This window comes from Heterodontus francisci, chromosome 21 (assembly GCF_036365525.1).
Source record: "Heterodontus francisci isolate sHetFra1 chromosome 21, sHetFra1.hap1, whole genome shotgun sequence".
In the NCBI taxonomy this organism is placed as follows: Eukaryota; Metazoa; Chordata; class Chondrichthyes; order Heterodontiformes; family Heterodontidae; genus Heterodontus; species Heterodontus francisci.
The window spans coordinates 13,326,976-13,399,064 of record NC_090391.1 but is presented as its reverse complement, the minus strand read 5'-3'; positions in this window follow the sequence as shown (position 1 = coordinate 13,399,064).

The window sequence follows — 72,089 nt, the reverse complement described above, 5'->3', positions numbered from 1 at the left end:
GAGGGAACACCCTCTCTATGTCTAAAGTGGCGGGAGCTCCCTCTCTATGTATAAAGTAGCGGGAGATCCCTCTTTATTTGTCTCTCTCCTTATCTGAGGAAGGATGTTCTTGCTATAGAGGAAGTGCAGCGAATGTGTACCAGACTGATTCCTGGGATATTCGGACTGACGTATGAGGACAGATTGAGACGGCATGGATTATCTTCGCTGGAGTTCAGAAGAGTGAGTGGGGTTCTCTTGGAAACCTATAAAATTCTAACAGGAATTGACAGGGTAGATACAGGAAGGATGTTCCCGATGGTAGGAGAGTCCAGAACCAGGCGTCATAGTCTAAGGATACGGGTAAACCTTTCAAGACTGAGATGAGGAGAAGTTTCATCACCCAGGGAGTAGTGAGCCTGTGGAATTCGCTACCATAGAAAGCAGTTGACGCCAAAACATTGTATGTTTTCAAGAAGGAGTTAGATATAGCTCTTGGGGCGCAAGGGATCAGAGAATGTGGGGGGAAAGCGAGAACAGGTTACTGAGTTGCATGATCAGCCATGATCATATGAATGGCAGAGCAGGCTCGAAGGACCGAATGGCCTACTCCTGCTCCTATTTTCTAGGCTTCTCTATAACATGGAGGGAGCACTCTGTTTATGAATAAAGTGCAGAGAGCTACCTCTCTATGAATACAGTGGATGGAGCTCCCTATCTACGTATAATATAGAGGGAGCTCCCCCTCTTCGTCTAATGTGGAGTAAGCTCCCTCTCTACGTATAACCTAGAGGGAGCTCCCCCTCTTTGTCTAATGTGGAGTAAGCTCCCTCTCTATCTATAAAGTGGAGGGAGATGAAGGACAGAGGAGAGAGAGAAATGAAAACAAATGGAAAATCTGCAGAGAGTGTCGAAGTGAAATATAGCGAGAGACAGAAGAGGTAGCCAAATGAGTCCTTGGCAGAACCACAGTAACAATCCCCATTGTCTGCCCAGTCCAATATTGGGGGTTTAGTGTGAGTGCTTTAGTGGTGAGTGCTGGATCACTGTTTGATATTTTCAAACTACCGTGGCCTTCCAAACAAGGGCAAGAGCTACAGGTTCAAAATTAACCACGAAATGGCTGAAAGCATTGCTGTCCAGGGACGGAGGAAGCGAGAGATGGAGGGAAAAAGACACAGGCAGAGTTGGATAGAGACAGAGGTAGAGAAAGAGACAGAGCTAGAGGGAGAGTGACAAAGGGAGAAACAAAGACAGAGGGAGAGAGACAGAGAGAGAGGAAGACAGGCGGATGTCGAGGGAAAGATACAGGGAGAAGCGAGAGAGACAAATACAGAGGGAGAAAGGGACAAAGAGGGAGAGGGAGTGAGAGAAAGACAGAGGGAGAAACAGAGACAGAGTGAGAGACAAACAGAGATCGTACGACAAGGTGAGATTATAGGAGAAACTTTACACCTAATAATGTTGTAAAAACGATAAAATTAAGAATCTAAACTCTGTGTGTAAGAACTGCATTTGAATGGAAACATTGCGGGTTTTGTGTGAGTGTTCTGGGGGCAAGTGCTGGATCAGTGTTTGATATTTTTAAACTGCAGTGACATTTAATATTGTTGAAAAATATTATTAAACTGACAAACTTTAGAAGCAGGGGAAAGGGGAGACAAGGTATGAGGAGACCTTTTCAGAACCACAGTAACTATCTGGATTATCTGCCCAGTCCTCTGTTGAAGGTTTAGTGTGAGACTTTAGTGTTGATCAGTGTTTGAAATTTCAAAATGCAGTGATGTTACCAGCAAGGGCAAGATATACAGCTTCAAAATGAACCAAGAAATGGATAAAATCATTTCTGTCGTGAGATAGAGAGGAAGAGATGGTGTGTGAGAGGCATAGACAGAGTCATGGACAGAGGCGGAAAAAGAGGGACAAGGAAAGACAGAGAAAGAGAGAGGGGGAGGCTGTGGCAGAGAGAGAGGGCGAGGCAGAGAGATAGAGAGTGAGTGAGAGAGAGAGCGAGACAGAGAGAGAGATGGAGAGAGGCAGGCATGAGAGGGAGAGACAGAGAGAGGATGAGCAAGCTGTAACAATCAGTAGCAATCCTCATTATCTGCCCAATCCTGCATTGGGAGTTTAGTGTGAGTGTTTTAGGGGTGAGTGTTGGTTCAGTGTTTGCTATTTTCAAACTGCAGTGCCATTCCCAACAATGCAGGTGTACAATACAAGAGCAGAGAGGTTATGCTGGAACTGTATAATTCATTGGTTAGGCCACGTGTGCATTTTTGGTCACCTTATTACAGAAATGATGTACCTGCACTAGATAGGGTACAGAGCAGATTTACAAGAATGTTGCCAGGTCTAGAAAAATACAGCTATGAGGAAAGATTGGGTAGGCAGGGGTTGTTTCCCTTCTAACAGAAAAAGCTGAGTGGAGATCTGATTGAAATGTATAGCATTTAGAAGGGTCTGGAAAGAGTGGAGGTGAAGGATCCATTCACGTTGGCAGAGAAGTCAGTGACGATATAGCATAGATTTAAAATGATTGGCAGAAAATATAGAGGGGAAATGAGGAAAAACGTTTTCACCCAGAGGGTGGTGATGATTTGGAAATTGCTGTCTGAAAGGGTAGATGAGGCAGAGACCCTCAACACATTCAAAATGCACCTCAAGTCCGGTTATCTGAAGGGCCACGGATCAAATGTTGGAAGGTGGGATTAGAACTGGTAGTTCGATTTTCAGACAGCACAGAAACTATGGGTCAAGTGGCCTCTTTCTGCGCTTTAAATTGTCTATGATTCTATTATTCTCAGGAAAGGGTGAGTGGTTCAAAATTAACAAAGAAATGGCTGCAACATTGCTGTCCAAGGAGAGAGGGAGCAAGAGAGAGATGAGAAGAGAGCGAGAGAGAGAGAGAGAGAGATGGTGTGAGCGAGACACAGACAGAATAGTGCCGGAAGACTGGAGGATTGCAAATGTTGTCCCCTTGTTCAAGAAGGGGAGTAGAGACAGCCCTGGTAATTATAGACCTGTGAGCCTTACTTCGGTTGTGGGTAAAATGTTGGAAAAGGTTATAAGAGACAGGATTTATAATCATCTTGAAAAGAATAAGTACATTAGAGATAGTCAGCACGGTTTTGTGACGGGTAGGTCGTGCCTCACAAACCTTATTGAGTTTTTCGAGAAGGTGACCAAACAGGTGGATGAGGGTAAAGCAGTGGATGTGGTCTATATGGATTTCAGTAAGGCGTTTGATAAGGTTCCCCACGGTAGGCTATTGCAGAAAATACGGAAGTATGGGGTTGAAGGTGATTTAGAGCTTTGGATCAGAAATTGGCTAGCTGAAAGAAGACAGAGGGTGGTGGTTGATGGCAAATGTTCATCCTGGAGTTTAGTTACTAGTGGTGTACCGCAAGGATCTGTTTTGGGGCCATTGCTGTTTGTCATTTTTATAAATGACCTGGAAGAGGGTGTAGAAGGGTGGGTGAGTAAATTTGCAGATGACACTAAGGTCGGTGGAGTTGTGGATGGTGCCGAAGGATGTTGTAGGGTACAGAGAGACATAGATAGGCTGCAGAGCTGGGCTGAGAGATGGCAAATGGAGTTTAATGCGGAAAAGTGTGAGGTGATTCACTTTGGAAGGAGTAACAGGAATGCAGAGTACTGGGCTAATGGGAAGATTCTTGTTCGTGTAGATGAGCAGAGAGATCTTGGTGTCCAGGTCCATAAATCCCTGAAGGTTGCTAACCAGGTTAATAGGGCTGTCAAGAAGGCATATGGTGTGTTAGCTTTTATTAGTAGGGGGGTCGAGTTTCGGAGCCACGAGGTCATGCTGCAGCTGTACAGAACTCTGGTGCAGCCGCACCTGGAGTATTGCGTGCAGTTCTGGTCACCGCATTATAGGAAGGATGTGGAAGCTATGGAAAGGGTGCAGAGGAGATTTACTAGGATGTTGCCTGGTATGGAGGGAAGGTCTTACGAGGAAAGGCTGAGGGACTTGAGGTTGTTTTCGTTGGAGAGAAGGAGGAGGAGAGGTGACTTAATAGAGACATATAAGATAATCAGAGGGTTAGATAGGGTGGATAGTGAGCGTCTTTTTCCTCGGATGGTGATGGCAAACACGAGGGGACATAGCTTCAAGTTGAGGGGTGATAGATATAGGACAGATGTGAGAGGTAGTTTCTTTACTCAGAGAGTAGTAAGGGCGTGGAATGCCCTGCCTGCAGCAGTAGTACATTCGCCAACTTTAAGGGCATTTAAGTGGACATTGGATAGACACATGGATGAAAATGGAATAGTGTAGGTCAGATGGTTTCACAGCTCGGCGCAACATCGAGGGCCGAAGGGCCTGTACTGCGCTGTAATATTCTAAAAAGAGTTATAGACAGAGGCGGCGACAGAGAGAGAGATGGAGAGACGGAGACAGAAAAGGAGAGATAAATGGAGACGAGCTATATAAAGACAGGGGGGACTGGTGCAGAAAAGAAGGGATAGACAGACAGAGAGGGAGCGGCAGAAAGAGAGGTTGAGTGATAGAGAGAGATGTACAGAGGGAGAGGGAAAGAGAGACGGAGGGACAGATGGAGATGGAGAGACAGAGACAGAGAGAGAGAGAGAGAGAGATTGGGAGAGACAGGGATTGTGAGAGACAGGGATAGAGGGAGAGACAGAGACAGAGAGTGAGAAGGAGAGAGAGAGGGATTGGCAGAGAGAGAGACAGTGTGAGAGGGAGAGACCAAGAGAAAGAGAGAAGCAGAGAGGGAGAGAGAGGGAGGATTAGAGACAAAGACAGAGAGAAACCGAGAGAGAGAGAGAGAAAGTCAGAGTCAGAAAGAGACAGAAGTAAAGAGAACGAGAGAGAGAGAGATAAAAAAACAAAGAGACAGGACAAAGAGAGAGAGAGAGAGAGACATAGACAAAGCTGGAGATGGAGACAAAGCGAGAGACAGGGAGTGGGGAGACGACAGAAGCAACTTTAGGTCAGTAATTTTAAATTCGGTGGTGGAAAAATCTCTGGAAAAAATAATTCGCTCAGGGGGATAAGAGAAGATGGTGGATCCAGGGATGGGGGATTTTCGCAAAGTGGACTGGAAACAGCTACTTGAAGGACTATCAGAGTCAGAGCAGTGAGGGTTAGTGAGGGTTGTAAAAAAATATGTCAACACAAAAACAAATATGGTGTGACTCCCATATCTAAAGCCCCTTGGATGTCAAGGATCAAAACGGGTAGGATAAGGCACTACAGGGAAGCTAATGTCAGATACCGAGAGCTCAGTATCACAGAAAGCCAAAAGGAGTGTAAAAAGTTGAGGGGAAAATTTTAAAAAGCAATTTAGGAAAGAAAAGATAGGACAAGAAAAAATACCATCAAGTAGTATCAAGGAAAACACAAGGATGTTTTATAAATGCATTAGAGCAAGAGGATAGCTAAGGATAGTCTGTGAGGGACCACAAAGGAATGCGTGTTTGGAGGTGGGGCATGTGGGCCTGGTTCTTAGTGAATAGTTTGTGTCCGTATTCATACAAGAAAGGGAACGATGCAGACATTGTAGTTAAAGAGGAAGACTGTGAAGTATTGGTAGCAAGGATACAGAATTCTAAATATGCATTCAGGGTCACTTTTTCTTAGGCCAGTACGTAGCAAGGCCAACAAGTGATGGGTCAGTTTTACAATTAGTCTCAGGGAATGACGCTGGGCTGGTGGAAGTTGATTTAGCAAAAGTGGACTGGAAATCGCTACTTGAAGGTAAATCAGCGTCAGAACAGTGAGAGTGAATCACTTTATCTTGCAGAATTTATTATTCCAGATTTTTTTTTCAGAGAAATTCAAATTCACAAGATCTCAATGTGGGATTTGAACTCCTGCTTTTCAATCATCAGCTCAGGCCTTCAGATTAAAAACGACAACAGACATTCACCTTCCTCTTGTTGTTGCCTCTCTCAGTTTTTGTATATTGTCCCCAGTCTTGTTCCTTCATGTGTCTAAAGCTTTTGATGTTATTCAGACATTGGTAAACAACTTCGTTCTCTCAGGACATCTGCTGGAAGGCCTTCAGGTACACAATATACAAATTAATTCACACCCTATTGAATCAAAAAAAATCTTTAACTCCATTCAAACACCCCTATATACTGTCCTTGCACAGATAACCGACAGTTCCACAGTGCAGGAATATGCGAATGGAAACAGCTTCTGACACATTTCCCATTCGAATTGTGACACTTTTCATGGTGAGAAATGACATTTCCCTGACAGAACCCAAGCTCCAAATGGAATCCTTAAGCTATAAAAAATACCACAGAAATGTAACTTGTTCCTTTAAACAATGAGATGAAATATTACCGGGTACTGTTCAACCAAGAAGGGGTCAGCGAAAAGTTAGGATTGGTATTGAAAGAGGAAGAGAGTGAGTGAAATTGGTGGAGAGAGCGAGAGGGGGGAGAGAGAGAAGGACACTGTCAGCTCTTGTATGTGTAAGGTTTCTCTGTTCCTGAACCCGCTTTAACATTGTATAATTTAGATACGATTGCTTGTCCCACAGTCTTCCTTCCAAAATCCATCATTTCACATTTCTCAGCATTGAAGTTAATCTGCCATGTGGCTGTCCAATTCACCAGACTGCTAATAGCCTCCTGAAGTCTACTACTGTTCTTTTCTCTCTTTAGTACATTTCCAAAGTTTTGTGTCATCTGCAAACTTTGTAATTCTACCCTGTAACATAAGTCAGGTCATTCATATACATCAAAAAGTACAGTGGTACAAAAACGAAACTCTGGGGGACACCACTCGACAGCTCCCTCCAGTCTGAAACAACTTTTCACCACTACTCTCTATGTTCTGTCTCTTACCCAATGTTGTAACCCCACTGTCACTGTTCCTTTAGTACAGGAACAACACTATTGCGAAATAGTCATAAAAGAGGGGTATGATGCAGTTATTGTGGTTACGGAGGAGTGTGAAATATTGGATGATATAAACAGAGTGGAATAAAACCTGGATCCCAAGGGTTGAGCTAAGAGGGATAATCACAAACCAGAGGGAACAGTTTTATTTAAATTCGAACTAGGACAGTCCACTGTGAACTCATGAAATCGCAAATGTGCAAATAGAGAAAGAGGCCAGTCGTCCATCGTGCCCTTGTGGGCTCTGTGAAGTTCTCCCTCGTGTCCTGGCCAATACTTATCACGCAAACAAAATCACTCCAACGAGGTTCTGCTCATGATCATATTGCTGTTTGTGGGAACTTGCTCTGCACAATTGCATGTACCACTGTACATCTCCGACCAGTCTGAGAAACAACCGTTTACAACTACTCTCTGTTTTCTGTCTCTTCGGCAATGTTAAATGCAGACGAATGCTCCCTTTACACTGTCCCAATCAAACACTTACAGGACAGGTAAAGCACGCTGTTCGATCCCGAGTAAAGCACCCTCGACACTGTCCATCCTCAATCTTCCTGTCTCCCCATCTCTCACTGCCTGCGACACCATGTCTCTGTCTCTCTTTCCCCCTCTCCCCGTCTGGAGCACAAGAGGGAGAGATTGGACTGGAGGATTGACAGTGGGAGGAAGAGATGGAGAAAGAAAAGCGGAGAGATGAACATAGAACGGAAATAGGAATTGAAAGAGTAAAAGAGATGGAAAGAGAGAGACACAAATGGAGAGAGATTTCCCGCAAGAAATGCTCCCTCCCTCTCTTTCCATGCTGGGATTGGAGAATCTTGCAATGAGGGATGATTGGACAGGAGGAGTTGTTTTCTTTGGCAGAGAGGAGGTTGAAGGGATATTTGATTGAGGTGTATAAAATGATGAGTGACCTGGATCGAATCGATAGGAAGGGCCTATTTTCCTTAGCAGAGACGTCAATAACCAGGGACATAGATTTCAAGATTTTTGCAAACAATTTCAAGAGGGCATGAGGGGCAATACCTTGCTGGATTTTTACAATGGAGGGTATTCCTTCAGGATCATCAAATCTGGCTGTCTGATCAGTCTATACCTGCCTCCAGTCTGAAACCACAGTTCACCACGACTCTCCGTGTCCTGTCACTTACCCAATGTGAATGTATGGAAGAGATTTACTAGAACGGTCCCAGTGATGAAATCATTACATGTATACTGGTAGACTGGAGAATCTGGGGCTCTCCCTAGAGCAGAGAAGCTTAAAAGGAGATTTGATAAAGGTATTTAACATCAGGAAAGTTTTAGATAGAGTAAAAAAAAATCCAGTGGCTGAAGGATCGATGTACAAAAGGCACAGACTTTATGTGATTGGGGAAAGAACCAGGTGACATGAGGACAAACATTTTTTTTAAATGCAACGAGTGTTTAAGATTTAAAATGCATTGCCTGATAGGACAGTGGATACAGATTCATATTAGCTTCTAAAAGGAGAATTGAATAAGTAATTGAATGGGGGCGGGAGAAATCGTAAGGCTGGGGGAAGGAGTGGGGAGAGTGGGGCGAAACGGATTGTTCAACAAAAGAGCCAGCAGAGTGTCAATGGGCCGAATCGCCTCACACTATGCTGTAATATTCTATGATTCTGTGTTCCTCCTATATTCACTATTACTTACACCCACACACACTTGCTCTGGTACACTTTTTCATTTAAAAATGGATTGCAAATCCCCTCAGCCTTTTCACTCTGCTCCCTGCTGCTGTAAGTGGCTGCGACAGTCAGAAACAAACAGGAAACACAGACTTCAGGAAACAAAGATTTCACCTGATGTTCTTGTCGGTGGTTTCTCTGTCACGGGCAAGGTCATCGCTGCTCCTATAGAAAGGAACAACTCATTGATATCAGTCAAAGAATTTGAGTAAAATAGATATAAAATTTGCAGCACCCCACCACATATATACTTTGTTGCCTATATTGTATGAATGCTGATATAAAATATCCACACAATCTGCTACTCATGCCCTAGCAGACAGTTGAAGTGTTTATTTTTTGTGATTTAATCGACCCCTAATGATAGCTCACATGTCGGGAGAAAGTGATAGACAGGTAGAGAGAGAGACAGAGAGATTAATAGTGAGAGGGAGGGAGAGAGATACAGAGAGAGAGAGAGAGAGAGGGACAGATGGAGAACATAAAAACACAAGAAATAGGAGCAAGAGTCGACCATATGGCCCATCGAGCCTGCTCCGCCATTCAACACAATCATAGCTGATCTTCGGATTCAGCTCCACTTCCGCCCCCACCCCCACTCCCAAGTCCACGAGAGACCAAAACTCTGCCTATCCCAGCTTTAAAGGTATTGAACGATGGAGCATCCACAACCCTTTGGGATAGAGAATTGCAAAGATTCACAACCCTTTGAGTGAAGTATTTTCCATTCATCTCAGTCCAAAATGATCGGCCCCTTATCCTGAGACTGGAACCCCGTGTTTAAGATTCCCCAACGATCGGAAATAATCTCTCAGTGTCTACGCTATCCTGTCCCTTCAGAAGTTTGTACATTTCAATTAGATCTCCTTTACATTTCTCCTCTCTCCCGATGTTTCTCTCTCCATACCTATCTCGAAAATATTTATGCAGACGGCAGTGAAGGATTGTATCAAATTAATCCAAATTACATTCTCCCTTTCTATCGACCCCAACGACCTCTCTCTCCAACCTTGTCCCTCTCTACAGCCCTCTCTCTGACTACATATCGAGCCCTCTCTCCCTCTGTCTCTCTCCTGGTGTCAGAGATAGTAGGAGGGAGAGACAAAGGGAGAGACACAGAGAACAACCTCAGCTTCTCCAATCTAACCGCTTAACTGAAGTCCCGCGTCCCTGGAAACAGGCTTGTGAATCTTTTCTGCATCATCTCTAATCCCTCCATGCTTTTATATTCTATGTCTCTGTTTATAAAGCCCAGGACTCCTTATGCCTTTTACCCACTTTCGATTTTCTGCATCCTCTCTAATCCCTCCATGCTTTTATATTCTATGTCTCTGTTTATAAAGCCCAGGACTCCTTATGCCATTTAACCACTTTCGCATTCTGCCCTGCCACCTTCAGTGATTAGTCACATACATGCTGACGTGGAATGAGATCACTGCTCCTTCACCGTCACTGGGTCAACATTCTGGAACTAACTCCCTAACAGCACGGTGGTGTAGCTACTCCACATGGACTGCAGTATTTCAAGAAGGACGCTCGCCAGCACCTTCTCAATCGCGATTTGGAATGGACAATAAATGCTGGCCTGGTCAGTAACGCATCAAACAAATGAATAAAGAAAATAAAAATTTGACAGCGAATCACTTAAGGAGATATTTGAAGAGCAGACCAAAATCCTGGTCAAAGAGGCTGTATTTATGAAGCGTATTCAAAGAGGAATGAGAGGTGATTCCAGAGTTAAGGTTTGGCAACGTGAAGGTACGGCCACCAATGCTGGTACGATTCAAATGGGGGATGCTCGAGAGGCCAGAATTACAGGATCGCAGAAATTGGAAGATTGTGGGGCTGGATGAGATTGCAGAGATAGGGAGGGGTCATTGGTGGACGACAGTTCCAAATTTCTACTCCCCTTTATGTGTAGAAGTGTTTCTTAATTTCACTCTTGAACGTCTTTCAGACGAATATTGACTGGAAATACTACAGTTCGAGTACTTTAGATGGGTCTGTTTTTGTCCAGTGTGTGCAGGAGGGTTTTTTGACACAGTATGTGGACAGGCCAACCAGGGGTGATGCCACATTGGATTTGGCACTGGGTAATGAACCCGGCCAGGTGTTAGATTTAGAAGTTGGTGAGCACTTTGGTGATAGTGATCACAATTCGGTTAGGTTTACCTTAGCGATGGGCAGGGACAGGCATATACAGCAGGGCAAGAATTATAGCTGGGAGAAAGGAAATTATGATGCGATTAGGCAAGATTCAGGATGCGTAGGGTGGGGAAGGAAACTGCAGGGGATGGGCACAGTCGAAATGTGGAGCTTATTCAAGGAGCAGCTACTGCGTGTCCTTGATAAGTATGTACCTGTCAGGCAGGGAGGAAGTTGTCGAGCGAGGGAGCCGTGGTTTACTAAAGAAGTTGAAGAGCTTGTCAAGAGGAAGAAGAAGGCTTATGTTAGGATGAGACGTGAAGGCTCAGTTAGGGCGCTTGAGAGTTACAAGCGAGCCAGGAAGGATCGAAAGGGAGAGATAAGAAGAGCAAGGAGAGGACACGAGAAGTCATTGGCGGATAGGATCAAAGAAAACCCTAAGGCTTTCTATAGGTATATCAGGAATAAAAGAATGACTAGAGATAGCTTAGGGCCAATCAAGGATAGTAGTGGGAAGTTGTGTGTGGAATCGGAGGAGATAGGGGAAGTGTTAAATGAATATTTTTCGTCAGTATTTACAGTGGAGAAAGAAAATGTTGTCGAGGAGAATACTGAGATACAGACTACTAGGCTAGATGGGATTGAGGTTCACAAGGAGGAGGTGTTAGCAATTTTGGAAAGTGTGAAAATAGATAAGGCCCCTGGGCCAGATGGGATTTATCCTAGGATTCTCTGGGAAGCCAGGGAGGAGATTGCAGAGCCCTTGTCCTTGATTTTTATGTCGTCATTGTCGACAGGAATAGTGCCGGAAGACTGGAGGATAGCAAATGGTGTCCCCTTGTTCAAGAAGTGGAGTAGAGACAGCCCTGGTAATTATAGACCTGTGAGCCTGACTTCGGTTGTGGGTAAAATGTTGGAAAATGTTATAAGAGACGGGATTTATAATCATCTTGAAAAGAATAAGTTCGTTAGAGATAGTCAGCACGGTTTTGTGAAGGGCAGGTCGTGCCTCACAAACCTTATTGAGTTTTTTGAGAAGGTGACCAAACAGGTGGATGAGGGTAAAGCCGTGGATGTGGTCTATATGGATTTCAGTAAGGTGTTTGATAAAGTTCCCCACGGTAGGCTATTGCATAAAATACAGAAGCATGGGATTGAAGGTGAATTAGTGCTTTGGATCAGAAATTGGCTAGCTGACAGAAGACAGAGGGTGGTGGTTGATGGTAAATGTTCATCCTGGAGTATAGTTACTAGTGGTGTCCCGCAAGGATCTGTTTTGGGGCCACTGCTATTTGTCATTTTTATAAATGACCTGGATGAGGGTGTGGAAGGGTGGTTTAGTAAATTTGCGGATGACACGAAGGTCGGTGGAGTTGTGGATAGTGCCGAAGGATGTTGTAGGTTACAGAGGGACATAGATAGGCTGCAGAGCTGGGCTGAGAGATGGCAAATGGAGTTTAATGCGGAAAAGTGAGAGGTGATTCACTTCAGAAGGAGTAACAGGATTGCAGAATACTGGGCTAATGGGAAGATTCTTGGTAGTGTAGATGAGCAGAGAGATCTTGGTGTCCAGGTACATAAATCCCTGAAAGTTGCCACCCAGGTTAATAGAGCTGTTAAGAAGGCAGATGGTGTGTTAGCTTTTATTAGTAGGGGGATCGAGTATAGGAACCACAAGGTCATGCTGCAGCTGTGCAGAACTCTGTTGCGGCCGCACCTCGAGTATTGCGTGCAGTTCTGGTCACCGCATTATAGGAAGGATGTGGAAGCTTTGGAAAAGGTGCAGAGGAGATTTACTCGGATGTTGCCTGGTATGGAGGGAAGGTCTTACGAGGAAAGGCTGAGGGATTTGAGGTTGTTTTCGTTAGAGAGAATGAGGAGAAGAGGTGACTTAATAGAGACATATAAGATAATCAGAGGGTTGGACAGGGTGGATAGTGAGAGCCTTTTTCCTCGGATGGTGATGGCAAACACGAGGGGACATAGCTTTAAGTTGAGGGGTGATAGATATAGGACAGATGTCAGAGGTAGTTTCTTTACACAGAGAGTAGTCGGGGCGTGGAACGCCCTGCCTGCAACAGTAGTGGACTCGCCAACTTTAAGGGCATTTAGGTGGTCATTGGATAGACATATGGATGAAAATGGAATAGTGTAGGTCAGATGGTTTCACAGGTCGGCGCAACATCGAGGGCTGAAGCGCCTGTACTGCGCTGTAATGTTCTATGTTATATGTTCTATAATGTCCGATTAACGACTGTGCCCCTCGTCTGAGACTCCCCATCCAGTGAGAAGAGTTTCCATTATTATCTTATAAAATTTGATCAATTCACCCCTTAATCTTCTAAACTCCAGGGATGCAGAGTAAAGCTCCGTCTACGCTGTCCCATCAAATGCTGCCAAGCCGAGTACAGCCTGGAGTAAGCTACAGACTATATCTCTGTCTTCTCTGTTCTATCAAACACTCCCGGGGCATGCACAGTGTGGGGATAGATACAGAGTAAAGATGCCTATATATATGCCTCTATTTTTCATCCTCCCTCTAGATGGAGAGAGTAACCGTGAGAAAGAACAAGGATAGAGATTGGAAGAGAATAACAGAGAGAGGGAAGAGAGAAATTGGAAGGTACTGGGATGGAGACTATCGGTCAGTGCTCCTACAAAGCTGCATAGAGCAGCCTGGAAGGTACCACGCAGATCCTTGTCCGTGATAAATTACACACGTCTGCCAAGAATCTTGAAATATTTCAGGGGACTGCTCATGAAAACAAAAAAAGAGGCCACGAACAACAACTACATTTTCACGGGAACATTGGACCCAGCTGCGGATATAGGTTTCTGACCAGCCAGCATAAGCAAGTGTACCCTTTGCAGTTGTGTCACCATAAAGTAGCCGATTTAAAATGGCAAAGAGATGTATATGTAGTTTTACTGAGCTTCTGAGATAGGAGAGAGAAAAACACACACACACACACACACACACACACACACACACACACACACACACACACACACACACACAGTAACACACACACAGAAACAGAATGACTAAGGGACAGAGCGTGAGAGAAGTATATTTCAATTTCCAAAAGGCATTTGATGAGGTCAATCTTACATTGAAAAATGAACAATCGATTTAACATCAGTGTGTGCTTGCAGATGACAGTTCAAATCGTATACCACCTTTTGTGTGTAGAACTGTTTCCTAACTTCACTCCTGAAAGGTCTGCCTCTAAATTTTAGACGTTTTTCACCAGTCCCAGACTCCCCAACCTGCCGAAATAGATTATCCCAAATTACCCCATCAAGTTCCCTTAACATTAACAACTATGAAAAAATCATCCGATCCTCCTAAATTCTAGGGAATACGTCCATATTTTGTATAATATGACCTCGTAATTTAACCATTGGTGTGTAGTTATCATTATGGTAAGTCTACGCTGCACTACAATAGACATTTCTCACCCCCCCCCCTCCCGCCCCCCCAAAAAAATCTCTTTGGACCTCCCCTGTTCCCAGTTTTTCAGCATTTATAATGTACTCTGTTCTAGTATTTTTTTTGCCAACATTGAGATCCATTCACCACAGTTCTGTCCAATTACTTAAGATATTAATATCTCTTTGTAAATGTATGCCTCCTGCAACACTATACAATGCTGCATATTTTTGTGTCATTGGCAAACTGGGGTATGTTTAATTCTGCCTCATCATCTTAAATCATTAATAAATGTAGCAAAACTGAGATACACACAGGTTTTGCAGTAGCAGACGGGAGTGAATCATTCCATCCTGGAGTTGTTTAATTCCAGATTTATGCTTTTTTTTCCAGAAAGAACAGAATTCAAATTCACAACAGCCCAGTGTGGGAATTGAACTCCTGCTTTCACAATCATCAGCTCAGGCCTTCAGATTAAAACCATTAAAAGAGATTCACTTTCCTACTGCTATTGCCTGCCTGGCTGAGGATTTGTATATTGTTCCCTTCATGTGGTGTACTGTAAATACCTTCAAATCTGTGTTTATGCAACGGACACAATTTACGTTCTTAACTAATTTCATCAAACAAAACATGCAAGTCCATTCAAACACCGCTATTTCATATCTCTGCAAAGATAGCTCACACTTCCACAATGCAGACATGTCTCAATGGAAACAGCTTTTGACACATTTTCCAGCACATTTGCTATCACGAGATTTAACTGACAGATTCTAAGCCCAAAATTGAATCTTTAAAAAGAAAAAATAACACCGAAACGAGCTCCCAAGTCTCTCTTTCCCTGCACCCATTTTAAGTTTGCACCATTTAGTTAATATCGCTTCTCCTCAGTCTTCCTTCAAAAATGCATCAGTGCACATTTTTCTGCATTGAAGTTCACCTGCCATGCATCTGTCCATTCCACCAGACTGCCTCTATCCTCCTGAAGTCTGCTACTATTCCCTATCCTGTTTATTGCATTGAAAATGACACAATGTTGAAGTTATGCCCTGTAACCCCAAGTCTAAGTTATTGATATATTTCGGAAAGATCATTGCTCCTAATCTAAACCCCTGGGAACACCACTGTACCGGAAAGCACACTGCATACATGAGTACAAAAGCAGGGAGATTATGCTAAACGTACATAAAGCTCTGGTTAGACCCCCAACTGGAGAATTGTGTCCAGTTCTGGTCGCCAAACTTTAGGAAGGAGGTAACAGTCCTGGAGCGGTTGCAAAGGAGATTGACCAGAGTGGTTCCAGGGATAGTGGATTTTAGCTACAGGGTTAGGTTGGAAAATCTGAGTGTGTGCTCATTAGAACAAAGGAGGTTGAGGGGAGATTGAATAGAAGTGTACAAAATTATTTCATGTACAGCTACCACCCTCCAGTCTGAAACAACCATTCACCACTACTCTCTGTATTCTGTACCTTTGCCAATGTCGCATCTGCTCTGTCACTGTCCCGTTCATTCCATGGGTATTCATTTTGTGAACTAGTCAATTATGAGGGCCATTATGACCTCCGCATGAGGAAATTTGTCCCAGACCTCTACTTTACACTGTCCCATCAAAATCCCCAAGGCTGGTATTGCATGGGTTATGGTATAAAATAAAGCTGCCTCTACAGTGTCCCATCAAACATGCACAGGGCAGCTGCAGCACAGAACAAATACAGAGTAAAGCGTTGTCTAACCGGTCCTTAAAACTGCCAGCGCCTGTAAGCACAGATTAGATGCAGTGAAGCTCTGTCTACATATACCACCTTCTCACCTCCTCTGTCCATAACTCTCCCTTTGTCTCACTAAATGTGTCACCCTGTCTCTCTCTCTCTCTCTATTTCCTTCACCCATATGGAAAACAAGAGAGAGAGACTGGGATTCAGTGGGTAACAGAGAGGGAGCAACTGGGATTCAGAGGGTAACACTGAGTTAGAGAGACTGGGATTCAGAGGGTAACGAAGGGAGAAATACAGATGAAGAGGGAAGACAGAAGAGAGTGAAAGTGCAGCGTCCATAACACATGGAACAGAGGAACAGAGAGGTGAAACAGGGCTTGAGAGAATTCGAGATAGAGGAAGGAGAGTTCGAGATGGAGAAATTACCAGCAAGAGTAAATTTCCAGCACTCTCTTTTAATGCTTATCACTCCTTTCCTCTGTTACTCTGTCTCCATCTATATTTCTCCCCCTCTCCTGATGTTTAACACTCTTTACCCTGTCCCTTGTATATCTGTTTACACAAGATTACATCAAATTATGACTGGATTTACATTCTCCATTTCTATCCATCCGAACAATCACTCAACAACATTTTGTCCCTTTCTTACTCAAGCAATCTCCCTGCCTTAAATAAAAACAGGAAATGCTGGAACCACTCAGAAGGTCTGGCAGCATCTGTGGAAAGAGAAGCAGAGTTAAGGTTTCGGATCAGTGACCCTTCTTCGGAAGCCTGTTCCGAAGAAGGGTCACTGACCCGAAACGTTAACTCTGCTTCTCTTTCTACAGATGTTGCCAAACCTGCTGAGTGGTTCCAGCATTTCTTGTTTTTATTTAAGATTTCCAGCATCCGCAGTATTTTGCTTTTAATCTCGCTGCCTTTCTGTTTCACACTGTCTCCTGCTGTCTCGCTCAGTCTCAGAGATAGAGGGAGAGAGAAAAAGGGAGAGGGAGAGAGCACGGGGAGTTTGTGAGAGAGAAATGGAATGGAGAGACAGCAGCCAAGAGAGGGAGAGCGGGGACTGAGAGAGAGAGAGAGAGACGGAGTGTGAGAGAGAGAGAGAGAGCAGGGAATTGAGAGAGAGACAACAGGTGAGAGAGAGATAGCTGGGCGTGAGAGAGAGAAAGAGATGGGGGGAGTAAGAGAGAGGGAGAGAGCAGGAGAGTGATAGAGAGAGTGAGGGGTGAGATAGAGAGAGCAGGGGAGTGAGAAAGACAGAGCGTGGGGGAGTGATAGAGAGAGCCTGGGGCAGTGATAGAAACACTGGGGGTGTGAGCTAGAAAGTGAGGGAGAGAGAAGGAGGAATACAGAGAGACAGAGAAGGAAGGAAAAGGAGAAACAGTGAGAGAGGGAGAGGGAGAGAGAGAGATAGAGAGAGAGAGGCAGAGAGAGTGAGATAGAGAGAGACAGAGACAGAGACAGAGAAGGAGGCATAGGGAGGCAGAGAGAACAAGGGAGAGAGGCAGGCAGACAGAGAGAAATAATGAGGTAGAGGGAGAAGAAGTGAGGGAGAATTGGAGAGAGGGAGAGAGGGAGACAGAGAGAGGGAGAGGGAGAGGGAGAGCGAGATGAAGAGGAAGTGAGAGAGGCATAGGGACACAGAGGGAGGGAGGGTGAAGAAGAGAGATAGAGAGCACGAGGTAGCGACAGAGCGAGAGAGAGGGAGCGGCATAGAGACTCAGAGAGAGGGAGACTGAGATCGAGCGAGACAGACAGAGAGAGGGTGGCAGAGAATTAGAGAGGGAGAGAGAGAGAGAGAGACAGAGAGAGACAGAGAGTGGGAGAGAGAGAGGTCAGAGAGGGAGAAGAGATGGCCACAGACTGAGAGAGAGACAGACAGACAGACAGACGGAGACAGAGCAAGTGAGACAGAGGGAGTAATAGAGAGGGATAGAAAGGCTGAGAGAGACAGAGGGAGGGAGGGGAAGAGAGAGAGACAGAGAGCGACTCATAGAAAGACAGAGAGACGGAGAAGGAGATGAAGTGAGGGAGGCATTGAGAGACATAGAGAGGGAGGGAGAGAGAGGGAGACAGAGAGAGGGAGGGGGAGAGAGAGAGACAGAGAGAGGGATGGAGGTAAAGAGGGAAAGAAAGAGGGACAGAAAGGGAGAGAGACGGAGAGGGGGAGAAGGTGACGAATTGAGAGAGGCATAGAGAGACAGTGAGAGGAAGGGAGAGAAAGAGAGACAGTGAGAGCGAGGGAGCTAGAGAGAGAGTGAGAAGAAGCATAGAGAGACAGAGAGTGGGTGGGAAATCGATAGACAGAGAGAGAGAGGGGTGGGAAAGGGAGAGAGTGGTCAGAGAGGGAGAAGAGGAGAGAGGGACAGAGAGAGACAGACAAACAGACAGAAAAAATGGCAGACAAAGAGCAAGGGAGACAGAAAGAGTAAGGGAGGGAGACAGAGAGACGCCTGGAGTGAGAGTGACATAAACAGAGAGAGGGAGGGAGAGAGGGAAATGTCAGAGAGGCAGAAGAGAGGGGGACCGAGAGAGAGGGAGACAGAGCAAGGGAGACAGAGAGAGTAGAAGAGGGAAACAGAGAGATGTATGGAGTGAGAAAGTGCCAGAAACAGATAGACGAAGGGAAAGAGACAGTGACTGGGAGGGAAGGAGAGAGAGTCAGAGAGAGGGTGGGAGAGGGAGACAGAGAGATAGAGAGAGAGAAAGAGAGAGAGAGAGTGGGAGAGAGAAATGGGTCAGAGATGGAGGGAGAGAAAGATGAAGAGAGGAAGGTGGAGAGAGACAGACAGAGAGACTAGGGAGAAATTTAAAAAGGAAAACTTGTGTTGAATTTGTGAGCCTTGAATTTTGGAATATTTTAATGTTTGATGGGAATGTTGATCCAGTGAAATTTTGCCCCATTGGGATGAATAGAATCTATGTTAGCTTGTTAAATCATTAAGGTACCGTATGTGTTGAGTGTAATGTGAATCAGCAAATAAATGGCCGAAATATGAAGGTTTGCAAAGGTCTGTGACCATTCCCGAATAATGCTGGTGTTTTAGACTGTGGTCTTAAATTGATAGTGAATGCAACACCTGGAAAGGGGTGGGGACATTTCAATTCAGATTTTCAGGGATCAGAATGTGGACTTATCTCTCTATCGTTCTACCGGAGAGGGGATGGGGGTCACCAGCATTTGTGTGTGCTTTACAATGAGGCAGAAACAGATGCAGAGAGACACACAGAGAAATGGAGGATGAGACAGAGAGAGAACAAGCTGGAAATAACAGGATTAGCACAAAGGGAGACACACAGGCTCTGGGGGTTCTGCAGTGTTTAGTCACTGCCAAGCTCCCAGACCCTGTATGAAAAGGCAGAAAAATTCAGAGAAATAGTGAAAAGCCAGAAAAAGTCAGTAACAGTAAAAAGACAGAGAAAATGAGAAATGGCAGAAGAAGTCAGATAAATAGATAAACGGCAGGAAACGAAGTAGAGAAACAAAGAGTAGACAGAAACGTCAGATACATAGCGAAAAGACAGAAAGGGCAAAGAAACTGTGAAAGGACAGAAAAAAGTCAAAGAAAAAGGGAAAAGACAGAACTAGTCAGGGAAACAGAGAAAAGGCAGAAAATTTCATAGAAATGGAGAAAGACAGAAAAGTCACAGAAATGGCGGAAAGACTGTGTTAAAAGTGGAGGGAAAGAAACAGACTCACAGAAAATTGCAGGCACCAGAGGAACAGACAGAAAGCCAGTGAGAGACACACAAAGAGAATCACATACAAAGAAACATAGAGAGAGTGAGAAACAACAAAAAGAAAGAGTCATTGAGAGAGACAGATTGAGAGACAGACAGAGATTGAGAGATAGGGAGAATGATAGACAGAGTTTGAGAGAAAGAATGAATGAAAGAAAGCCAGTGAGAGAGAAAGACATACAGAGAATCAGACATAGAGCAACAGAGAGAGAGACGGAAACACTGAAAGGGAGAGATTGAGTCAGAAGGAGGGAGAAAGGCAGAGAGAGACAATAAAGATGAGATACTCACCATCCCACACGGTCAGCGCTCCATCGTTGAACCTTAACACCTACCTTCCATCAGATCGCCCATGGGGAAAAGCTCCTGGACGGGGGCAATTGGGTGGGAATTGGAGAACAGGGTCAGGGCTGGGACAGAGAGAGAGAGAGAGAGAGAGAGAGATTTAGGATGGACTCTCACAACATTCACCAACATACACACACAGACACAGACACCCACGCCCACATACACACAAACACACACACACAGACACACACACACTGTAATCAATTCCAATTAGCCTGGACACAGAGACACAGAGACTGAGACACAGAAACTCACCTTTGCACGCCAGTTGCACTGAAATAAAGAATGGTGACTGATGTTGAACGAATATATCCCAGAACCTGTACCTCAGACACCCAGTCCACCCAAAGTACAGCTTATTCAAACAGCTCTCAGCTTCCTCCATCTGGACACTCCCTCATATACAGGAGATTAGTCTCCATGACGCAGTTATACCCCGATCATTGCTAGTTACACTCACCTGAACAGCTACATTGCCTCTGATGTAAATAATGTGGTGGGTAAAACACAATCATTTAAATGTCAATGACACTTTCTTAGTAAAACCTCTCTCGGGAATAAACCTGAAATCTGTACTCATACTGGACGGCTGCTACAATTATGAGTGGCATCATTTACATTTTCCACATCATTGTATTGACCTTGTTCATTCCTGGCTTTTCTATTGTAAATGTAACTGATCTGTCTGCAGTAGACACTAAATTCATGGACAAAAGCAATGCTGTTTCACTCTTTACCTGCATTTTTCCAGTTAAAATGTGAACTTTGAGTCTCTGTTATGGAACCATGTTCAGGGTGATATTAGAGGACGAACTCTGTGCACATCCATTGGAGAGGCAGTCCCATAGTGATAATATCACTGGACTAGTAATCCAGAGGCTCAACCCAATGGTCTTGTGACTGGAGTTCTAATCCTACGATGGCAGTTGCTGCAATTTAAATTCAATTAATTAACAAAAGTCTGCAATTGAAAGCTGGTCTCTGTAATGGCGCCATGAAATTATCATTGATTGCTTTAAAAAAATATGGTTCACTAATTTCTTTCAAGGAAGGAAATCTGCCATCCTTATCTGGTCTGGCCTACAAATGGTTACAGACCCAGAACAATATGGCTGACTCTTAACTGCCCTCTGAAACGGCCCTGCTGCTTTCACGAGCAACAATACTGACCATACCTGCGGAGCTCACATCACATGAAAGAATAAAGGTAAACACTCTCACTGCTATATCACTGCAGATTATTTCCTGTTTATTCTACAGCAAATATTGGCTCTGGTAAAATTACAACTGTGTCAACTCCTGACTCCTTTCCTCCCGTTAACTGCTGAGCAGACACCCAAATTCTACCTTCCTTCACGATCAAGTGTTCCAAATCCTTTCTTCCATGTCCAACCCTCACCAAGTCCATCTCGCCCAAGACCTTCAGCCTAACTGATCTGCAATAACTTCAAGTCCTCTAAGTACTTACATTTATGATTCTTACCATTGGCTAAAGGTTCTTTCATGTCCTCACTACTCTGCATCTCCATCTACTCCTCCAAACCTGCAGCAAACCAATCCATGATCTCCCCATATCTCTGACTTTGGTATCTTTCAGTGGGACTGCCCCCATCTGGTTCCAATATTACTGATCTGATTGTAACCAGAGCATCTCAGTAATGGCCTCTCTTCCCACACCAGCACTATTACCCTTGGAGTCCCGAAACTTTCTATTCTTGCCCCCTCCTCTTCCTCATCTACACACTTCCCGCTGGCAAAATCATCTACAGATATTATGTTAGTTTCCACATGTGTGCTGACAACACCCAGCTCCAGCTTGCCATCATCTATCTTCACCCTCCACTGCCTCTGTGTTATCACGCTCTAACAGTAATCTTTCCATGAGCTCCAATTTACTCCAATTAAAAATGGGACAGAGTGAATCCTCCACCTTTGGCTTCAGCACAAACTCCACAATCTTGCCATTGATTCCATTGCCATTCCTCGCCGTTGCATCGGACTGAATACGGTGTTGAGTAAAATATGATCCGTAGTCATCCCTGACCTGACTTTCTGACCTGATGTCTTCTCCATCAGAAATGACGTCCCTTCTACCTCCACAACATCTCCGACCTCTGTCCCTGGCTCAGTACATCGGGTACTGACAGCACTCAGTCACTCATCTGTGTAAGATTATTCGGTTACCAAAAGTTACTAACTAGAGTAGTCATTGTTAAATTCTAGTTATTATAAACTAACAAATTCATTACTAAAAACCAACATTTCGCTTCATTAGAACCCTTCTTAGTAATATGTTAAATTGGGACAACTTACAAAATAGGGCAGAGTATATACAGTATGTCAAGGTGAAGAGACTCCAGAGATTATTTCAAGGTTTAGAATGCTCACTGGCAGGACAAGCGTGAGACCTTGAGAGCAGGCAACGAAAACAGCTTCTGTGTTGATTTGCCTTGTAATGAGATGAAGAATCTCGAGATATGAATGCATTGAGATAAAGTCGTTAACACAAAGGGGTACTCCATGCACAATCCAAAATGTTAGCAACCATCAGAAAATTATCCTTGGTTAGTTCAGAAACTCATCCTTTCGTACAAAACTAATCACTGATAAGGACCGAGAGAGTGAGTGCGGAAGAGGTAGGGGAGGGAAATGTGTTTGATGGAGACCGCTCCAGTTTAAGAGCGAGCTGGAGTGCAGCCCTCCAATATTGAATATCCACTTTGCACGCCATGAATTCTCTCATCCTTCCAAAGGTTCGTCGTTCATCCTGCGAGCGGAATCTTCGGGACCCAGAGAGCAGTTAATTAAAAGCTGTACGAGATGTGGAATATTCACACCTAGCTGAGCTGTCCACTCCAGCACCCACCCACACCCACCCGCCGAGGCAGTGAAAGGAGCCCTGGTTAATGCAATTCCCCTAGCAACACCCCCTCACCCCCTCTCTCCTCCCCACCATGTGCCCCAGCAGTCGAACGAAAGAATAGTAAGTAAAAGTTCCAGAATTCTTTAATTGAGACTGCTACTGCAGTAAAATAGCTTCCTCATTGCCACAGGACTATCTGGCGGTGGGCGTGGGGGTGCGGGGGCGGCGGCTTGAACAAGGTGTGATTCATGGAGGCGGAGCTACATTGGAACATTAGAACATTACAGCGCAGTACAGGCCCTTTGGCCCTCGATGTTGCGCCGACCATCTGACCTACACTATTCCATTTTCATCCATATGTCTATCCAAAGACCACTTAAATGCCCTTAAAGTTGGCGAGTCTACTACTGTTGCAGGCAGGGCGTTCCACGCCCCTACTACTCTCTGCATAAAGAAACTACCTCTGACATCTGTCCTATATCTTTCACCCCTCAACTTAAAGCTATGTCCCCTCGTGTTTGCCATCATCATCTGAGGAAAAAGACTCTCACTATCCACCCTATCTATCCCTCTGATTATCTTGTATGTCTCTATTAAGTAACCTCTCCTCCTCCTTCTCTCTAACGAAAACAACCCCAAGTCCCTCAGCCTTTCCTCGTAAGACCTTCCCTCCGTACCAGGCAACATCCTAGTAAATCTCCTCTGTACCCTTTCCAAAGCTTCCACATCCTTCCTATAATGCGGTGACCAGAACTGCACGCAATACTCAAGGTGCAGCCTCACCAGAGTTTTGTACAGCTGCATCATGACCTCGTGGCTCCGAAACTCGATCCCCCTACTAATAAAAGCTAACACACCATATGCCTTCTTAACAGCCCTATTAACCTGGGTGGCAACTTTCAGGGATTTATGTACCTGGACACCAAGATCTCTCTGCTCATCTACACTACCAAGAATCTTCCCATTAGCCCAGTACTCTGCATTGCTGTTACTCCTTTCAAAGTGAATCACCTCACACTTCTCCGCATTAAACTCCATTTGCCATATCTCAGCCCAGCTCTGCAGCCTATCTATGTCCCTCTGTACCCGACAACACCCTTCGACACTATCCACAACTCCACCGACTTTCGTGTCATCCGCAAATTTACTAACCCACCCTTCTACACCCTCATCCAGGTCATTTATAAATATGACAAACAGCAGTGGCCCCAAAACAGAACCTTGCGGTACACCACTAGTAACTAAACTCCAGGATGAACATTTGCCATCAACCACCACCCTCTGTCTTCTTTCAGCTAGCCAATTTCTGATCCAAAGCTCTAAATCACCTTCAACCCCATACTTCCGTATTTTCTGCAATAGCCTACCGTGGGGAACCTTATCAAACGCCTTACTGAAATCCATATACACCACATCCACGGCTTTACCCTCATCCACCTGTTTGGTCACCTTCTCGAAAAACTCAATAAGGATTGTGAGGCACGACCTACCTTTCACAAAACCGTGATGACTATCTCAAATGAACTTATTCTTTTCAAGATGATTATAAATCCTATCTCTAATAACCTTTTCCAACATTTTACCCACAACTGAAGTAAGGCTCACAAGTCTATAATTACCAGGGCTGTCTCTACTCCCCTTCTTGAACAAGGGGACAACATTTGCTACTCTCCAGTCCTCCGGCACTACTCCTGTCGACAATGACGACATAAAGATCAACAACAACGGCTCTGCAATCTCCTCCCTGGCTTCCCAGAGAATCCTAGGATAAATCCCATCTGGCCCAGGGGACTTATCTATTTTCACTCTTTCCAAAATTGCTAACACCTCCTCCTTGTGAATCTCAATCCCATCTAGCCTAGTCGGCTGTATCTCAGTAATCTCCTCGGCAACATTTTCTTTCTCCACTGTAAATACTGACGAAAAATATTCATTTAACGCTTCCCCTATCTCCTCTGTTTCTGCACACAACTTCCCACTACTATCCTTGATTGGCCATGTTCTAACGCTTATCATTCTTTTATTCCTGATATACCTATAGAAAGCCTTAGGGTTTTCTTCGATCCGATCCGCCAATGACTTCTCGTGTCCTCTCCTTGCTCTTCTTAGCCCTCCCTTTAGATCCTTCCTGGCTAGCTTGTAACTCTCAAGCGCCCGAACTGAGCCTTCACGTCTCATCTTAACATAAGCCGCCCTCTTCCTCTTGACAAGCGCTTCAACCTCTTGAGTAAGCAACGGCTCCCTCGCTCGACAACTTCCTTCCTGCCTGACAGGTACATACTTATCAAGGACACGCATTAGCTGCTCCTTGAATAAGCTCCACATTTCGTTTGTGCCCATCCCCTGCAGTTTCCTTCCCCATCCTACACATCCTAAATCTTGCCTAATCGCGTCATAATTTCCTTTCACCCAGCTATAATTCTTGCCCTGCGGTATATACCTGTCCCTGCCCATCGCTAAGGTAAACCTAACCGAATTGTGATCACTGTCGCCAAAGTACTCACCTACATCTAAATCGAACACCTGGCCGGGCTCATTACCCAGTACCAAATCCAATGTGGCATCGCCCCTGGTTGGCCTGTCCACATACTGTGTCAGAAAACCCTCCTGCACACACTGGACAAAAACAGACCCATCTAAAGTACTCGAACTATTGTATTTCCAGTCAATATTTGGAAAGTTAAAGTCCCCCATAACCACTACCCTGTTACTCTCGCTCCTGTCGAGAATCATCTTCGCTATCCTTTCTTCTACATCTCTGGAACTATTCGGAGGTCTACAGAAAACTCCCAACAGGGTGACCTCTCCTCTCCTGTTTCTAACCTCGGCCCATACTACCTCAGTAGACGAGTCCTCAAACGTCCTTTCTGCCGCTATAATACTTTCCTTGATTAACAATGCCACACCACCCCCCCCCCTCTTTTACCCTCTTCTCTGTTCTTACTGACTACGTTGATGCGCAGGAAGATTCCATGAGCACATCATTCAGCTTTCATTTTTGCTGCTGGTGTCTTTTCTTGACAGTGGAATGGGGATTTTTTGAATTTTTTGAATCATCTATTCTGCGGTTGTGTGGGCATCGCTAGCAAGGCCTAGCATTTATTGCCCATCTCTCATTGCCATTGAGAATATTGTGGCGAGCTGCCTGCTTGAACCGCTGCAATCCATGTGGGCTAGGTACACCCACAGTGCGGTCAGGGAGGGAGTTCCAGGATGTTAACCCAGTGCCCTAGTTGTTCAATTCACCAGGATACTGGTCCCAGCTCGGTTTAGGTGGAGCCCGCCCCAGCTGAACAGCTCCTTCTTTCCCCAGTACTGGTACCAATAGCTCAGGAAGTGGCACCCGTACCTCTCACGCCACGCTTTCACATTCGAAATTTCGCCTTCTAATCTATTTCTCCCTGTGACAATTCGCCGGCTGGTGAGGCTGGGGCTGAGCTGAAAATGTCCAAACTGAGATTGATCGATTTTTATTTGACACGGAGAGTATGGGTGACAGAAACATCTAATTAACCCCTGTGAACCGACCCCTATCTAATTTCCCCCCTTGAACAGAACCCCATCTAATTACCACCAGGTGAACAGTCACCTATTTAAGTACCCCACCCAACAGATCCCATTTAACTGTTCCCGATGAACAGACCCCCATCTCATTAGCCCATGTGAACACACCCATTTAATTATCGTCCGTGAACATACCCCATCTAATTTCACCCCTGTGAAGAGAACCCAATGTAATTCCCTCCCTGTGAACAGGCCCCATCCAATAGCTCCACACCCCGGGAACATACGCCAATCTAATTACCCCCTGGCAAGTCCGCCATCTAAATATCCCCCCGTGAACAGACCCCCACCTAATTACTCCCTTGGGAACAGATCCCCATTTAATAATCCACCCCCTGCTTTCAGCAGTCCCGGTCTAATTTCCCCCTTGTGAACAGAACCCCATCTAACTTCCCCCCGTGAACAGACCCCCATCTAATAACGCCCTTGTGAATAGGTCCCCTTTCAATAACCCACCTTTCAGCAGACACCCATCTAATTTCCCCATGTGAACAGAACCCCATCTTATTACATAGCCCTGCGAACAGACCCCAATCTAATAACCCCCTCTGAACAGATCGCCATCTTATTACTCCACCTTTTGAACAGACCCGCAACTATTTACCCCACGCCATGAGCAAAGCCCATTCAAATTGCCCCCTGTGAACAGACCCAAATCCAATTACCCACCGTGAACGAACCCTCAAGTAATTCAAAACCCCGGGAGCAGACTACCATCTATTCACGCCCTGTGAACAGATTCGCCTCTAATTTGCCCCTGTGAGCAGACCCCCATTTAATTACTCCCTGTGAGCAGACCCCCATCTAAATACCCACCGAGAACAGACCCCCATATAAATATCCCTCTGAAAAGATCCCCATCTAATTCTCCCCACCACCACCAAGGAACAGAACCCCAGCTAATTGCAGCCGCCGCACCTTCCGCCCACCTTGGAAGACCCCCATCGAATTAACTCCTGTGAACAGACCTTCATCTGAATACGACCTGTGACAGACCCCCATCTAATTAGCCCCTGTGAACAGATACGCATCTGATTACTACCTGTGACAGACCCCCATCTAATTACCTCCAGTGAACAGACCCTCATCTGATTACTACCTGTGACAGACCCCCATCTAATTAGCCCCAGTAAACAGACCCTCATCTGATTAATCCCTGTGACAGACCCCCATCTAATTCCCTCCTGTGAACAGACCTTCATCTGATTACTACCTGTGACAGACCCCCATCTAATTACCTCCTGTGAACAGGCACTCATCTTATTGCTACCTGTGACAGACCCCCATCTAATTACCTCAATTGAACAGACCCTCATCTGATTGCTACCTGTGACAGACCCCCATCGAATTACCTCCTGTGAACAGACACTCATCTTATTGCAACCTGTGACAGACCCCCATCTAATTACCTCCTGTGAACAGATACTTATCTGTTTACTACCTGTGACAGACCCCCATCTAATTACCTCCTGTGAACAGACAATCATCTTATTGCTAACTGTGACAGACCCCCATCTAATTACATCCTGTGTACAGGCACTCATCTTAATGCTACCTGTGACAGACCCCCATCTAAATACCTCCTGTGAACAGACCCTCATCTGATTGCTACCTGTGACAGACCCCCATCTAATTACCTCCGGTGAACAGACACTCATCTGTTTACTACCTGTGACAGACCCCCATCTAATTACCTCCTGTGAACAGACACTCATCTGTTTACTACCTGTGACAGACCCCCATCTAATTACCTCCTGTGAACAGACACTCATCTGTTTACTACCTGTGACAGACCCCCATCTAATTACATCCTGTGAACAGGCACTCATCTTAATGCTACCTGTGACAGACCCCCATCAAATTACCTCCAGTGAACAGACCCTCATCTGATTGCTACCTGTGACAGACCCCCATCGAATTACCTCCTGTGAACAGACCCTCATCTGATTGCTACCTGTGACAGAACCCCATCTAATTACATCCTGTGAACAGACCCTCATCTGATTGCTACCTGTGACAGACCCCCATTTAATTACCTCCTGTGAACAGACCCTCATCTGTTTACTACGTGTGACAAACCCCCATCTAATTACCTCCTGTGAACAGACCCTCATCTGATTACTACCTGTGACAGACCCCAATCGAATTAGCCCCAGTGAAGAGACACTCATCTGAATACTACGTGTGACAGACCCCCATCTAATTACCTCTTGTGAACAGACCCTCATCTGATTACTACCTGTGACAGACCCCCATCTAATTACCTCTTGTGAACAGACCCTCATCTGATTACTACCTGTGACAGACCCCCATCTAATTACCTCTTGTGAACAAACCCTCATCTGATTACTACCTGTGACAGACCCTCATCTAATTACTTCCTGTGAACAGACCCTCATCTGATTACTACCTGTGACAGACCCTCATCTAATTACCTCCTGTTAACAGACCCTCATCTGATTACTACCTGTGACAGACCCCCATCTAATTACCTCTTGTGAACAGACCCTCATCTGATTACTACCTGTGACAGACCCCCATCTAATTACCTCTTGTGAACAGACCCTCATCTGATTACTACCTGTGACAGACCCCCATCTAATTACCTCTTGTGAACAGACCCTCATCTGTTAATACCTGTGACAGTCCCCCATCTAATTACCTCCTGTGAACAGACCCTCATCTGATTACTACCTGTGACAGACCCCCATCTAATTACCTCCTGTGAACAGACCCTCATCTGATTAGCCCCAGTGAACAGACCCTCATCTCATTGCTACCTGTGACAGACCCCCATCTCATTACCTCCTGTGTACAGACCCTCATCTGATTAGCCCCAGTGAACAGACCCTCATCTGATTACTACCTGTGACAGACCCCCATCTAATTACCTCTTGTGAACAGATACTCATCTGTTTACTACCTGTGACAGACCCCCATCTAATTACCTCCTGTGAACAGACAATCATCTTATTGCTACCTGTGACAGACCCCCATCTAATTACCTCCTATGAACAGATACTCATCTGTTTACTACCTGTGACAGACCCCCATCTAATTACCTCCTGTGAACAGACAATCATCTTATTGCTAACTGTGACAGACCCCCATCTAATTACATCCTGTGAACAGGCACTCATCTTAATGCTACCTGTGACAGACCCCCATCTAAATACCTCCTGTGAACAGACCCTCATCTGATTGCTACCTGTGACAGACCCCCATCTAATTACCTCCGGTGAACAGACACTCATCTGTTTACTACCTGTGACAGACCCCCATCTAATTACCTCCTGTGAACAGACACTCATCTGTTTACTACCTGTGACAGACCCCCATCTAATTACCTCCTGTGAACAGACACTCATCCGTTTACTACCTGTGACAGACCCCCATCTAATTACATCCTGTGAACAGGCACTCATCTTAATGCTACCTGTGACAGACCCCCATCAAATTACCTCCAGTGAACAGACCTTCATCTGATTGCTACCTGTGACAGACCCCCATCAAATTACCTCCAGTGAACAGACCCTCATCTGATTGCTACCTGTGACAGACCCCCATCTAATTATCTCCTGTGAACAGACCCTCATCTGATTGCTACCTGTGACAGACCCCATCTAATTACCTCCTGTGAACAGACCCTCATCTGATTGCTACCTGTGACAGACCCCCATTTAATTACCTCCTGTGAACAGACCCTCATCTGTTTACTACCTGTGACAGACCCCCATCTAATTACCTCCTGTGAACAGACCCTCATCTGATTACTACCTGTGACAGACCCCAATCGAATTAGCCCCAGTGAAGAGACACTCATCTGAATACTACGTGTGACAGACCCCCATCTAATTACCTCTTGTGAACAGACCCTCATCTGATTACTACCTGTGACAGACCCCCATCTAATTACCTCTTGTGAACAGACCCTCATCTGATTACTACCTGTGACAGACCCCCATCTAATTACCTCTTGTGAACAGACCCTCATCTGATTACTACCTGTGACAGACCCTCATCTAATTACTTCCTGTGAACAGACCCTCATCTGATTACGACCTGTGACAGACCCCCATCTAATTACCTCCTGTTAACAGACCCTCATCTGATTACTATCTGTGACAGACCCCCATGTAATTACCTCTTGTGAACAGACCCTCATCTGATTACTGCCTGTGACAGACCCACATCTAATTACCTCTTGTGAACAGACCCTCATCTGATTACTACCTGTGACAGACCCCCATCTAATTACCTCTTGTGAACAGACCCTCATCTGTTAATACCTGTGACAGTCCCCCATCTAATTACCTCCTGTGAACAGACCCTCATCTGATTACTACCTGTGACAGACCCCCATCTAATTACCTCCTGTGAACAGACCCTCATCTGATTAGCCCAAGTGAACAGACCCTCATCTGATTGCTACCTGTGACAGACCCCCATCTCATTACCTCCTGTGTACAGACCCTCATCTGATTAGCCCCAGTGAACAGACCCTCATCTGATTACTACCTGTGACAGACCCCATCTAATTACCTCTTGTGAACAGACCCTCATCTGATTACTACCTGTGACATACCCCCATCTAATTACCTCCTGTGAACAGACCCTCATCTGATTACTACCTGAGACAGACCCCCATGTAATTACCTCTTGTGAACAGACCCCCATCTCATTACCTCCTGTGTACAGACCCTCATCTGATTAGCCCCAGTGAACAGACCCTCATCTGATTACTACCTGAGACAGACCCCAATCTAATTAGCCCCTGTGAACAGACCCTCATCTGATTAGTAGATGTGACAGACCCCAATCTAATTACCTCCTGTGAACAGACCCTCATCTGATTACTACCTGTGACAGACCCCCATGTAATTACCTCCTGTGAACAGACCCTCATCTGATTACTACCTGTGACAGTCCCCAATCTAATTAGCCCCATTGAAGAGACCCTCATCTGATTACTACCTGTAACAGACCCCCATCGATTTACCTCCTGTGCACAGTCTCCCATCTAATTAGCCCCAGTGGACATACCCTCATCTGATTACTACCTCTGACAGACCCCCATCTAATTAGCCCCAGTGAACACACCCTCATCTGATTACTGCCTGTGACAGAGCCCAATCTAATTAGCCCCAGTAAACAGACAATCATCTGATTGCTACCTGTGACAGACCCCCATCTAATTTCCTCCTGTGAACAGACATTCATCTGAATACTACCTGTGACAGACCCCCATCTAATTAGCCTGAGTGAACAGACACTCATCTGATTACTACCTGTGACAGACCCCCATCTAATTACCTCCTGTGAACCGACCCTCATCTGATTACTACCTGTGACAGACCCACATCGAATTACCTCCTGTGAACCGGCCCTCATCTGATTACTACCTGTGACAGACCCACATCGAATTCCCTCCTGTGAACAGACCCTCATCTGATTACTGCCTGTGAAAGACCCCCATCTAATTACCTCTTGTGAACAGACCCTCATCTGATTACTCCCTGTGACAGACCCCCATCTAATTACCTCTTGTGAACAGACCCCCATCTGATTACTACCTGTGAAAGACCCCAATCTAATTAGCCCCAGTGTACAGACACTCATCTGATTCCTACCTGCACAGATCCCCATCTAATTACCTCCTGTGTACAGACCCTCATCTGATTACTACCTGTGATAGACCCCAATCTAATTAGCCCCATTGAACAGACACTCATCTGATTCCTACCTGCACAGACCCCCATCTAATTACCTCCTGTGAACAGACCCTCATCTGATTACTACCTGTGACAGACCCCCATCTAATTACCTCTTGTGAACAGACCCTCATCTGATTACTACCTGTGACAGACCCACATCTAATTACCTCCTGTGAACAGACCCTCATCTGATTACTACCTGTGACAGACCCCCATCTAATTACCTCCTGTGAACAGACCCTCATCTGATTACTACCTGTGACAGACCCACATCGAATTACCTCCTGTGAACAGACCCCCATCTGATTACTACCTGTGAAAGACCCCAATCTAATTAGCCCCAGTGAACAGACACTCATCTGATTCCTACCTGCACAGATCCCCATCTAATTACCTCCTGTGTACAGACCCTCATCTGATTACTACCTGTGATAGACCCCAATCTAATTAGCCCCAGTGAACAGACACTCATCTGATTACTACCTGTGACAGACCCCCATCTAATTAGCCCCAGTGAACAGACCCTCATCTGATTACTACCTGTGACAGACCCCAATCTAATTAGCCCCAGTGAACAGACCCTCATCTGATTACTACCTGTGACAGACCCCCATCTAATTAGCCCCAGTGAACAGACCCTCATCTGATTACTACCTGTGACAGACCCCAATCTAATTACCTCCTGTGTGCAGACACTCATCTGATTACTACCTGTGACAGACCCCCATCTAATTAGCCCCAGTGAACAGACCCTCATCTGATTACTACCTGTGACAGACCCCCATCTAATTAGCCCCAGTGAACAGACACTCATCTGATTCCTACCTGCACAGATCCCCATCTAATTACCTCCTGTGTACAGACCCTCATCTGATTACTACCTGTGACAGACCCCAATCTAATTAGCCCCAGTGAACAGACCCTCATCTGATTACTACCTGTGACAAACCCCAATCTAATTAGCCCCAGTGAACAGACCCTCATCTGATTACTACCTGTGACAGACCCCCATCTAATTACCTCCTGTGTACAGACACTCATCTGATTACCACCTGTGACAGACCCCCATCTAATTACCTCCTGTGTACAGACACTCATCTGATTACTACCTGTGACACACCCCAATCTAATTAGCCCCAGTGAACAGACCCTCATATGATTACTACCAGTGACACACCCCAATCTAATTAGCCCCAGTGAACAGACCCTCATCTGATTACTACCTGTGACAGACCCCAATCTAATTAGCCCCAGTGAACAGACCCTCATCTGATTTCCACCTGTGACAGACCCCAATCTAATTACCTCCTGTGTACAGACACTCATCTGATTACCACCTGTGACAGACCCCCATCTAATTACCTCCTGTGTACAGACACTCATCTGATTACTACCTGTGACAGACCCCAATCTAATTAGCCCCAGTGAACAGACCCTCATCTGATTACTACCTGTGACAGACCCCAATCTAATTAGCCCCAGTGAACAGACCCTCATCTGATTACTACCTGTGACAGACCCCCATCTAATTACCTCCTGTGAACAGACCCTCATCTGATTACTACCTGTGACAGATCCCCATGTAATTAGCCCCATTGAACAGGTCCCCCTCAAATTAACCTCAGAAACAGAGCGCCATCTAATTATTCGCCATGAACAGATACAATGCTTGTTTTTACTGTTTAATTTATTATTCATCTAAAAGTGCACATGGTGGTGAAATGTGGGAGGTTGTTTCTTGCAATTATCATAAAACATATTTGCCTTGGACAAAGGGCTGATGAAGAGATGAGCACTTATCTTTTTATCTGCATGCAAGAAAGCAGAGTAGTGAATTTGTTTTTAATTTTTGCAACCCTGGATGCACAGGTCCACTGCAAAACATCAAGGACAAACATGTAGATAGTTTATTCTGTCTCCTCTATTTAAATGAATTTGCCCCACGGCTCCTGGAGAGCTCGATGACTCGGAACGGGGGTTTAGGGCGGGGGTGGATGTCGTTGGCAGGGCTAAGGGATCGCACTGTACCTGAGGTGATATGCAGCTGCTGGGATTAGGTCACAAGTAGAACCGCTCCTGGGAGGTACAAGTGCAGAGAGAATGCAGGCCCACGAGCCTGCAGCTGTACCTTTACTGGATACAGCTTCTGGCTAGCCAAACTCCAACGACGAGTAATCTGTTGTTGCTTATGTCTCTGCCACAGGGCAGGAATCCGTATGACATAGGATACATTAAGTAAACCCACCCAGCCCCATCCATTTTGTGATATCGAACCACAGGCATAGATGCAAGGGCGAAGTCGTTTAGTCTTTTGTTTTTGAGGGCAGGTTAATGTGGTGTTAGTTATTATGGCTTATGTCTATAATGTGCTGTGTGTGCTCTATTCGACACTGCTATTCTTATAACGCATTGTGCTGTAGTCAATGTAAACTGTTCCAAATAGTTACATTAACATGAAAAAATTCAGCGATTAAACTTTTACGAGGTAGAACAATAGCTAATTAACACAATTTGCACTAAAATGATTTGCACTATGCAGCTGAAGTTGACCTTCTTCAGCACTTATTACGTCAAATGTCTTTCAAGTAGTCTTTCCTGATAAAATGAAATGTCAATTGTTTATCTTTCAGAAAACACTTTTATCTGATTTCTGGGAGAGAGAGAAGAATTCCGTGATTTTCAATCTCAACTGCATCAGCGACTAGCTTCTTTCCAGCCATCCTGTTGTTTGCAACCAGAGATTCCTCAACTGTTCCATGAGGTATGGCTGCAACGCCATCTATGCTGCAATCCACGAATTCATTGATTTCTGGAACAATCCCGTCTTTCGATTGAAGGGTCAGTACTTCTCACAGGCAAAGTTGTGGTATCGGCAACTGGCCATCACAATGTTGGACACATTAGCAAGCGAATGCTGTCACCTGTTCAGGCACGTGAAGGTGATTTCAGCATCCCGATTATCTTCTCCACCTATTCGACATGTTAACACATGCACACGACTGCACCTTTCTCGTGCTGTACCATTGGTCCTGTGGTAATGTGTCTTCAGCCACATGTTTAGTGGATAGCACTTGTCACCTAATAGCCATTCTAATCTTCGTGTTAATGTGCTCATAGACTTCTGCAAACTTGAGATACCGACAAGGCAAGCATCATGAGCACTTGCTGGTGATCTGCATTCAGATTCAGGATGCTTAATTGGGCATCACAAATGATCATGACATTCAATGATTTGAACTCTTTCCTGTTAATGCGTGAAACAGGTTCACCTTTCAGTGCCTTCAATGTAATATGTGTCCCATAGCTGGCCCTGAGCACTTTGGGAAGGCATTGATCCTGTGAAATGCGACAGATCACTCCTTCACTTGTGCTGGGGATATGCCAAAGTTAATGAAATCAGTAGCCCTGTGGAAAATGGCTTCGGTGACCTGGTGAATGGAGGGCATCGCAGAGCTCTGGGAAATATTTCACATGTCACCATTACCTGACTGCAATGTCCCGCATGTATAAAAATATCTGTCGTGCTGACCTTAATTGTCAGTTACAAGGCAGTGCGACCTGTGGAACGTGGCTTCAGGTCCCCCTGAAATATATCACAGATGCAGCCGATTGCCTCCTTACTGAAGTGCAGTTGCCTCACTCGCAATTTCTCTAGCATCATATTGAATAACATCCTCTCCCTATACATATTTGGAGTGGGGCATAGGTCCTTCTGAACTGCCTATGGGAATCATAGAATCATAGAAAATTTACGGCACAGAATGAGGCCACTTGGCCCATAGTGTCTGTGTCATCCGGGTAACGTTCCGCCCATTCTAATCCCACCTTCCAGCATTTGGTCTGTGGTCCTGCAGATTACGGCACTCGAGTTACATGTCCAGAATTTTTTGAAGAAATTGAGGGTTTCTGCCTCAATTATCCTTTCAGTCAGTGGGTTCCAGACCCTCACCTTCATCTCGATCGCAGAACCTTTCCTCATCTCCGCTTTAACCTCTTTACCAGTCACTTTAAATCTATGCATCCTGGTCACTGACTTCACTGACCTTTCTGCAAAGGTAAAGAGGCCTTTCACCTCCACTCAATCCAGACACCTCAACATTTTGTACATTTCAACCAGATCTCTCCTTAGCCTTATCTGTTCCAAGGGGAACAACCCCAGCCTATCCAAGCTTTCCTCCGAGCTGCATTTTTTAATTCCTGGCAACCTGCCTGTAAATCCCCTCTGTACCCTTTCTCGTGCAATTACATCCTTTCTGTAATGAGGTAACCAGAACCACACACAGAACAGAAGCTGTGGCGTAACCAATGATTTATGCAGTTCCAGCATAACCTTCCTGCTCTACACGTGGCCTGGGAATGGAGCCTGACTTTTCTTTGGTGTTCCCTGTGTTGCGCCTTCTTATGTAAGAATGCATAACAACAGCCCAATAGAAATATGTTTCCACCTCACAGGTTTAATCCATAAAATATGTTGCACCATCTGCTATCAAATAGCATATGTTATTTTGAAGTTATCCGACAGTGCCATATGCATGAAAGCACGGTTTTCAGGACCAGATACAGTCCTGAAAAGTAAATTAATCATAATACTGAGTTTCGCTCAACCTCCATATTAAATATCATTAAAGAGAATACACGTCATTCAGGGTAACATGTCAAATTACAGTGTAAGCTCTTTGCAATATTGCTGCAATTTGGCTTTAATGGAAAGTCACCCAAACATTGATTAGAAAGTAAATTACATGGAAGGACCTTTTAAACGTCCCTTCACTCTTGTGCTGACTGACTTTACAGAAAAGATACATAAAAACAGCTGTAGTGTAGTCAGTGACATTCAATGACTTGAAGAAGAAGTTGTATGACCACTTGAGGGAAGTAGACTTGTGGGAATACCGGCATCAAGGGCAGGAGAAGGACTGACCAGACTGCTCCTTGGAATGCCGGCAAAATCTCCATGGGATGAATAGCCTCCTTCTGTACCATAAATGATTCTGTGACTCTTAGACTGTATGAACTCGATAACAAGTGAAATTGCATTTCGAAAATAGAGAGAGAAAATCACCGATTGCGGGTAGAGCTTGGAGGCAGTATGACCTCATAGTGTAGAAAACATTAGCACAGTCGTTTCTAACGAAATGAGAATTGAAAAGTGCCAGTTGAGAAGTAAAGAAAAAATAAAACTGTTCAAGAATTTGTCATGTTTAAGTAGTACAATTTCAAGATTCACGGCAGCTTTTCTTCATATGTAAATTAAATTGATGATCTGTTGCAAAAAATAATCTCTAAACTGCTGCCCAGATCTGTTTGTTTACTTTTTGGTGAGGCATCACTCTGGATGTGACACATATTTTGTTGCACACAATTGATGAACTGATGAACAGAAGAATTTAGCTGCATCTCATCAAAATGACTGTCCTGAACCTGAACCAATAATGACGTGCAAACCAAAAAGGTCACCTGACACTAAACATGATTTCTATGTCCTAATACTTCTTTTACATTCTATAATTCGGACTGGAAACAGTCAGCACTGCCACTGCATTGAGCTCATTGTTAATTTTTTCCAACTAATTTAAATGTCATGATAATAGGATATTTCATCACGCTCTTGAACTGCTGTCTGAACTTGCCCTGAGTCAGCACATAAATAAAGGTATTTGTGCAGGAGCTTAAATTCTGCAGCATATAACCAACGCGACGAAAAGTATTTAATGAGTGAGAATTCGAAGAGAATTGTTTCTGCTGTGATATAATATAAGAATCCTGTAACATCTGTCAACCACAGAAGTATGAAGCTGCCAGAAATTGCGAACAGTAAAATAATGGACTTCTTTCTACTCTCCATCTCTGACTCGACGTGATTCTCTCCTTTGTTCTGCCCCCTCAGGCCCTTACGGACCCGACTGGTCACTAAAATGTGTCTGACAGTCAGAGCGTTCAGCAGCAAAATTAATGCAAAAGGAAGCATTGGGGTTAAAATCGTATCAAACCAGTCAAAGGCCACTCATCCGAGCTCAGTAAAATAACTTGGTTTTATATTACAAAACCATGGTACATTTTCGATAATCTCCTGAGGTTCGTATATGAAGTACCAAACAGTGCTTTTCAAACTCAGCAGAATGCATGTTGTTGCTAGAACTACAGACGCAGTTTTTTTCGTGCAATATTTTGTTTTCTGTTTTTGGCAACAAATAGCGACAAAGCGATCAAAGGAGAAAGTGATGGTTAACCAGACTGAACTGTCTCTCGATGCACGAGTCAGGACAGCAATGACACTGCACACAGGGGTGATGGACAGTAATGATCCTGGGAAAAATGCATTACTGATCCGAAACAATATGACTTCAGTGATGATAACCAATAGATCCGTCACCACCATGGCCGAGAGGTAGAGAGTGATACATTTGGATAGACTGCACTTTCCTCGAGACAGGATCACAATGGAAATCAAATTAACTGCAAGAGTGAGGGGAAATGAGTCAGAAATTACTGATCAATTTCGAGAAAGCATTCTACACACTGTGAAAATCGTGGGAATCACTGCATTGGGTTGTCTTGCTAATTGACGAAAACTATCTTAAATAATATGACTGACTGAACAATTAGTTTCATTGTTATTTTGAACCTTGCACGGAACGTGATATTTTATCCTGCTCGTATTCAACCCTTGGTGAAAGAGTCAAAGAGGTGATGTAATGCAGAACTAGTGGTTTGGTCCTTAAATTATCAAGATCTTTTCACACTAAAGGTTTTGAAAGGGACCAAATCATAAAAAGGTAAAACACGAGGACTGCTAAAACAGTCTGTCGACAGCGTGAGAATGAAAAGATAAACTTATTCAGAGAGCCTCAGAGGCCTAGATGTGAGTAGAATAGGGACAAATAGCAAAACTAAGACGATATTCTTTTCCCTGTTTTGACCAAGAACTGGCACTGACATTTTTATGAGCTGATAGGAATCCGAGCGTGAGAAGTGATAGATCTCGCGAGACTAATTTGAGTTGAGTGTGGAAGATGGTTAAATTTCATTTTGTTTTTGTTTTGAAAGTGAACTTTTTAGATAATCGCGAACTATTGATTGTGTTAAATTGGACTCCGTAGGCCATATTGCACAAAAGATAAACAAAGTTTTATGAGAATATTGCACCAGCACAGACATTATAGCTGTGACACATTTTACATTGACTGCCGAGACAGGATCTGGGGCAAGATCAATGAGCAGTTGTGTGGAGATCACGCTTCTACCCAGGGTGTAATGGAACTGCTGTTAAACTGTGATAGTAATGCTCAGCATTAGTATAAGTCAGGCCGAACTTATACCAAATAAAATATAATCCCTTTCACCAATAATGATTATCACGTCCAAAAATTTCACAACTTGAGAATAAAGAGTTCATGGGTTAATTGACTCTGATAACCCCGAATTCCGACGGCACCTCAATCTGGAAAGGACATATTTCTTTGTTGATGTTCCAGAGAGACTATAAACCAGTAAAGTGCGGCACGGTCATTGCACAGGTCGCAGAAGTAGCATCCTGAGCAGATTTCCCCTCCGATCACAGAACCCTGTCAAATTTCTAATTCCTGAGGTGATTGATAGGAACTAGCCTGAAATTCAAAACTTCCTGCGTGCATCTCAGAAGGATGTTCTGGCAGTGTCTTTTAAATATAATGTCATAGAGTCATAGAGGTATACAGTACAAAAACAGGCCCTTTGGCCCATCATGGCTGTGTCGGCCATCCAGCACCCAACTATTCTAATCCCATATTACTGCACTTGGCCTCTCGCCTTGTATGCTATGGCATTTCAAGTGATCATCTAAACACTTTTTTAAATGTTGTGAGGGTTCCTGCCTCCAACTCCTCTTCAGGTAGTGCGTTCCAGGTTCCAACCACCCTCTGGGTGATTTTTCTTTCCCCTCAAATCCCCTAAAATATTCGAAAACTGATTGACAATTGGGTGAACAAGTTCAATTAAATGAAGTAGAGTAAGGGGAGTGAAGTTTCAGCATGAATGGCTGTAACCAGTAAATTTTATGTGAGTTGCACGGAATATACCAGTTGGGGATAATGGAGGTAAAATTGCCATGTCTATGAATTAACGTTGTCTGCCACATGAGACACACCTCTCAATGACTTTGGACCAGAGCAGGGGAGCTGAAATGGAGAGAAGCAGCAAATAGGGAGAGAAAATTCTGGAAATACAAACCACATGAGGCTGCATTTCAACATCTGTGGAGTGAAAGATCGAGTTAGTATTTCAGTGCGATTATCTTTTATCAGAACTGAAGGAAAATATCTCCCTACACGGGGGATAGCAAATGCCGATTGGGTCATCGCTTGGCTGAACAACTCGTTCAGTCTGCAAGAGTATGGCATATCCTCCGTTCGCTTACCATTTTAATTCTCCGCCCCACTGCGACTCTCACCTTTCTCTTCACAGACTCCAGCAGTCTTTAGGTGCAAGAGGAGCGGTACTTCAACTTTCTATGATGAACTGTACAACTTACTGCACACAAAAATTTCAGATTCTAGCCACTGTTCACACCTCTTTCAAAGATCAACTGTTGGTCACAGTTCTGCTGATGCCATTTGTACTTCTGCTAAGTGCAGCTTCTGTTTCTTTTCTGTTCTAATTAGCTCACACCTCCACCTTGAACCAGCACTCATTTATAATTTAATTCCTGACTTCCATCCCATCACATACCTTCCCATCTATAGCTTTTCTTTATTCCCATTCTCTATTGTTCTCCCTCTATACTTGCTTTAAACCTGGTACATTTGTAAAAACTTCCAGGGCTGATGAAACTTCAACCTGAATCATTAACTCGGTTTCCGACTCCTTAGACACATCTTAATCTGATGAGGATTTTCAGCATTTTCTGCTTATATTTCAGATTTTCAGCATCCGCAGTATGTTTCTTTAGGGCAGAAATATAAATGGAATCTATGGATTAAGCAGCGTCCTCTTCAGAAAGGCAAAGCTCCTCCGGAGATTTGGGGTAGGATTGAGTAGTGGATGGAAATTCAGAGCCAGAAAATGGGATAGAGTTCTGGAACGAGAATAACTGAACTTTCGATCAATGATTAGGTAAATGCATAGGACAAAATCTTTATTATTTAATGACAATCATTCGTTCATTGATATAATGCAATTATTTAAATTTCCTCCTGCATTTGAAGAAATCTTGCATGTTTGCAGAAACATTTGCATGTCGAATGTGTGGAACTGAAACCGTGTTTCTCTACTCCTGCTGCAAGACCTATGTGAGGCCTCGATAGCTGCATCTCATGGAAATCCTACCCAAACTGATCATCAACATTGCCGAGAAATAAATGTTCAAGGCAGATCCTAGTGACAGTTGCCTCTATGCACTTCCACCGAGCACCGTATCTCATTTGAATATGTATGCACTTTCAAACCCTGCCTGTTGACTGACCGTCTTTGCATGCTCCAGTCACAAGCAGAAATCCTGTTAGAGGAATTCACCCGCATCTCTGCCTCCAAAGATACCTACCATACCAGTCATCTCGCTCTTCAATCTAAAGCCCTCAGGACCACTGCATTCAGCGAGAAGCTGGCTTAATCACCTAACGCCGCAGAGTGTACACTTTAGGTTTCTATGAACTCTAACTCAAGCAATCTAACTTTTCCCATTCTGTAACCTATTTCTTTTTGTGTAATCCTCCAGAGTGTGCGTGTCGGTGAACTTTGGCGTAACGTTTATTGTTTTAGTAGTCCGGTTTAGATGCAATGAAATTAACCTCTTTCTTTGTTAACTGAAAAAAACCTGTCCGATTGCTTCTTGGTATGGTCATAACAGGCACGTAATCAAACACCAACTGAATTTGCCAGCACATCCACTTCAAGAATTAATTAACCCTGTTCTGATCCAACAAGGAGAGGGAAACTATGGAAGCCCTTCTCCCCTTCCCCACCTGACCATAACAGAAACACGGGAGCTCACGTCTGGGTTAAAACCCAAATATAAATGAAAAATAGGAGATGGGAAACTAAACTGAACACAACAAAAAAATAATTAAAACAAAACACAATCAATACAGGTTTTCTTATGGTTTTCAGAGCTAGAGTACTAAAATGTCCACATTCGAGACCAGTACCTTCCTAGAACAAAGTGAAGTAACTTGTGCCAGGTTAAAAGCCCTATCTATTGATGAGTTGAGGAATGTAGCTGGACTGTTGGGGACTACTATCCGTCCAAAAGCTGGGAAGCCTAAAATCGTAAAACCTGAGTCAACCCTTTTAATATTGACAATGAAGAACCGGAGACAGGCATACAATCTGAAACAGAAAAAGTAACATTAGCTAAGGTACAACTCGAACACAGGAGACTATAAATCAGAATGTCATTAAAGAGAGAAGGAACGAGCTTTACAGAGAGGGAAAGAGGAGAGAACGTTCCAGGAAATGGAAAAAAACCTTTCAAAAGGGGAGTAAGGCAGCTGGAACTAAATAGTGAAAGATCCGCTTGTGTGGGATTTACCCTGAGCTCATAACAGGCTGCTGAACTCTTAAAGTTCTCCCAGTAGATACCAAAGTTTAATGTGGGGGATGTAGAAGCGTTTTCTTCATCTCTTTTGAAACGCTTGCTAAACAGTTGAAGTGGCTGGCAGTGTGCTGAACAATGCTGTGCTCCACCAGCCTGGCCCACAAGTCGTACTCAGTAAGGATACTTTACTTGCATTCACGACCAGCAGCACCACACAAACGCTTTTTCTGGTCTTAATGCCTTCCTTTGGCTTATGAGCTTTTCTGTGTCGCCCTTCAAAATTTAAATCGCTTATTTCTAGCTCTTCTGTCTGAATATCCTGTCGAACTGGGGTCAGTTTCCTGGGACATTGGCGATAGAAATGTTGTTTTATGGGAGGGGTCTCTCGTACATGGTGTAAGGCGAGGATTGTACAGCCTGGTTTTTCCCAACAGATTTCTTTAAACGCTGTGAACAGCTCTGAAAAGTCTTCACTCTGTTCTGCAGAGGATTCGATTTGAGAATCCTCCAGGCCTCACTCTAAATCGTCCTCACTGTCCCTTTCACCTCCTCTTTCCTGACCGCCTGACAGATTTGCACTTGTGCGTCCCTTCCCGACTGTGAAACAGCTTTAACATATTGCCATGACATCGCCGTTGCTTTTTACAACGATCTGGGGTGTCAATGATATCAAATCTTTATTACTCTGTATGGGTCACTGAACCTGAAATTCAAAGGTTCTCCCTGCATTGGTAATACCACCAACACATGGTCTCAGAGCTAAAATATTCTGTTTATCCACCTGCCATTTCTATTTTGTCTGGGAGGTTTTTTAGGTGTTCCTGACACACCACAGAGGCTCTCATAAACCGTCCTGGTAACATGGAGACCCACAGAACCAGTCATCTACATCTACAAGCGAAAAGCCTCAGGACCACTGAATTCAGCAAGAAGCCAGCAGAATCACCAAAGTGCATAGACTTTTCTTTTTTATGGAAATTAACTCAAGCAATCTAACTTTTGTTCCATTCTGTAACATATTTCTCTGTGGCTAAATCTCCAGAGTGTGCGTGTAAGTGAAAGTTGGTGTAACGTTTACTGTTTTATCAGTTCGGTTTATGTGCCTTTCAAACTAAATTTCCCTCTGTATAATATTTGCGTGTCTTTAAACATCCAGAGACTGTGTATGTGTGCATGCGTGTGTGTCTGTGAGTGAAAGTTGGCGTGACGTGTTGCTTAGCTCGATTTAGGTGCTAGAAAGTTAACCTCTATCTTTGCTAACTCAAGAAAACCTGCCAGATTGTTTCTTGCTATGATCATAGTAATTAAGTAATCAAATGCTTACTTAATTGGCCAGTTCATCTATTTTAAGAAATAATTAAAACTGTTCTGGTCAAACAAGGAGAGGGAAAAGAGGGAAGCCCTTCGACTTCTCCTCATCTGACCACACAGAAACAATATTCCAGGCGTCTTATAAATGATTAGCATTACTTTCTGGCTACAGGGATATATGCCTTTCTGTTAAAAACCAATGATACCATGTGTGTTTATGAACTGCTTTGTTAATCTGAACTGCCGCCTTCAACAATTTGTACACAGAGATGCCTAGCTTTCTCTGTTCTTTCACCACGTAAAAAATCGCAGCATTTAACTTGAATTGTCTCCGCTCAATCTTTCCACCAAAATGAATCAATCACATCACACTTGTCTGACCCAGATTTCCTCTTCTATATGACCACCCATTCCATCAGCCTCTCTGTGCCGTATTGAAGTCTATAATTACAAAGGCGGCACAGGAGTAAATGTACATCGATGTATACGTTCACAAATCATTGAATGTGGCAGGGAGAGTTGACAAATCGGTTACTAAAACATACAGGATTCTGGGGATTATGAAAAGGGGCATAGTTTATGAAAAAAATCGAAATTATGATGAACATGGAAAGTACTCTGATGTGGCCACGACTGGAGTATTGTGTCCAATTCTGGGCGCCACACTTTACATGGAGGATGTTAAGTGATTAGAGAGGGTGTCTTGGAATGATTCCAGGGATGAGTAACTTTACTTATTGGATAGGTTCGAGATGCTGCGGGCTATTCTCCTTGAAGAAATGGACATTAAGAGCAGATATGATTGAGGTTTTCGAAATCATGGCTGGTCTTTTCGAACAGATAGGGATAAGGTGCTCCTGTTGGTGGATGGTCCGAGAACCATTGGAAACTGTATTAAGGTGATGGGCAAAACAATGAAAGGTGACATAAGGAAAAACATTTTTTTTTTGGTTGTGTGTTCTTAAATCTGGATTTCTGTGCGGAAGAGTATAGTGCAGCGAAATTCTTTCGAAGATTTTTGAAAAGATTTGGATAATTATATGAAACAAAGAAACCTTGCAGGGGAAAAGGCAGCTGTGTGTGCCTAGGTGCATTGATTTTCCAGAGCCATGGCATTGACTTAATGGACTGAATGACCTTCTTACGTGCTGTAACCATTTTCTGATTCTATCATTATATTACTATCCGCCTCACTGCTTCAATGTTTCGTGTCGTTTACAAATTTCGATTTTGTGCCCTATACCCATCAAATTCAAAATCTTTGAAGTATAGCAATGACAGCAGAAGTCCAAGGACAGAACGCTGGAGAAACCACGGAATTCCTCCTTTGAGTCCAGAAAACAGTCATTCACCATAACTCTGTTTTCTGTGCCTTAGCTGATTTGTGGTGATGCTGTTGCTTCCCCATTGTATCCCATGGCTTACATTTTGCCAAAAGGCCTATTCTGTAGGGCTTTATCAACACATTCTGGAAGCCCATGCACAAATGTGTCGCGCCCTTCCAGCCACAGAATACCTCAGCAAACAACTCAGTGAATTTAGTCCAACATGATTTGCAGTTAATAAATCGGTGCAGGCTTTCATTTATGATTTCAAACCGTATCCATGTGATTTTCTCCTGGATTTAAGGATGTAAATACGTTGTAGGCGGTATGGAGACGGTTTACTAGATTAATACCTGGGATGGGCGGGCTGTCTTACGAGGAAACATTGGACAGGCTTGGCTTGTTTCCGCTGGTGTTTAGAAGAGTAAGAGGCGATTTGATTGAAACATATAGGATCCTGAGGGGTCTTAAGAGGGTGGATATTGAAAGGATGTTTCCCCTTATGGGAGAATCTAGAACTAGTGGTCACTGTTTAAAAATAAGGGGCCGCCTACTTAAGACGGAGATGATGAGAAATGTTTTCTCTCAGAGGGTCGTGTGTCTTTGGACATCTCTTCCTCAAGAGGCGGTGGAAGCAGAGTCTTTAAACACTTGTAAGGCACAGTTGGTAGATTCTTGATAAGCAAGGGGGTGAATGGCTATCGAGGGTAGGTAGAAATGTGGAGTAATCAGTTCAGCCATGAACGTATTGAATGGTGGAGCAGACTCGATGGGCCGAGTGGTCTACTCCTGTTCCTAATTCATATGTCCGTATTTCTGCTTTTGAGTGCATACCCACCACCCAATCTCTGCAATTGCCAGGTTTATACTTCTCCACATTTTTGAACAACATCTCACCCTTCCTTTCCCCAGTATCCTAGAATGCACCCCACTCAGATCATGTAAATTATTCACTTGAATTACTGGAAGTCTTTCTGCTATCTTCTCTTTATCTATTTATCTGTATTCGAATATCGAGACAGCTTCCTTCCTTACCATATCATTGAAAGTTTTATTCCTTGTGAAACACCGATGCAAACCATTTAGGACCTAAGCTATGTCTTCTGCCTACAGAAATAAATGAACCCTAAACAATTCCATCGCTCCTTTGACAACCTTTTCACTGTGAATATGCCAATAGGATATCTTTAGATTTCCGTTTATGCGAGCCACCAACTTATGCTCAAACTATCTATTTTCCACAGATATTTTCCTCCTCACAAGTCCTCTGCACTTTTTATTTTCAGTGTAATTCTCCATTGCATTAAGAAAAATGACATAAGACATCCGAAACCACATATGTATCGAACTATAACATTACGTTCACCCCTTTCTGTTCCAGGACGTTCAGGATAATCGCACCTGTTCTAATGTTGGGCTTTTACCCCCAAATACGGTTAATGTATATTTACATTTTACTGGGTATTCCAAATCCAGACTACACAAGCATGGTGATTGCGAATTTATCATTATTATTACTATTATTACATTGATCACCACAAATAGTGAGAACGAAACTACTGTCACAGAGAAATGCTAACGAAAAGCAACAACTCATCAGGAGGAATTAGCCTGGACTAAGGTAGCAGATCACGTGCTCTTGAGCTTTCATTTGTTGCACCATTTATTGTGTTATTAACATCTTTCTAGCTTACTGACAACGTGTCAACAGATCCTCCTTAGTTTAATGATTGTGTAGCACTTTAACGCATGAAGTCATCTTGACATTTGTAGTGCATATTTATGGCACTGTTGGTTTTTTTACGCTTGGTACCTTGCAATCTCATTTTTCGCCAACATTTCCCTCTCAGATTATTGCATTCACAAGCATGCCCGGACTGATTCGTTCGAACACACCAAGTCTGCCCTTGCAGATTATGATTCCATTAATGTCTGTTCATATCCTCTAAATTTGTCTTGAAGCTGAACACTTAGAACCAGCTTAGATGCCATATATATATATATATATATATATATATATATATATATATATATATCCTACCCATTTGTCTCTGTCCCCTTAATAAATTCGCTATCCAAAAGCAGAAGGCTACTGATCAAGTACCATTTTCGCCAGAGCTGCATGAGATGCACCTTCAGGAAGAATTGGGCAGGATTCGACATTCATAACTGTGTGGATTTAGTACGCATCATAAAGGCATCACTGTTGGCACCGTCAAATTTACAATACAGACCAACCACTACATGGCCCATTTGGTTCCACTGCTGCATTTCTGCTGGCCTGCACACAGATTTTAGGCATTGTTTCAAATTAATTCTTAGTGCTTCACATCTGTCAATTTCATTCCCATTAGTAAAGCCTTTCTGATTTTGTATAAGACTGCCCATCATTACCTCTGTCTCTCTGAGTCGTTCCCCTATTTTCCAGTCTTTCTTCTGTATATTTTTCTGTCTTATTAGTTCAAGTTTCTTCCAATGACGCTATACAATGCTGTATTCCATGCTACCCATTGCTTTGCTCTCTCTGCATCTCAATGTGGACCCACTTTTTTTTTTGCCAACTATCTATTTGTCTCTCTGATCTTTTCTCTTCTGGTTGCAACTCCATTGTTTGAGGCTGTTTCTCCGATCTTTTTTCTCATTTTTCTCTATTACTGTATGCCTTTCCCTCTCCCTTTCTGTCTGTATGTTTCTCCCATTCCATCTAGCTCATTTTTCTGTCCATGATTACCTCCAGTTATTGGTCTGTTATTCCTCACTTTATCCATTTTCAAATGTGTCTTCTCTGCGACTTCCATTACATAAGATGCTGTTTACGCGATGTTGATAATTCTAAATTCAGATGTTATCTTTTGTACAAGTTAAACGGATCGTTGAATATTTCAAAATGTAAAAACACGCTCTTCAGTAAAGGTAATACGAGAGGTATGGAAAGAGTATGAGAATCGACTGACTTAAAATAAAAAGAACCACAAGTCGTCTATAGCTATATAAATAATAGAATGGCACTAAAAGGAGGGCAGGTTGAGAAGAAAACGAAGACGTACTCATCAAGGCTGACAGCGTGGTGAGATATTAAATGAGTAACTTGATCTGCATTTATAAAAGCAAGAAGATGCTGACGAAGTCACAATAGAGTCAGAGAGCTATACAGCACAGAAACAGACCCTTCGGCCCACCATGTCTGCGCCGGCCATCAAGCCTATCTTTTCTAATCCCATTTTCCAGCACTTGGTCTCTGATGCATAAGTGGTGCCAGAGAACTGGAGAACTACAAATATTACACCCTTGTTCAAATAGAGTGTAAGAGTACATCGAACAGATGCAGAACAGTCAGTTTACCCTCTGTGATTGGAATGCTGAATAGAAACAGTAATCCGGCACAGCATTAAGTCCCTTGGACCAGTGTTGATTGAGTAAGGAACCCAGCACGAATATGTTAATTGCAAATCGTGTTGATCTTACTTGATTGAGTTATCTTGGTGAGATTATAGAGAGGATTAATAAGGGTAAGATGAATAATTTGGTGTACATGGACTTCGATAAAGTGCCACAAAATATGCTTTCCAGCAAAATTGAAGCCTATTGAATATAAGAGACAGTGGCAAAATTGATATGAAGTTGGCTAAACCAGAGCAAAGTAGTGAGAGGTTATTTTTCAGACGAAGGAAAGTTAAATAGTGGATTTATATATGTCACAAAAGCTGGAAGTATTGTGAACTGTGAAGAGGGTAGTGATAGACTTCAAAAAGGAAGTAGAAAGGCTGGTGGAGTGGGCAGACTCGTGGCAAACAAAATTTAATGCACAGGGGTATGAAATGATACATTTTTGCGAGAAAGAACGAGGAGAGGCAATATAAAATAAGGGACAAAATCGAAACGTGGTGCAGGAGAAGAGGGACCTTTATGTATAGGTACACATACAGTTGAAGGTGGTGGGGCAGATTGAGGAACAGGTTAAAATGGCTTATCCAATCTTGACTTTTATAAAGAAAGCCATTCAGTACAAAACGAATTTCATGAACCTTTATGAAACACTGATTCAGCCTCGTTTTTTCAGTGAGTGGTTAAGATACGGAATACATTGGTTGACAGTGTTGCGGAGGCAGATTGACCATTACTTTCAGATGAAATTGGATAAGCACCAGAAGAGAAAAGATGCATGTCTACGAGAAAGGGGCAGGGGAGTCGATTATATGCTTTCCTCATGCAGGAACAGAAAACAGACACAACAAGCTACATCATCACCTTCTGAGCTGCAACCATTGTATGATTGTATGATTTCAATGTAAAATGATATAACATAATATCAAAACATTTCATTTTATAATGGCATCCAACAACAATCAGTGAATTAACACTCATTGAATCAGAGAACTAAATATGGAAGAGACATCAGCAAACTCATTTCAGTAGCTAGATCTCCATAGCTGCATCAGGCATACACAAAATAGAATAATGTGTCGTAACTGGAATAATCCATAAATACATCAAACTCCCAGTTTAATTGAACCCTGTCATTGGGGAGAGAGGTCATTGTACTACCTCCTTATGACACTGAGACCTTGAAATGTCTCCTTATCAATCATTGAAAATGCAATCGTGAATTAATATTTCAGAACGGTTGATTCCTGATCATGAAACTGTTATTATTCTGATGGCACGATACCTACTCGTTGGCCAGTTAACTGGATCCAGGATTTCCAGTACAGAGAATCATCCATTTACGTTTTAGGGTTGGGTACACAAGGATCATTTAATATACAAATGCAACAATTAGAGGACAGAAAGGACAGAGGCTTAAGTGAGTCCCTCATTCAACCAAATGAACAATGCTGGCAGTCGATTAAAAGAAATGCAGTTACTGAAATATTGTAAAGTGCACAGTTAACACTGATTTACATCATTAATAGGTAAGATAAAGGCTCACCAGGTACTCCAACTACAGCAAGAAGTGGATAGTAAAAGTGTTCTAATGGAAGAATGGCAGAAGATTCCATTTTATGAGAAGCCGTAACATTTGTTTGTTCTAAAAACAGCAGCTCCAGCGTGCACTCTAAGCTAATGCTTTCAAATTAGCCCTGATTTATACAGGCAATAATTCTCCACTGAAATGGCTATACCCCTGATCATTGTTATTACTTACAGTCACTTGAACAAAGAGATTGCATCATCAGCGTTGACTCCAAAGTAAATACTATGGTGCAATAACAGGGTATGATCAGAATTAGGTCTCTGTCGAGAATAATGTGGAACCTGTAAGCTGTAGAAATGACACAATAATAACAAGTGGCTTCCTTTGCAGTTCTCACATAAGTGGACATGCTCAGTCCTTTCCATTCATTTATAAATATTACCGACTGTATCGCAATATGCACTGAATCCACAGTCACAAGCACACCCTTTTGGCGTAGTCTACGCAATTTCCCAGTCAATGTAAGAAGCATGACAGCCCCCCATTTTACTTTCATTTTTAGTTATTTTTTCTTCCTTTTTTTTTACATTCCTTTTTACATTTTTTGCAGTCTTTTTTTGCATTTATTTCATGTCATCTTAGTTTGTTCAGTTTGCTTACCCACTGTTTTTTTCAGGTTGTTTTTCTTCAGGTTTGCACTTGCTGCTGTTCAATATTCAGTGTATTCACACCTAATCTGTACTAATGCTTTGTCTTTCAACACACCATTAACATATTGTTTGCCTGTTCTCCGTGACCTTTTGGTCAGCTATGTGGCCTGGTCCAATCTACACCTTCTCCTTTGTTATCTCTTGCCCCACCCCCACTTCACTTGTTTATAATCTGTGACTTTTCTAATATTTGTCAGTTCCGAAGAAGGGTCACAGACCCGAAACGTTAACTCTGCTTCTCTTTCCACAGATGCTGCCAGACCTGCTGAGTGATTCCAGCATTTCTTGTTTTTGTTTCAGATTTCCAGCATCCGCAGTATTTTGCTTTTATATAAGAAGTTTCACTCTTTGGCAAAGGGCTGTTTAAGTACATGCTCAGGATTGCAGTCTGCAAATTATTGTACTTGATATTAGGGGATGAAGACTGACCATACGCCATTGGCAGCCCCTCCTCCGTTGTTTTACTGCAGATGTTTACCTGTTTATTCCGCAATGGCAATAGGCTCCAGTAAATTACAACTGTGTCACCTCCTGTCTTGATTCCTCCAGTTCACATGGAGCCATTCACACGACATCCAACTTCCATCAATGATAACCGATGCAAAACTCTGCTGTCCTTGCCCAACCCTCACCAAGCACCACTAGGCCAACACACTCACCTTCAACTACATATTTAGCTCTTAACAACTCAATAGCCTTAAATTTCAAATTCTTATCCATGGGTATAAATCCCTCACTGGCCCCACTCCTCCCCATATCCACCATCCCCTCCAAGCGTAAAGAAAACTAACTAAAAGGTAAGGTGACAGTGATTTACCTTGACATCAAGGCAGCATTTGACCGAGTATGGCATCAAGGAGCCCGAGCAAAACTGAGGTCAATGGGAATCGGGGGAAAACCCTCCGCTGGCTGGAGTCATAACTAGCGCAAAGGAAGATGTTTGTGGTTGTTGGAGGTCAATCATATGAGCTCCAGGACATCACTGCAGGAGTTCCTCAGGGTAGTGTCCAAGGCCCAACCATCTTCAGCTGCTTCATCAATGACCTTCCTTCAATCATAAGGTCAGAAGTGGGTATGTTCGCTGATGATTGCACAATGTTCAGCACCATTCGTGACTCCTCAGATACTGAAGCAGTCCGTGTAGAAATGCAGCAAGATCTGGACAATATCCAGCCTTGGGCTGATAAGTGGCAAGTAACATTCGCGCCACACATGTGCCAGGCAATGACAATCGGCAACAAGAGAGAATCGAACCATATCCCCTTGACATTCAATAGCATTACCATCGCTGAAGCCCCCACTATCAACATCCTAGGGGCTACCATTGACCGGAAACTGAACTGGAGTAGCCATATAAATACCGTGGCTACAAGACCAGGTCAGAGGCTAGGAATCCTGAGGCGAGTAACTCAACTCCAGACTCCCCAAAGCCTGTCCACCATCTACAAAGCGCAAATCAGGAGTGTGATCGAAAACTCTCCACTTGCCTGGATGGATGCAGCTCCAACACCACTCAAGAAACTCGCCTCCATCCAGGACAAAGCAGCCCGCTTGATTGGCACCCCATTCACAAACATTCACTCCCTCCCCCACCGACGCTCAGTGGCAGCAGTGTGTACCATCTAGAAGATGCACTGCAGAAATGCACCAAGGCTCCTTATACAGCACCTTACAAACCCGCGACCTCTACCAACTGGAAGGACAAGGGCAGCAAATACATGGGAACACCACCAACTGCAAGTTCCTCTCTAAGTCACACACCACCCTGACTTCGAACTATATCGCTGTTCCTTCACTGTCGCTGGGTCAAAATCCTGGAAATCCCTTCCTAACAGCATTGTGGGTGTACCTATCCCAAATGGACTGCAGCGGTTCAAGAAGGCAGCTCACCACCATCTTCTCAAGGGCAATTAGGGATGGGCAAAAAATGCTAGCCTAGCCAGCGTCGTCCACATCCCATGAATGAATAATAATAATAAAAAAATCTTGAGTTCCGCGAACCTCTGAAAATGGCCTCTATCAGCGGCACCACCCTGTTCTGGTTCCAGTCTCTCCTACCTGATTGTCGGCAAAGCAACTCCAGTAATGGCTTCTCATCACTCCCTTGCAGATTAACTATGGAGTACTTGAACATTCCATTCTTGCTCCCTATTCTTCCTCAGCTACATGTTTTCCTCTGGTGACATCTACCAAAGGTATAAGGTTAATTTGTACACGTGAGCTGACAAAACCCAGTTTCAGGTTGTCAACATCTCAATCGACCATTCTTTGCCTCCATCATTTAAGACTGCAACAGTCGTATTTTGCATGAGGTTTAATTCGAACAATTGGAAATTGGAAAGGCTGAAACGGAAATCTTGTGATTGACCAGTATAATTTTGCCACCGATCACATCCCTCTTCCTGACTGATGTTTCAGGCAGAAAGTACTTTTTGTAACCACTTAACCATAGTGATCCCGTACCTGAGCTTATGAAATTATCGCCTCTCCGTCATCTACGTCCACACCCATAATATCTCTGGCCTCTTCCACTGTAGCTCTCAATCAAGTATTTGTAATCTCCAGTCTCCCCCTCCCCGCCACCACCCCACGCAACAACCTCCCCCCCCCCCCCGCCACCACCCCGTCCTCGAACCATTCACCTCCTTATTCTGCCATCACTATCCTCTTGGTGGGAATTCAGCTACTTTTTCCCACGTTTCCTCTCAGATCGGAGTCAGAGACTCTCCAGCAATGGCTTTCGCTCACCTTATCGCAGCAGCACCGTTACCTATTAAGACTGAACACACAGATCAGTCCTAGACCTCTGTTCTTCCTCGTGTGCATGCTTTTCATTGGAGCTTCTATCTGCAGATATGATTTGTTATTCTTTCACGGGATGTGAGTATTGCTGCTGTTAGGTTTTTGACACAGTGATAATGAAGGAACAGCGATCTAGTTCCAAGGCAGGATGATGCGTGACGTGGAAGGGAGATTGCAAGTGGTGGTGCTGTACGTTTCAGAGAGATGTTACCTGAATAGAGGTGAGAGAGAGAATATCCAACCCGTCTCATCTTGGGATTCTTAACCAAGATAGACCTACAATGTGCAGTCCTAAGCTCTGTGATCAAGTCAGATTTTATTAGATTAACTGAAATAAGCAAAGTTATTACTTAACAAAAGTAATATATATGCAGCAACACTCAGCTCCGTTCTTGCTTCTGAGCTTGCTGGTTTATGTACTTCTCTCCTTTGTCTTCTCCTGCTAAGTGTGCCAACAATGTTCTGTTGACCCTCTGTAAGATTACCGAAGCTGTCCCGTAACATATTTTCCAAAACATTTTGTGGTGCTAGATTCGTACTATATTCAGTACTGAATTGTTCCAAGTATCTTAATTGTTCCAGACAGACATCAGCTTTACAATCTAGACTGTCAATGCTTTAATCTACACACCATACAGGTATTTCCTGTTTCTTTCTATTATAGTTCGGATCCTAATTAATCCTAATTACATTCTTGTTGATACCAACCATTTTAGCAATTTTGCAGTATCACATTTATTTCATCTCGCCCGTGTCAAGTATTGCTGAAGTCTTCATCCCAACTCTCCCATTGTTCTTAAACAGAGGCTGAAACAGAGCATAGCCTTGAAAAAAAGTAAGCATTAGCTCAAACAGACTTCAATATAAGAACGTACATAGCATATAATTAGCCCTATTTGTTTAGCTGTATAAAATATATTATAAAGCTATTCATAAAAGTAAGACAGGAATTTCCATAAGTCTTAAGGTACTTGTGAATAAGGACAAGTGTAGTCCTCGTGTGAACGTGCTAAATTGGGGGAAGGCTAATTATAACAATATTCGGCAGGAACTGAAGAAATTAGACTGGGGGCGGCTGTCTGAAGGTAAATCAACATCTGACATGTTGGAGTCCTTCAAAGTCAGTTAATTAGAACCAAGGACCGGCATGTTCCTGTGAGGATGAAGGATAAATTTGGCAAGTTTGAGGAACCTTGAACAGCGAGGGATGTTGTGAGCCTAGGCAAAAAGAAAAATGAAGCATTCCGAAGGGCTCTAATGTCAGAAACAGACGAAGCCTTTGAGGCATATAAAGAAAGTAGGAAGCTACTTAACCGAGGAGTCAGGAATGCTAAAAGGTGTCATGAAAAGTCATTGGCAACCAGGATTAAGAAGAATCCCAAGGCTTTTTATACGTATATAAAGAGCAAGAGGGTAGCCAGGGGAAGGGTTGGCCCACTCAAGGACAGAGGGGGGAAAATATGAGTGGAGCCAGGGGAAATGGGCGAGGTACTAAATGAATACTTTGCATCAGTATTCACCCAACAGAAGGACTCGGTGAATGATGAGTCTAGGGATGGGAGTGTAGATAGTCTGGGTCATGTCGATATCAAAAAGGAGGAGGTGGTGGGAGTCTTGAAAAACGTTAAGGTAGATAAGTCCGCAGGGCCTGATGGGATCTACCCCAGAATGCTGAGGGAGACAAGGGAGCAAATTGCTGGGGCCTTGACAGAAATCTTTGTATCCTCATTGTTAACAGCTGAGGTCTCAAAGGACTGGAGAATAGCCAATGTTGTTCCTTTGTATACAAAGGGTAGCAAGGATAATCCAGGAAATTACAGGCCGATGAGCCGTTCGTCAGTGGTAGGGAAATTATTGGAGAGGATTCTTCGGGACAGGATTTACTGCCATTTGGAAACAAATGGACTTATTAGCGAGAGGCAGCATGGTTTTGTGAAGGGGAGGTCGTGTCTCACTAATTTGATTGAGTTTTTTGAGGAAGTGACAAAGATGATTGATGAAGGAAGGGCAGTGGATGTTATCTATATCGACTTCAGTAAAGCCTTTGACAAGGTCCCTCATGGCAGACTGATACAAAAGATGAAGTCACATGGGATCAGAGGGGAGCTGGCAAGATGGATACAGAACTGGCTCGGTCATAGAAGACAGAGGGTAGCAGTGGAAGGGTACGTTTCTGAATGGAGGGCTGTGTCTAGTGGTGTTACGTAGGATCAGTGCTGGGACCTTTTCTGTTTGTAGTATATATAAATGATTTGCAGGAAAATGTAGCTGGTCTGATTAGTAAGTTTGCGGATGACACAAAGGTTGGTGGAGTTACGGATGGTGATGAGGATTGTCAGAGGATACAGCAGAATATAGATCGGTTCGAGACTTGGATGGAAAAATGACAGATGGAATTTAATCCGGACGAATGTGAGGAAATGCGTTTTGGCAAGTCGACTACAGGTGGAATTATGTGGTAAATGACAGAACCGTTAGGAGTATTCATAGCAGAGAGATCTGGGCGTATGGATCCACAGATCACTGAAAGTGGAAACGCAGGTGAATAAAGTAGTCAAGAAGGCATACGGCAAGCTGGCCTTCCGAGGACGGGGCACACAGTATAAAAATTGGCAAGTCATGCAGCAGCTACACCGATACTTAATTAGGTCACACTTGGATTGTTCCGGACAATTCTGGTCGCCATACTACCAAAAGGTTGTGGAGGCTTTGGAGAGGGCACAGATGAAGTTTACCAGGATGTTGCCTAGTCTGGAGGGTATTAGCTATGAGGAGAGGTTGGATAAATTTGAATTGTTTTCTGGAACGACGGAGGTGGAGTGGCGACATGATAGAGGTTTACAAAGTTATGAGTGGCATGGAGAGAGTGGATAGTCAGAAGCTTTTTCCGAGGGTGGAAGAGTCAGTTACTAGGAGACATAGGTTTAAGGTGCGAGGGGAAAAGTTTCGAGGGGATGGTTGAGGCAAGAGTTTTACACAGAAGGTGGTGAGTGCCTGGAACTTGCTGCCTGGGGCGGTGGTGGAAGCAGGTTACGATAGCAACGTTTAAGAGGCATCTTGACAAATATATGACTAGGATGGGAATAGAGAAATATGGACCCCGGCAGTGCAGAAGGTTTTAGTTACGACAGGCATCAAGATCGGCGCAGGCTTGGAGGGCCAAAAGGCCTGTTCCTGTGCTGTACTGTTCTTTGAAAATCCTCTGAACTTTGGAGCGCTTCCGTACATCTCAGCCCTTGACCTTCCAAAAAGTGGCGGTCGCGGTTTTGGAAGGTGCTGTCAAAAAAGGATTGGAGAGTTGCTGCAGTGCATCTTGTCGATGTAACATACTTTTGCCGTTCTGCGCAGTGGTGGTGGTAGCGAATGTTGAAATTGGTGGCTCGGGTGCCAATTAAACGGGATGCTTCGTCTCAGATGGTTTCGTGCTTCCTGACTATTTTTGCAGCTGCTCTCATCCGGGCAAGTGGAGTGTATTCCATCACATTCACGACTGTGCCTTGTCGATGGTGGATAGTCTTTGGAAAGTCAACAGGTGAGTTATTCGTCGCAAATTCCCAGCTTCTGGCCTGCTCATGTCGCCACAGTTTTTATATGGCTGGTCAATGGTGAGCCCAGGATGTTGATGCTCGGTGTGCAGCAATGGCAATAGCGTAGAATGTCAAGCAGAGATGATTAGATTCTCTTTTGATGTAAATTGTCATTGTCTGGCACCTGTGTGGCGTGAATGTTACTGGTCACTTATTAGCCAGAATCTCAGTATTTTCCATTTCTTGCTGCCTGTGGGCACAGACTTTCTCAGTATTGAGGAGTGGTGGATGGAACTGAGCACTGTGCGTTAATCAGTGAACATCCCCACTTCTGATATTATGATGGAGAACGATCATTGATGAAGCAGCTGAAGATTGTTAGGCCTAGGACACTACCCTCTAAAACTCAAGAAGTTTAGTTTAGTTTAAAGATACAGCACTGAAATAGGCCCTTCGGCCCACCGAGTCTGCGCCGACCATCAACCACCCATTTATACTAATCCTACATTAATTCCATATTCCGAACACATCCCCACCTGTCCCTATATTGCACTATCACCTTCCTATACTAGGGGCAATTTATAATGGCCAATTAACCTATCAACCAGCAAGTCTTTGGCATGTGCCGGAGCACCTGGAGGAAACCCACGCAGACACAGGGAGAACTTGCAAACTCCACACAGGCAGTTCCCAGAATTGAACCCGGGTTGCTGGAGCTTTGAGGCTGCAGTGCGAACCAATGGTTCTTATTGACTTCAGTTTTGATAGGGATTCTTGATGACGTACTCGGTTAAATGCTTCTAGATTTCAAGGGCAGTCACGTTCCCTTCACCTCTGATGTTCAGTCCCTTTGGGATAAGGCTATAATGAGGTCAGGAACCAGTGCCCATAGCGGGACCCAAATTGAGAATCCGTTTCAGATTACTGCTGAGTAAATGTCACTTGATAGCACTCTCAATGACATATTTGATCACTTTGTTGATGATTCTGAATGAATCGATTGGGGCTAAATTTCCCTGAATGGATTTGTCCTACTTTTTGTGGAAAGGGCATACTTTCCACATTCTCGGGTAAATGCACTGGCAAGGCTTGGCCAGGAACAGGGCTAGCCTGGAGCCCAATCTTCTGTTTTACAACCGGGATAAAGTTAGTGCCCATATCCTTTGCCGTATCCAGTATCTTCAGCCCTTCCGCCCCCCACCAGCGCCACCACCTCCCCCCCGAAATGTTTCAGACATTTCTTTTCGCTTAATAAATACACACTCTCATATGCTTTGCATTGCAATTTAGTGGTACAAGCCTTTTCAGCCATACAATTCCAGCAGCAATACCGAGCTCAGTTCTCATTTGCAGATCCTCAGGAAAGCACATTTCACATCAAGTATTGCAACATGTGTCTATTTTGTTGTAACATGGTGAGTTGCCTCAGGGTTACGAGGCATGGCCAATGGCAGAACCAGCACATTTTTGGCGATGGTCATGGAAGAGTTCGAACATCGAGTGACAATGGCTGCTTACAAGCATAGCATACTTCAGGAAGAGGACTTGAGTTTCCTTGAGAACACATGTAGGAAGGTCAACGGGAAACCACCTCAAGTACCTTTTTTTCCTCTGACATATTGCATATTTCTCATGGGATTAAAACAATGAGAGGCTCTTACAAGCAACTGAAGAGGAAAGTGAAGGACCGGAGGTGACAGAAAATAGGCAGGGTCCTGCCCTTGTGCATACCACAACTATTTCTACTGCTTGTGGGCGACCTCTGTTTCTGTTTATTCCCTGTCTGCAGATAATGTCGTGATGATTGTTTCCAAAGCCATGAGATATTATGGTGCCTCCAGATCTAGCGCTCACTGCCTGGTCGCCATGGCAGCAGAGGCTGTACACGTCATCATCACTGACATGATACAGAACCGAATTAATGATGATTCTTTCCATCCACCCATTTATTTCACAATCCTATGTACTCTTTTAACCGCATCCTGAATCGTGCATTCACAGGTATATTTCTCTCTGGCTAACAGTCACTTTTACTTTTGATAATTCCATTGACATTTGTTTCCAGACCTGAAGCATTAAATATTCATATAATCATAGAAATTTACAATTCAGAATGAGGTCATTTGTCCCATTGAGTCTGTGCCTGCCGACAAGTTGTCAATCAGCCTAATCAATGATTCAGCTCTTTGTCCACAGCATTGCATGTTATGGCACTTTAAGTGACATCAAGTGCTGTTATGAGGCTTTCTGTCTTGATCAAACTTTCAGGCAGTGACTTCCAGATCCCCACCACCATCTGAGTGCAAACTTCCCCTCGAATCCCCTGTGAACCTTTTACTTCTTACCCTCACTCCATTCCCCCGGTATGGGACACTCAAAGGGCGCAGGGCCTTCCTACTACTCTATCTGGACGCCTTATAATTTGCACCAAGAAAACGATAAGGGTACTTCTGGAAAATGAGTGTCTGATTCACCCTTTAAAGCGAATGCAAAATTCTGCAGCCTCATGTTTGAAACGTATGTTGTGATCAACAAAGCATCGGTGGACTGTCATGCAAATGTATAGTCATACATTGTCGCTGAATGGATAGCATTTGCCTGAATTCACCACTGTTTAACCCACGTCTCCCAGTATTCTTGATATTGCTGCTCAATGCACGGTCTGTAGGACACATTTTAGTGGACAAGAGGATCCATATTTGGCTGAGGTACAGCAGGAATTACAATGAACCGGATGCAGAGATGGGGGAATCCATGATCTTACTCTTCAATATATCCAGCCACTTCACACAGCTCTTGATGATGCAGATAATAGTGTGTTATTCATCAGAATTCAAGCCATTAGTATTAAATAACTTTCTGTGACGTCCTGCTTATCAGTGACTAAACCAGACATGCACTTCTGAATTTGACCTACTGCATAAAGAAATGTGTTTATGCCATGACCCAGACCATATTTACAGAGTGGAAAGGAAGAACGGGAAGAAGTACGCACTAAGCATAATATCTAAAATAATTAAACGGGGGTGAGGGATGGGGAGCAATTCCCACCATTAGATTAGCAATGCATCTCCTAGCCTATCTAATGCTCCTTTCTTTCTTCACCTCAGCACGACAGTCTCCTTAGAAACTTACGGATCAGAAGGAGACCATTCAATATGATGTCTCTGAAGGCTGAAAAAGAGCTATCCCGCCGAATCCTTCTTTCCACCTCTTGGCCCATAGCCCTCTAGGTTCAGATGCATAAACAACTACTTAAAAAAGCGTTATCAGGATTTTGGCTTCGACCGCCCATGTAGAAAGTGTGTTCCAGCCCCACACCAGACCCTGGGTGAAAGTATTTCTCTCAACCCCTCTCTAAACCTGCCACCAATTATTTTAAATCTATGCCTCTAGTAATTGACCTGTACTCTAATGAAATGAGCCCTTCCAATTCACTGTATGTACTCCCGCCTCATAATTTTATGCAACTCAATTAAAGGTACCCTCACCATCCATTGTTTCAAAGAAAATAAACTCAGAAATCGTTCCTCGTAGCTAAACCTCTTCATTCCTGATAACATATGTATGAATCTCCTCTGTATCCATGTTAGTGTGATGACAGGCTTCCTGTAATGCGGTGAACAGAACTGCACCCAATGATATAGCTGTCGTCTAACTAGTGTTTTATGCAGTTATAGCATAGCATCCCTGTTCTTATATTCTATGTCTCAGCTAATGAAGGGAAGTATACGGTCTATCTTCTAAACCTGTTGTGATGAAATAACATCCAACTGAAATGCTAACTCTGTTTTACTCTCTCTCTCCAGATGCAGCTTGACTTGTTGGGTATTTCCAGAATGTGTTGCTTTTCTGTTTTCATTACCTTCTTAACTATCTTACCTACCTGTGCTGCGACATTCAGGAGACGGTAGACATGCACTCGAACTGCTTGTCCAGTTCTAATGCCCTTCCACTGTATTCTATGCTTCGGCTCCATTTTGGCCCTCGGCATCGCCAGACACAGCACTACACAATTTATAATTAAGCCTGTTTGCCTATGTAAGAGTCCATGATCAAGGTAAAATAGTGATGTCTATGGTAAAATTATAATCGAGGTCGGAGTTGATCCGTTTTGATTTTTTCAGCCTGCGCCATGGCTTTCAAAATATAGTTTTCCTGGTTTCAGGGAATCTGAGTGTTCCTTAGTGAATTCGAAATTGCACTGGTATTACAGAGGCTGTGAGGGAATATAAGGGGTCAATATGTTAGCAAAGGTTTCAGAAGGCTTTAGGTGGGTGCGAAAGAGAGCACGGGGCACTCAGAAGATATGATCTAGATAAGAGACAGAGCATAATGGAGACTATATGAGCTGCATGAGAATCAGAATATGTAAGGAACGCTCAGGCATTATCAGAGATTTTCGGGGCAATTAGGGGTTACCAAAGATGGTAAAGGCCGCTTAGGAAGTATAGCATACGGGTCGGGGGTAATGAGGTATCAGGGTGGGTGCCAGCTGCTCAGGTGGCACCAAAGAGAGTCGGGACGCTCCTGGATATCAGAGATGATAAATGATTCTGAAGATGTATCAGGGAGGTTAAGGAAGCTCAGGAGGTATCAGAGAGGGGAAGTGACGTTCAGGAGTTATCAAAGAGTTTCAGTGACGTACAAGATACATCAGAATGTATATGGAATGTTTGAGGAACATTAGGAAGTGTATGGACTCCCCAGAAGTCTCAGAGATGGAAAGAGACGCTCAGGTTTTATCTGAGAGTGGAAAGGCCACACAGACAGAAACTTTTTAGATAAGTCACTTTGGTATGGACGCTTCAAGTGTGATATCACTGAGTCATTTAAGATGATTAATGGATTGAATCGATTGACAGACAGTAACTATCTCATTACGGATTTCTGAACAAGGGGTCATAATGAAAAATAATAAAACTCTACACACGCATGAAATGTACAGGGGAAACCATGACAGGGATAAGCATACTCAGATATTCACAGGATGAACTCTGAAGCACTGTCAGTGACATAGTATTAAATGTAATGATATAGTATTAAATAATTATTTTGCCGCCGTATTTATGATGACAATAAAAGAGTGGGCATGCCATTAGAAGACGAGACCAAAAATGAAATGAACTCATTAAGGTAAAAAAAAAATCAGAGATAATGGATACAATAATAGACATGGAGAATATTCTGGATTGCTGTTGTGCATGCTCAAAGAAGCTAGCAGAACCACGATATATAGACATCCCAAAGTGTTTGACAGCCATGATGTATTACTGACTGCAGTCATTCATGTAATGTAGGAAACGCATCAGCCAATCTGTGCACAGCAAAATAGTAATTTGATAATGACCAAATAGTCGGTGCTTTACTGATGTGGATCGAGGGATGCACATCATGTCCCCTTATAAAACCAGCAGCATGCAACACTTATCAACGTTTATGCTCCAACTGTAAAGGCTAACACAGCTGACAAAGATAGGTTGTACACAGACCTCCGTGATCTCATCCAGAATGCCCTTCCCAAGGACAATATTGCTGTCCTTGTTGATTTCAATGCCAAAGTGGGCCGTAACAGCCTGGCATGGAAGGAAGTGCTCAGAAACCATGGAGTTGGAAACTAATGAAAACGGACATCTACACTTGGAACTCAGTACAGAAAAGCAGCTGTACATAACCAAGAACTTATTTTAACAAAAAATTGCTTCAAGACCACATGGGTGTGTCCCTGATCTAAACACTGCCACCTGATAGCTTAAATCTTGGTGCACAAGTGTGACCTAAAGGAGCTTCTGCATACTCAGTGCTGACGGTCAGACAGACCACCGGCTCGTTCGCCCAAAGCTGGACTTCGATATCAAGTCTAAGCCCAAGAAGAATCCCAGAAAAAACCAATCAAGGAAAGTTCTAGTCACCAACCTGCACACCTCATCTTGCAAAGGTAGATATCAAGAAACCTGACGGAATAACCTGATCTCACTGCTGATTCCACTCCACAAGAAATCTGGGACACATCAAAGCTACAGTACTGGATAATTCCAACCAGGACATCAGACCCAGCACCAAGAAAAACAGGGAATGGTTTGATGAAAATGACAAGGAAATTTAAGATCTGTTAAAAAAATGTTTAAAAGTTCAGCTTATCAGGCTCACCTAGGTCAGCAGGCCAGCTGGGAGAAAAAGACAGTCTACTGTCAAGCCTGCAGCACCCTTCAATGTAAACTGAGGAACATCCCAAATGACTGGTGGATCGCACTTGCGGGAGGAAAAAAAATATCAACTGTACGCTGATACTGGTGACGTAAGAAACTTCCATGCAACATTAAAATCTGTTTATGGATCAGCATATCAACCCCACCACCCCCCAAAAAAAGCTGAGGACTACAGATGGCAAGACTCTACACACCGTTAAAGTGTCTGTGCTCGATCACCGACTGCAGCATTTTGAACCTGTCTTCAGCACCTTTTTCACAGTGCATGATACTGCGACCAGTCGCATCCAACAACAACTTGTCAAAGAATAACTGGATGAGACCCCAACTCTGGAGGAAACTGTGACAGCCATCAACCAGCTGAAAAGCAACAAAGCTACCAGAGTCGATGGAGTTCCATCCAATACATTGAGTCATGGTGGCCCTGCCCTATACATCAGGATCCATGGGTTTTTCACAGCCTGTTGGGAACAAGGCATCATTCTCCAGCATTTTCGTGATGCCGTTGACATCAACTTTCACTAAAACAAAGGAGAACACTCAGACTGGTCTAACTACCATGGGATCACCCTCCGTTCTATTGCAGGCACGATCCTGGCTAAAATACTTCTGAAGGGTCGTATGCTTACTGCTGCAGAAGAAAAACTCCCAGAGAGCCTGTGCGGTTACCAGATATGGCATTTGCGCTCAGACAATCGGAAGGATAGAGTCGTGGGCAAAACAAATGCCTATAGGTCGCTTTCATAGACCGCATCAAGGCATTCTACACAGTGAGCAAAGATGTGCAAAGAAGAAAAGATAACACATCCTCATCTGTCGCAATTTCTGCTAGTTACAGACTATTATACTGAGTTTATAAACCCAACTGGACAAACAGCACACACAGATTTTGAGACCTTGAGCGCAGAATCCACCATCTCCTGCTTCTGTTCAGTAAGGAGACTCTGGTGGCGGCCCAAAGGCACAGTTCTGGTTGGGACCGGCACATTTCTGCCAGCAGTTCTCTGCTGCCAGCGCTTGGACTCGGGAGCTGGAATCCAGAGTTTCTGTTGAGACAGCCTAGTTGCTGGTGCTTCCGCCTCTCACACTCAGAGTCCGGGCCGTGGTCTGTACCAATCAGGCTCCGAGGTTTCGGTTTGATCTTATCACTCTTAACCTCGTGGTGCAGCGGCAGTCACGTGCTGGCTCCAGACGGCGACGGTGTGTTCAAATTTCGAAAAAGGAGGATAGAGCAGATGAATGCGTGTTGGAAATATCTTACAGGAGGGAAGGCCTTAGATTCCTGGGAGGCGGGACGAGTTCTTGAGTAGATGGGGCCTGCACCTGAACAGAGCTGTGTTAAGTTTCCGTGTGGAGCGATTTGCTGGTGCCATTGTCAAGGTGTTGAACTAACATGGCAGGCACATGGAAAGCAGGAGGTAATACAAGAGAGGAATACCAAGGTACATAGAGAATTGGGAGAGACAGGTTGTGCTACAGTAAGAAATACGGAATCATTAGGTGAGGTCGGGGAAAGAGAATAAGTAATGACAATCAAAAGTACGGTTACTGTGCATTTGTGTGAATGCACGGCATGTGAAAATTAATGTTGGTGAGCTGCAGGCACAGATAGCTATGTGGAAGTATGATACTGTGGCGGTAATTGAGACATGGCTCAAAGAGTTTCGGTGACTGCAGCTTGGATAGCAACGGAGGTGCGTGAACGGGCTTACAGCTGTGAAGTCAATTTCAGCGAAAGTTTAAAAGTGAATTCCCTTTTGTTTTCGGAGGACCAGGGGACTGCTGGGTAAGGAAAAAGGTATATATTTGTGTGGTTTAGAATCTCTTTCTTTTAGTTTCGGTGACTGCAGCTTGGATAGCAACGGAGGTGCGTGAACGGGCTTACAGCTGTGAAGTCAATTACAGCGTAAGTTTAAAAGTGAATTCCCTTTTGTTTTCGGAGGACCAGGGGACTGCTGGGTAAGGAAAAAGGTATATATTTGTGTGGTGGCTGTACCCGAGACACTACACGTGTAGTGTCTCCCACCCACCCTCCTCCTCTAACCAAAAAAAAAGGACTCTGGTGTGTTGATAAGGTAAGCTTTTTATTTAGGAAGTTCTGTCCGTTGGATTGCTAACTTAACAAGTTTTGACTTTTTGTTTTTTTTTGGTTTTTCAGTAGATTTGTTGGAAATTTGGAATAGTGGGAATGGAGGTTAAGGCAGTTGTATATTACTCCTGCAGAATGTGGGAGGTAAGGGTCGCCAAGAGTGTCCCTGCTGACTGCATCTGTGGGAAGTGCACCCAACTCCAGCTCCTCGAGAACCGCGTTAGGGAACTGGAGCTGCAGCTGGATGAACTTCGGATCATTCGGGAGGCGGAGGAGGTTATTGAGAGGAGCTATGGGGAGGTAGTCACACCTCAGGTAAAAGAAGTAGGTAGATGGGTTACCGTCAGGGGAAGGAGAGGGAACCAGCAGGCAGTGCAGGGATCCCCTGTGGCCGTTTCCCTCAACAACAGGTATACCGTTTTGGATACTGTTGCGGGGGACGACTTACCAGGGGTAAGCAATGGGGTACAGATATCTGGCACAGAGTCTGTCCCTGTTCCTCAGAAGGGAAGGGGGAAGAGGAGCAGAACATTAGTCATTGGGGACTCCATAGTTAGGGGAACAGATAGGAGGTTCTGTGGGAACGAGAGAGACTCACGGTTGGTATGTTGCCTCCCAGGTGCCAGGGTTCGTGATGTCTCGGATCGTGTTTTTGAGATCCTTAATGGGGAGGGGGAGCAGCCCCAAGTCGTGGTCCACATAGGCACCAACGACATAGGTAGGAAGAGAGATGGGGATTTAAGACAGAAAATTAGGGAGCTAGGGTGGAAGCTTAGAGCGAGAACAAACAGAGTTGTTATCTCTGGGTTGTTGCCCGTGCCACGTGATAGCTAAGAGAGGAATAGGGAGAGAGAGGAGTTGAACAGGTGGCTGCAGGGATGGTGCAGGAGGGAGGGTTTTGGTTTCCTGGATAATTGGGGCTCTTTCTGGGGTAGGTGGGACCTCTACAAACAGGAACCAGAAGGGGTACCAATATCCTGGGGGGGAGGTTTGCTAGTGCTCTTCGGGGGGGTTTAAACTAATTTAGCAGGGGAATGGGAACCTAAATTGTCGTGCCAGTGTACAGGATGTTGAGAGTAGTGAGGTCAGGGATATGGTTATAAGGACGCAAGAGGGCACTGGCAAGCAAGAACCTGGTTTAAAGTGTGTCAATTTCAACGCCAGGAGCATCCGGAATAAGGTGGGTGAGCTTGCAGCATGGGTTGGTACCTGGGATCTCGATGTAGTGGCCATTTTGGATACATGGGTAGAGCAAGGGCAGGAATGGATGTTGCAGATTCCGGGATTTAGATGTTTCAGTAAGAACAGAGAAGATGGTAAAAGAGGGGGGGGCGTGGCATTGTTAATCAAGGAGAGTATTACAGCAACAGAAAGGACGTTTGAGGACTCGTCTACTGAGGTAGTATGGGCTGAGGTTAGAAACAGGAGAGGTGAGGTTACCCTGTTGGGAGTCTTTTATAGACCTCCGAATAGATCCAGAGATGTAGAGGAAAGGATAGCGAAGATGATTCTCGACAGGGGCGAGAGTAACAGGGTAGTTGTTATGGGGGACTTTAACTTTCCAAATATCGACTGGAAATACTATAGTTCGAGTACTTTAGATGGGTCAGTTTTTGTCCAGTGTGTGCAGGAGGGTTTTCTGACACAGTATGTAGACAGGCCAACCAGGGGCGTTGCCACATTGGATTTGGTACTGGGAAATGAACCCGGCCAGGTGTTAGATTTAGATGTAGGTGAGCACTTTGGTGATAGTGATCACAATTCGGTTAGGTTTACCTTAGCGATGGGCAGGGACAGGTATATACCGCAGGGCAAGAATTATAACTGGGGGAAAGGAAATTATGATGCGATTAGGCAAGATTTAGGATGCGTAGGATGGGGAAGGAAACTGCAGGGGATGGGAACAATCGAAATGTGGAGCTTATTCAAGGAGCAGCTACTGCGTGTCCTTGATAAGTATGTACCTGTGAGGCAGGGAGGAAGCTGTCGTGCGAGGGAGCCGTGGTTTACTAAAGAAGTTGAAGTGCTTGTCAAGAGGAAGAAGAAGGCTTATGTTAGGATGAGACGTGAAGGCTCAGTTAGGGCGCTTGAGAGCTACAAGCTAGCCAGGAAGGAACTAAAGGGAGAGCTAAGAAGAGCAAGGAGAGGACACGAGAAGTCATTGGTGGATCGGATCAGGGAAAACCCTAAGGCTTTCTATAGGTATATCAGGAATAAAAGAATGACTAGAGTTATATTAGGGCCAATCAAGGATAGTAGTGGGAAGTTGTGTGTGGAATCAGAGGAGATAGGGGAAGTGTTAAATGAATATTTTGCGTCAGTATTTACAGTAGAGAAAGAAAATGTTGTTGAGAATACTGAGATTCAGGCTACGAGGCTAGATGGGATTGAGGTTCACAAGGAGGAGGAGTTATCAATTTTGGAAAGTGTGAAAATAGATAAGTCCCCTGGGCCAGATGGGATTTATCCTAGGATTCTCTGGGAAGCTAGGGAGGAGATTGCAGAGCCTTTGTCCTGGATCTTTATGTCGTCATTGTCGACAGGAATAGTGCCGGAAGACTGGAGGATTGCAAATGTTGTCCTCTTGTTCAAGAAGGGGAGTAGAGACAGCCCTGGTAATTATAGACCTGTGAGCCTTACTTCGGTTGTGGGTAAAATGTTGGAAAAGGTTATAAGAGATAGGATTTATAATCATCTTGAAAAGAATAAGTACATTAGAGATAGTCAGCACGGTTTTGTGACAGGTAGGTCGTGCCTCACAAACCTTATTGAGTTTTTCGAGAAGGTGACCAAACAGGTGGATGAGGGTAAAGCAGTGGATGTGGTGTATATGGATTTCAGTAAGGCGTTTGATAAGGTTCCCCACGGTAGGCTATTGCAGAAAATACGGAAGTATGGGGTTGAAGGTGATTTAGAGCTTTGGATCAGAAATTGGCTAGCTGAAAGAAGACAGAGGGTGGTGGTTGATGGCAAATGTTCATCCTGGAGTATAGTTTCTAGTGGTGTACCGCAAGGATCTGTTTTGGGGCCACTGCTGTTTGTCATTTTTATAAATGACCTGGAAGAGGGTGTAGAAGGGTGGGTTAGTAAATTTGCAGATGACACTAAGGTCGGTGGAGTTGTGGATAGTGCCGAAGGATGTTGTAGGGTACAGAGAGACATAGATAAGCTGCAGAGCTGGGCTGAGAGATGGCAAATGGAGTTTAATGCAGAGAAAAGTGAGGTGATTCACTTTGGAAGGAGTAACAGGAATGCAGAGTACTGGGCTAATGGGAAGATTCTTGGTAGTGTAGATGAACAGAGAGATCTTGGTGTCCAGGTGCATAAATCCCTGAAGGTTGCTAACCAGGTTAATAGGGCTGTTAAGAAGGCATATGGTGTGTTAGCTTTTATTAGTAGGGGGGTCGAGTTTCGGAGCCACGAGGTCATGCTGCAGCTGTACAAAACTCTGGTGAGACCGCACCTGGAGTATTGCGTGCAGTTCTGGTCACCGCATTATTGGAAGGATGTGGAAGCTATGGAAAGGGTGCAGAGGAGATTTACTAGGATGTTGCCTGGTATGGAGGGAAGGTCTTACGAGGAAAGGCTGAGGGACTTGAGGTTGTTTTCGTTGGAGAGAAGGAGGAGGAGAGGTGACTTAATAGAGACATATAAGATAATCAGAGGGTTATATAGGGTGGATAGTGAGCGTCTTTTTCCTCGGATGGTGATGGCAAACACGAGGGGACATAGCTTCAAGTTGAGCGGTTGTAGATATAGGTCAGATGTGAGAGGTAGTTCCTTTACTCAGAGAGTAGTAAGGGCGTGGAACGCCCTGTCTGCAGCAGTAGTAGATTCGCCAACTTTAAGGGCATTTAAGTGGACATTGCATAGACACATGGATGAAAATGGAATAGTGTAGGTCAGATGGTTTCACAGGTCGGCGCAACATCGAGGGCCGAAGGGCCTGTACTGCGCTGTAATGTTCTAAAAAAAAAAGAACTTTGTGCTAAATATTTCTCAATACGGGGTATTTGGGAAAGATAGGAAACTTGTGAAAGTGGGAGGCATTGCAGTTTTGATTAAAGAGAAGGCTGCAGTGCTGGAGAAAGGGGATGCCCAAGAGGGGTCACGGACAAGTTCTATTCTGGTAGAGCTGAGGAACAACAAACGAGCAATTACATTGTTCAGTGTACTCCATCGGCCGCCAGCTAGTGGGACAGGTGTCGAGGGACAGATTAGTAAGAAGATTACAGAGAGGTGCACGACGTATAGTGTGGCTATCATGGGGGCTTCACTTATCCCGATAAAGTTTGTGATGATGGCAGTGCAAAAGGCTGAACAGGGCCAGAGTTTCTATGGTGGGTTTAGGAGAATTTTCTGCAATAGTATTTTTCCAATACAATGGAACATGAGGCATTTCTAGACATGGTTCTTGGGAATGAGGTAGGTCAAATGGATCAAGCCTCAGTAGGGGAATAATTAGAGGACAGCAAACAAAGAACAAAGAACAGTACAGCACAGGAACAGGCCATTCAGCCTTCCAAGCCTGCGCCGATCTTGATCCCTGCCTAAACTAACACTTTCTGCACTTCCGGGGACCATATCCCTCTATTCCCTTCCTATTCATATCTTGGTCGAGATGTCTCTTAAACGTTGCTATCTTATCTGCTTCCACTACCTCCCCAGGCAGTAAGTTGCAAGCACTCACCACCCTCAGTGTAAAAAACTTGCCTCGCCCATCCCCTCTAAACTTTGCCCCTCGTACCTTAAACCGATGTCCCTTAGTAACTGACTCTTCCACCCTGGGAAAAAGCTTCTGTCTATCCACTCTGTCCATGCCGCTCATAAATTTGCAAACCTCTATCATGTCGTCCCTCTACCTCCATCGTTCCAGTGAAAACAATCCGAATGCTTCCAACCTCTCCTCATAGCTAATGCCCTGCAGAGCAGGCTACATCCTGGTAAACCTCCTCTGTACCCTCTACAAAGCCTCCACGTCCTTCTGGTAGTTTGGCGACCAGAATTGCACGCAACATTGTATCACAAGGTTTAACTTGGCTATTGAAGAGGACACGGAACAAGCCAGAGTAAGAGCGATTAACTGCGGAAACGCCAACTACAATGGAGTAAGAATGGATGTGGCCCAGATAAATAGGAATCAAAAGTGGGCAGGCAAAACAGTAACCGGACAACGTGCTGCCTTTAAAGAAGAGATAGTTCCAGCACAGTCAAGGTACTTTCACACGAAGTAAAAAGGTAGCACAAAATGTCCGAAGCTCCAGGGATCATGAAAGGGATAAAGAACTGCAGACCTACTTGTTTGACATCAGTAAAATGTTGGAATCTACAATAAAGGATGAGATAACTGGTCACTTGGGAAATAATGATATGATTGGGCAGAGTCAGCATGGATCTATGACAGAGAAATCATGTTTGACGGGCTGTTGGAGTTTTTTTGAGGATATTACTTGCAGAATAGATAACGCTGAATCCGTGGATGTTGTACATTTGCATTTTCAGAAGGTTTCGGATAGGTCCCACACATGAGGTGTGTGGGACAATGTTAGAACTCATGGAATTGGGGTTGGGTGGGGGGAGGGGGTAATATACTGCTATGGATTGCGAATTGGTAAACAGACAGAAAGCAGAGAATAGGAATAAATATTAATTCTAAGAATGGCAATCCATTACAAGTGGAATATCACAAGGATGAATGCTTGGGCCATAGCTATTCTCAATCCTAAATAATTGATTTGGATCTGGGGACCAAATGTAATATTTCCAGACTTGCTAATGACACAAAATTAGGTTGTAATGTAATTTGTGAGCAGCATGCAAGGAGGTTTCAAAAGGACTTGAATAGTCTAAGTGAATGGGCGAAAATATGGCACTTGAGATGTAATGTGAATATGTGCGAAGTTACACACTTTATTCTGGAAAAATAAAACGGAAAGAGCATTTCTTAAATTGTGAGAGTTTGAAGACTGTTGATGTCCAAAGGTATCCTTGTTCATGCGGTACAAAGCGACCATGAAGGTGCAGCAAGCAATTAGGATGCTAAATTGTATGGTGGCCTTCATCGTAAGGGGTTTTCAGAGCAGAAGTAAAGAAGTCTTGCTTCAATTGTATAGAATATGGTTAGACCGCACCTGCAGTATTGTGCACAGTTTTGGTCTCCTCATTGAAGGATTGATCTACTTGCCACAGAGAGAGTGTAACGGAGGTTGGCCAGACTAATCCCTGGGATGACAGGATTGACTTTTGAAGATTGATTGACTAAACTGAGCATACATTGTCAGCAGTTTCGAAGAATGTGTGGTGATCTTATTGCAAATTACAGTTGTGACTGGGTGGGTGTAGATTGCAGGTTTTTCCTGGCTGGTGAGTATGGAACTAGCGGACATAGTGTCAAAATAATGGGTAGGCAATTTAAAACTGACATGAGGAGGAATTTCGTTACTCAGAGGGTGGCGAGCATTTGAATTCTCTAACCCAGAGGCATGTGAAATCTCATTCATTGAGCATGATCAAGTCAGAAATCGATAGCTATCTAGAAACTAATGGAATCAAGAGATATGGTGATCAAGTGGGAAAATGGCGTTGAGG